This window comes from Tetrao urogallus, assembly GCF_951394365.1.
Source record: "Tetrao urogallus genome assembly, chromosome: 14".
NCBI classification, from domain to species: domain Eukaryota; kingdom Metazoa; phylum Chordata; class Aves; order Galliformes; family Phasianidae; genus Tetrao; species Tetrao urogallus.
Genome location: NC_136827.1, coordinates 15,171,035 through 15,240,862, shown reverse-complemented (window position 1 = coordinate 15,240,862; position 69,828 = coordinate 15,171,035). Strand labels below are relative to the sequence as shown.

At 42.8% G+C, this 69,828-nt stretch overlaps 4 protein-coding genes across 4 annotated transcripts; 3 read left to right on the top strand and 1 right to left on the bottom strand.

Annotated features, from left to right (window-relative positions):
• Positions 1-9,332: 9,332 nt before the first annotated feature.
• SAR1B (secretion associated Ras related GTPase 1B) lies at positions 9,333-15,533 on the bottom strand (the record flags this gene model as incomplete). Its single annotated transcript, XM_079542521.1, has 6 exons — positions 9,333-9,449; positions 10,606-10,737; positions 11,235-11,338; positions 11,907-11,972; positions 12,661-12,780; positions 15,476-15,533. The coding sequence occupies 6 exons, from the start codon at positions 15,531-15,533 to the stop codon at positions 9,333-9,335; spliced, it is 597 nt and encodes a 198-aa protein (XP_079398647.1).
• Positions 15,534-20,527: 4,994 nt separating this feature from the next.
• On the top strand, positions 20,528-39,991 carry SEC24A (SEC24 homolog A, COPII coat complex component; the record flags this gene model as incomplete). Its single annotated transcript, XM_079542433.1, has 23 exons — positions 20,528-20,600; positions 25,557-26,072; positions 27,694-27,861; positions 28,570-28,647; positions 28,960-29,123; positions 29,688-29,860; positions 31,453-31,555; positions 32,272-32,398; positions 32,697-32,806; positions 33,173-33,285; positions 34,044-34,162; positions 34,749-34,804; positions 35,069-35,275; positions 35,466-35,586; positions 36,093-36,251; positions 36,470-36,643; positions 37,133-37,243; positions 37,466-37,641; positions 38,069-38,206; positions 38,550-38,654; positions 38,788-38,880; positions 39,398-39,501; positions 39,877-39,991. 23 exons carry the CDS (start codon positions 20,528-20,530, stop codon positions 39,989-39,991), a joined length of 3,303 nt encoding a protein of 1,100 aa, XP_079398559.1.
• Positions 39,992-44,309: 4,318 nt separating this feature from the next.
• On the top strand, positions 44,310-46,920 carry CAMLG (calcium modulating ligand; the record flags this gene model as incomplete). The annotated part of the gene is made up of 4 exons (XM_079542366.1): positions 44,310-44,469; positions 44,724-45,178; positions 45,893-45,958; positions 46,729-46,920. 4 exons carry the CDS (start codon positions 44,310-44,312, stop codon positions 46,918-46,920), a joined length of 873 nt encoding a protein of 290 aa, XP_079398492.1.
• A 2,863-nt stretch (positions 46,921-49,783) lies between these two features.
• Positions 49,784-69,002, top strand: DDX46 (DEAD-box helicase 46; the record flags this gene model as incomplete). The annotated part of the gene is made up of 23 exons (XM_079542272.1): positions 49,784-49,800; positions 52,840-53,022; positions 53,274-53,414; positions 54,951-55,068; positions 55,706-55,871; positions 56,168-56,319; positions 56,619-56,732; positions 56,964-57,129; positions 57,387-57,507; positions 57,828-58,003; positions 58,512-58,633; positions 59,471-59,549; positions 61,389-61,471; positions 62,042-62,206; positions 62,454-62,616; positions 63,530-63,723; positions 64,576-64,713; positions 65,115-65,264; positions 65,919-66,116; positions 66,659-66,877; positions 67,445-67,589; positions 68,188-68,261; positions 68,955-69,002. 23 exons carry the CDS (start codon positions 49,784-49,786, stop codon positions 69,000-69,002), a joined length of 3,132 nt encoding a protein of 1,043 aa, XP_079398398.1.
• Between the last annotated feature and the right edge of the window lie 826 nt (positions 69,003-69,828).

Here is a 69,828-nt window from a genome sequence, read left to right as displayed (position 1 = left end):
TTATCTGCAGCTGTCAAGGACAAGCTGAGAGGATCTGCTCATCTGTAAAAGCAGTCTCTCGTCCCTGCCGGGTTCCGAGGCATCAAAATGAGAGCTGGGCGGAAAAAAAACGGATGAGGTTTAACAAAAGCAAGTGTAGAGTCTTGCATCTGGGGAGGAATAATTGCATGCACCGGTACAGGTTGGGGGATGAGCTGCTGGAGGGGAGCTCTGCGGAAAGGGACCTGGGTGTCCTGGTGGACGACAGGTTGGCCATGAGCCAGCAGTGTGCCCTTGTAGCCAAAAAGGCCAATGGCTTACTGGGGTGCATTAAAAAGAGCGTGGCCAGCAGGTCGAGGGAGGTGATCCTCCCCCTCTACTCTGCCCTGGTGAGGCCTCATCTGGAGCACTGCGTCCAGTTCTGGGCTCCCCAGTACAAAAAAGACAAGGATCTCTTGGAAAGAGTGCAGCGGAGGGCCACGAAGATGGTGAAGGGCCTGGAGCATCTCTGCTATGAGGAAAGGCTGAGTGAACTGGGTCTGTTCAGCCTTGGGAAGACTGAGAGGGGACCTGATCCAGGTCTATAAATATCTGAGGTGTGGGGGGCAGAATGGCGAGGCCAGACTGTTTTCAGTGGTGAGTGGAGACAGGACAAGGGGAAACGGCTGGAAACTGCAGCATAGGAAGTTCCGCACAAACATGCGCAAGAACTTCTTTACAGTGAGGTGACGGAGCACTGGAACAGGCTGCCAGGGAGGTGGTGGAGTCTCCTGCTCTGGAGATGTTCAAGACCTGCCTGGATGCCGACCTGTGTGACCTGCTGTAGGGAACCTGCTTTGGCAGGGGGTTGGACTCCATGAGCTCTGGAGGTCCCTTCCAACCCCTACAATTCTGTGATTCTGTGATTCTGTGAAAATAGGGGGAATTCTGCCTGCAGTGTGAGCTTGTCATCATTAACACTCAGTTGGGCTTCATTCTGATCTCTGGTGTGGAGCAGCTCCTGGGGAATGCCAAGGTGGAGAGGCCAGATGTGCCAACCTCTCAACACGCTGCCCATCACAACACGATGACCATCTCCACATGACGACCATCACAACACGCCGCCCATCAGCCTGAACACCTGACGAAACACTGCATTACAGTTTGAAAGATTTCACTTAGGATTGTTTCTCTCTGACAAAAACCCACCTGCCTTGGTGGATTACCACTGCCATTCCATCAGCCAAAGGGAAGAATACCTTCAGCAGAGAAGAATATCCGGTTCAATTAAAGGAAGGATTCATTTTTGCAGGTAAAAAAGTGCAATACAGCCAAAGCTGGAGTGATCACACCCCTGTTCTCCTAAAGAGGGGCATCACTGAAGATGCTGAAAGAGCACAGCCCCATCCTGCCCCACACTTGCTGCTCTCTGGTCTCACCCAACCTCAGTGCTCAGCGTTCCCCATTACATCCCCAGTGCTGCAACCAGCGACTCACTGCCTCCTGCAGCAGGTGCTCTCCTGGCCTGCAGCCCACTGGCCTTCCCATCCTGCCTGCAGCTGATGGAGCACTGAGTTCCTCATCAATGCCACCAACATAATTTTTCTTTGGCAACTTATTGACCAACATCACAGAATCATTAAAGACCTGCAAGATCCCCAAGCCCAGCTCCAGTCCATCTCCACCATAACTGCGTCCCCAGGTGCCACATTCCCATGGCTCTGGAACACCTCCAGGAATGGGGACTCCCCCACTCCCCAGGCAGCCTGTGTCCATGCATCACTGCTCTTTGCAGCTCCCTAACACCCAACATGACCCTCCCTTGGCACCATGTGAGGCCATCACCTCCCGTCCTATCGCTCTTACCTGCGAGCAAGTTGAGCTGGAACAAAATTCCCCTCTCCTGCTACCATCAAGTTTGACTCTCTGCTATTTGTCCTCATAGAAAATCAAGCAAACAGCTCGAAGGATGCTTCGTTCCTCGGAAAGAATTCCTCTTGCGGCAACATCGTGCACCAAAGGTTTGGAAATCATTGCAGAAGAAGCCAGCGGCTGTGAGGTGACAGATGTAAGGGCTGCTGCCACCTATGGATGGAGAACTGCGGGAGCAGCCCGGCCTGCCCGCACCCATTGGCGCTGCGGGGTCTGAGCTTCCTTCTGCACAGAGCAACGCTGCAAGGAGGGGGCCGAGGGGAGCTGCTGCCCCCATGCAAACGCATGGAGCACAGGGAAGGACCTTTGCTGGGAGCTTGCTTGGTTAATCTGGCTGCATCGTTTTCGTCGACAGCCCGTGGCTTATCCTGCCCTTCACCTTGCTGTTCTGATGTATTGAAATCCTTTCCAGGTGTGCAGATTCGTGCTCAGATTGCTATGCTGGTAATTTCTGCACTAAAACTGCGCTGCGTGCTGCTGGCCCATGGAAGGTAACACATCCACGTGTGCTGGGACACAGGGAGATGTTGGGCTGTGTGTTCTGCAGAGGTGATGCAGCCACACACAGACCCACACCAGCCCTACCTTTTCCCCCCAGCACTGTTACCTTTAGGGAAAAATGTCATCCTTTCAGCACAGGGTTAAAGACATCCCCCTGCATTCCTCCTTTTTGCAATCTCACAAGCTTCAGCTTATTGAAAAACCTGTTTTTCTTTTATCCTGAGTCATTGTGCATGAAGAAACCATTGTTTTAAAGGTGACTCATCCGTTTGCATCAGCAGCTGCCATGCCCCCCAGGGGTACACAGACTCCAAGCAGGCAGTGGCTGCCAGCCCACACGTCCCAGGCTGCAGGCGCTGCACTCTGGCTCATCCCTGCCAGCCCAGCCCTGCACTGTGGGCATGTTTGCTTTTGTGGCCTTCCTTCATGAAGAAAATGCATCTTGCTGACAGGTTGCCTGCTGTTTGAGCAGGGAAACCTGTACAGTGGCACATGTACCTGTTGCTGAAACAGCCAGGACTACTGAGTTTCCTGAAATCAGTATTCCAGTGGGTAGAAAACTTCTTTGCTTACTACCAAGACACACCAAACATACTGGAATTACAGTGGAAAGGAGGACAACACCCAAATTATCCACTTCATAGTGCCTTCTCTCTTATCTGCTAACATGGTGGGTATGGTCAGGCACGGGCACAGCTGCCCAGGGAGTGGTGGGGACACCGTCCTCGAGCTGTTCCAGAACGTGGAGATGTGGCATTTGGGCACATGGTCAGTGGGAATGGGTTGGGATTGGATTTGGTAACCCCAGAGGTCTTTTCCAGCCCTACAGGTTCTGTGATTCATGCTGGTGCTTCCCGTCCCATTGCTTGACCACCTTCCAACAAACACCTTCCAGCAGCACCACATTCTACAAGCTAAGCCCAAGCAAACCCCAGGGACAGCTGACCAGGTCACACAGGGACGGCACCAGCATCATCACATGGAGCTCATTTCATAATTGCGTGTTTACAGAGACATAAATAGAATTCATCCAGCAGTCACATGCATATGGATCTGTTACGCATTCCTTGCTGCCTTCAAACAAACTTGCAGGACCTCAGCAAACTTCAGCTAACCATGACAACTGCAGCTTTCTGGTTTCCCCTCGCTTCTCCCAGGATAACAGCAAACACGACATAAATCTTTTCCTGGCTCTCTCTCGTGTTCTGTCTGACAGCAGCGAGGAGAACATAAGCAGAATTCCTGCTTCGGCAGATTTCTTACCTGGGATTTCAAGCATCAACCTCTTGAGAAATGAAAGCTCCCCAAAGCAGCCTGGGGGAAAAAATAAAAAAAAGTCATACTGCTTTTGAAACTGAAGAGACAATTCAAGTTTGAGACGAGGAAACAAAATGGCATTACAGAAGTAGTAACAGCAGATGGCAGGACTAGAGGAGGAGTAAAATAAAAGAAGTGCAAATGACAGCCGTGCTCTCTGTGCAGACACGCTTCCAGGCACAGCCATCACCGCTCCTCCCAGGGATGTGTGCTGGAGCTGCATGGAGAGCAATGGGTGGGAGGCAGCCAACAGGAGGGCTGGATCCACAGGAACACCCGTCGTCCTTAGGCCAGCTCTAAAAGCATCTCAGATGCCCATAAAAAAGCACAGGCTCTAAAAAATCTTATGTGGTGCCGTCAGCTCTGCCTCCTCCTGCTGTGCCCCAGCACTGTGCCCCCAGCAGCACCCGGAGCTCCAGCTGCTCTCCTGCTGTGGCCACACAGCTTCTCCTCCATGTTTACTCACAGCAAAAGAAAAGATTTCTCTCTCCCCAGCAGATTCCTTTTCTCTGATTTTTCCCTTTCCTACTGAGCACTTTCACTGGCTGTCCTCTGCAATTTTGTACTAATGCCTCTCAGTAACAATGCTTCCAAAAGGTTTGCTTTAAATTCCTTAGTTTCAACAGCAAGAAGAGTGGTGGCACATCCAGGAGCCTTCCTTCCACAGCTCCATGGAGTTGAACCCAACCCAGGATCCCGCTCCAGGAAAGCCGTGAGGAAATGGCGTCCAGGCCCTGGGCTGGAACCAAACATCTGCTCAGCTCAAAGCCTGGCTCTGAGTGCCAGCAGCCACAAGAGCCCCAAATCCCATCCAACATCCTGCACCTCATGCTTATCTCTGGTCAGAAACCCAAAGCGATGCCCCCAGCACTGGGATGCTCCATACTGAGAACTGTTCTCCCCTTTTGCTCTCTGACAAGGGGCCCACATTTCAACCCAGATAATTTCTTCCTTCCTCTGTCCCACAGCTGTCCCCAGCCATTAGCTGCCAAGGAGCAAATGCCATCAACAGCTCAGCTTCCCCACCAGGACACAGCATCGCAAGAGTCAGACTGATCCCTTCCCAGACTGACAGCTGGCACAGCACACCCCTGCCAGGGGACTCCCAAGTTTGGGTGCTCAAGCACAGTTACACTGCTGAGAGCAAATGCACAGCAAACGTTTCCTCTTCTCTCTAGAACACGGGCAAGCAGGGTGCAGGTTCACTGAGGCAGGTTCACTGAGGCACTGCTCCACTTCAGACTGCTGCTGGTGGCTCTGTGGGCTCCCTTCACTCAGGCAGTGACCAGGTATGACAAGTTCCTTCTGGACTTGATTTTCCTCACGGTTAATCAAGGACAAGAGCCCTCTGCAGCACGACGATGGCCAGGCAGCATTTGCATGAAAAAGCCCTGAGATCCTAGAATGAAAACTGCGTCAAGGCTGTAAAGACAGTTATTGTTTGTAAAACTGGATCCTTCTATCCCACTTAAATATCACAACAAAGGTAATGTCATGATGCTTCTTCGTTGTTGTTGTTTTTTTTTGGTGATGTTTTCTGCATTAAGGATCTGCTTCCATGCAGACATGAACAGAAACACTGATGAAGAACAGGTTGAGCTATTACAGCCAGCTGAACCCCCCCCAGTCACTACCAGAATGTGTGCTGTGCCAGAACACTTCTTCTTGCCCATGGACAGTGTAATTATTTGACAAGAATTACCTGCTTTGAACTCCTTTTCTTCAAATCCCAACACAGAACTTTATTTTCTGATACTTAAAAGTTAAGCCTGGGATGTGACAACATAAATAATAAGAAACACCACATTAAGGACATGTTTAAGACCACTTTCATCTTTAGTTCTTCCTCTGCAGTTTATTATATAAATTATGCTTTTAAACATTCAGAGCACTTACATTTCAAAACAGAAAATGTTTAGTTCCACGCTGAGATACTAGTGCAAAAGTGGTTTATCTAAGTGCAAATAAGTTACACGTCCCCACCGACAGCCAATGGATTAGGCTGTTTGTAATGCATCTCAGAAGTCCATAACTCATGATTACATTATTTACACTGCGGCTGAGCATGTTGTAGTCGATAGAAATATTGGACTTTGGTTGGTGACAACCAAACACGTTGACAGTACAAATGAGAGAGAACAATTCTACTTGAAGCAGATCTGTGAATTCACTGGGACTGAAGAACAACAATATCGTTTCTCTGAGTTGACTTTAGTTACAAATAAGCAGATGTCAAATGCTCTATTTGCTGCTGAATTCCAACTATTAAAACACGACAAAGCTCGCATACATGCAGGTATTACATTCCAGTGAATGCCATAGGTCATCTTTGGCACATCATAGACAGTACCTGAACACTGAATACAGCATGAGAAAATACACTTCATGAAATAGTCTTGGTCTGGACGAGGGTAAATGAGATCAGTCACAGATCTTTCCCACCTCCAATGCCAATAAATGTTGCTACAAAAATGAATTAAACTAAGACTGAAATGCAGCAATGCCCCTCGGTTGCACAGTGCATACTAAAACCAGTGTCTAATTAAATCCAAGCAAAATAAGTGTTATTCAACTCCCAGATGCTACTATATGGGGTCACTGCAGTGAAATATGGGCCGTTTTGTCTGCAGTTGTTGTTAGTATTTTAGAAATCTGCACTCATTTGTCTTAAAGTTGTGGTGCAAAAGCAAATTTGAGACTCTCCACAAATAACACAGTTATCAATGAATTTTCTTTTTCACATTCTTTAAAGTGATGCTTAATTGAAATCTGCATAGTCAAGAGTGCAAACGTAATTCACAAAAGTCAGACCCAGATGTGAACGTTGCTTCTTTTGTAAGTTAGTAGGACTGGTCACAGTCACAGCAATAAGCAACCTCCAGAAATAAAGGTACAGGAGATGGAGGGGTGGTGGGGATGAAAACCACCAGAAGAACTCTCACGAGTGTATTTTTCTATCAATAAAGTCTTCACACAAAGATACACAACACCCATTCACATTCATGTGCACAACAGAATGTAAACTACAGAGGAAATATTTCCTCTCCAGAAAGAACAGTGAGATTATTGGTGACTGTTGTTCAGCTGTTCCCACAGCGGGAACCATTACGATACCCAGACAGAAAACAAAAGGTCCAAATTTCTTCATGCCCTTATTACAACCACATTTAAACTAGCATCTCACCGTATGAAACATGAAATCTGAGTACTTCCGTAACGCTAAGGATTACCCTTCACACACACTTTTAAAGCAGCATCACCTCTGGTCTTTTTTAGCTCTTAAGACTATCAGCCCTCTCCTTACAGCTCATGTTATTCACAGTAGGTTGAGTGGCAGCTGAAGAGGTCCCCTCTCTCTTCTAACACCCGTGGAATGGCTCAGCCTGTGGAAGGGGTCTGCAGGCACTCCCCACTCCACAGAGGAGCATGAGAGCAGCACAACTCCACTTCCAGCTTCATTTCCATCAACACAGGCAGCACAGTCCCAAGTCTCCCCCTTCAACACAGCTACGTGACCGCAAGAAGTAGTTCTGAATATTTACACTTATAACCATTATGAGAAAAACATGTGGGGTGGGGAAAAATCTGTGTTCCCCAAACATGTGAGCAAAGACTCGCATGTTGTCTACACACCTGTAAGATGACATTTCTTATCTACAGTTTGACTTGTGCAACGCGGAGGCACTGCTCTGCAGCAAAGCACTCGTTTAAAGGCAGGATTAACTCATGCTGGTCAATCTACCCGACAGCCTCACTTCTGTTCTTCACCACACACAAAGTATGCTTAAAATTTTGCAAGATTGTGCTGCAACTAGTGCCAGCTATCGTCTATATTAGTTAGGTTATGGATTATTCATCTGATTCAGACGCACAACCTTGGACTGAGGGGAAACCATCATCATTATTTAATCACACAAGCCCTGATCCGGGAGGGGAGTACCCCTTATTTACTCACCATGTGCCTATTTAGAGACTACGGGCTCACATTTAAAGTCTGCAGGCTTAAAATATGAGATTCAAACTCGGTGGTTTAAGAGAGAAAATTATGTACGAAACCAAGAGACAGAAATTTGTTTGCTGCTACGGATGTTGAAGAAACGGGGCCTAAAGCATTTTAGAGAAGATCGACAACAGTGAGTAAAAAGCAGTCCCAGCCCTGGGATTCTGTAAGAACATCTGTAGCAGTTCAATACTTTTCACCCTTGTGAAAAGTGGAAGAGCAAAGGTGAAACACAGTACACAGTGAAAGCCAAACCCACCGCAGCGAAACAACGATCCCAGGGCTGAAGCCCTACCTTCATCAGCTACATCTGCTGCACAAAGAAATGCCAATCACAGCTCCACGGCAATGTCAGCCAGTGTCAACAAGATGTCCATATATTTACGTGCCTCACCTCTCCTTCTTAGAAAATAACCTGCTCAGGGAGCGAATGCACTGGGAGGTGGGGAAAAAACAGTCAAAAGTCTGGAAACATGCACTGAAGATAATGGAATTTTACCCCAGAAACAAGCCACCTGGGCACGCAACAACTGCCATTCTGACTGAGCTTCAGGGCAAAACTGCAGAAAACAATCCATCTTGTTCCAGCTCAGAACACCAAAAATAAAACTGTCCAATTAGGGGTGGGCTGACACATTTTAACAAGTGCAGTGATTTTTTTTTTTTCTGGCAATGTCACAGACAAATCTTCTGGCAGAATCCAAATCTACTGAAACCAAGAACAGAACAATTCAGTGTAGCACTAATGGTAATTGTAATTTCTGTGTCATTTCAGGGGTGTAAGTCAAGGTACCAGCAGAGTAAGACCGCTTTTTACATTAGTTCAAGATCTGCATCGGCACAACTGATTTCCATGATCTGTCCTTTTTAAAGGTGGTAGTTATAAGGGCATCAGATTAGAGTTCCATTAATGTCAAATCCTAAAGGAGATGCAATTTGGTAGTCTGAAGGAAACAGCTTACTCTAATATACAATGAAAGTACTTTGTGGCCTTCTGTGCTTCAGGAAAACATCCCCCATATTCAGATCGTCAGACAGCCTCACTAGTTAAGACACATTAAAATGAAACATTTTCCATTAAAGTTGCCAAAAACTGGATTTAAATTTATTGCATGACGTTGCATAAGAAAGTATATTATTGAAAACTGTAAGGCATCATGCAATTATCCATCAGCTAATTATTTATTATTCCTTGAAAGATGGTTATATACTCTAAAGTTATAAAACCAGTTTCAAAAAAGTACATAAAAAAATTTAACATGATAAGCATTAAATATTTCTCACATTTGCAGTTTTTAGCTGTTAAAAAGTGCATTCAAACATACTGTACTGGAAAGTTGCTCTGTCCAAAAATGGTGCTGGAGACTTGTTAAATTAAATGTTGCAAAAGAATGCTGTATGGGATTAGAAAGCTAACATGTGGTGGTACTTCAGCTTACAAACTTGCTTGAAAGAATTTCTCAATCCTCACACTTACAATTTAGCATAGGAGATACAATTATGTAAAAATGGATGCTTTTATAACTAAACAGTCAAATGAACCCAAGTTGTGTACACCGAGTGATCAAATAAGGAGCAGACAATATTCAGACATGGGACAGGATGCACTAACGTGATCTTGGCATTAATCAATGTACTGTGCCATCCAACGGAATCCTTCTCCATAGCCTTGTCTCTTTAGCACGCTGCACATGAACACTTCTAGTGGCCTTGCATTCAGTTCTTTCAATGGTATACTGCCCTGCAAAGAGACAGAAGCACTCCAGATTATAGGATCTTTACAAAGAGACAGCTGCTCTGCACTGACACTTGTTTCTACACAATGCCATCCTTTAACTTACGGTTGATGTTAGAATCTTTGAAGAAAGTGACTCTGAAACTTCTGCACACAATGCCAGCCTTACAGTCCCTGAGCATATTTTCATGTGCAGCCACATTCAGAGAGCATAAAGTGCGTGGCACCTGAGTGCAAAAGCAAGCATCTGTATAGAGAATCTGAGAGCTCAGACTCCAGTTTTCAGAGGCAGTTCCCTGCAATGTTTCTAGCAGCTTTCCAAGCAGATAAAAAGAGCATTTGCTACAAATTGTAGGGCTGACCGCAGTCAGAGTGCAAGTTGCTTTCTTGCCAAGAGCAGCACAGTGTGACAAAGCTATTCCTCAACTGGAGGCTCACTACAGGATTCTTACTTCACAGACTGCATGCGGTGTTGGAAAATACAGAGCAAGATGCAAAACAAAACGATAAAAAGAAATGAATAATAATTGTTTATATTCCGTTACACCTATTCTAAAGCTAACCCACGCAATTCTTGTTTCTATGTAATTTCTTTTTAATTCCTTGTACCCAAAACTCCATTACAAGCAGTACACTGTGTTTACTTCAAAGAGAGCTGAATTACCACAAAGATGGGTAATATAAATCTGCTAGTAGGAATGTTTTTCCACTGCCTACAAACTCAGATTTCTGCAGAAGTATAAACCTGTTTCTAAATTTCAGTTAAATATGCTAAGTAATGAATTGTACTAAATCTGCACTTTAATTGACAAAAATCACTTACTGGAGGACTGTATCAAGTTTTCTCTTCCAGTTCCTACTAGAACTGTAGCCTCTGAAAAGATGTCCACCTTTTAAAAGTACTGCACAGAAGTAGCTCAAGTACTGAAATCTATGCTTAGTACAACTCCATTTTCCCTGGCAAAATGTGTTATTGGAAGTGATGAATAGAAGCTGCAGTAGGGATGCTTCTAACATGCACAGCATTTCTTGCACACAAACCTATTAAGTACTGAGTATATAACAAACTAAAAACCATTTATTTTGTGTAGCTGAGTGAACCAGAATCAACACAGAACTGTAGGGTAAACATGAGATCTCTAACAAAAAAAAGGAGCTTTACCTTTCCTGTTGTCTGGCCATACAGACCAAACATCTCTCGTAACCTCTCTTCACTGATGGCTTCAGGTCTGTCAATCTTATTACCAAGGATTAGGATAGGCACATTAGCAATAGTTTCATCTGTCATTAGTGACTGCAAAGGAAAGGAGAAAGGGGAAAGAGACTATTTTAGGAGATAGTCTGATTTAAAGCTTTTTTTTCAGGATGTAGTTTGATTTAGGGCTTCATATTAAGACAAAATGTTAAAAACCATTTGGTGAAACTCGGTCTTTCTAAGAAGTAAGGGCAGCAAAATTCACTGTTATTTGGTGCAATGAAAATAACTGACGGGAGTTGTTCAATTTGCTTGCGATAAAAGAAATTAAATTACTCATTCACAACATAGAAAACATCATAAATGGAGTAATACTGATTCCACTGGCAGAACAGAACGCTCACCTACGTACAGTGCAGACGGTAATGAACAGCAAGAGGGTGACAGAACCAAAATACAACTAGATGGGATTGAAGATGCTAAAAGTGAAATTGCTGGATTGCCAGGCAGGCAGGAGAGCTCTGTCGAACACGGGGAATTGGAGGTTATTTCTTAGAGGTTAGAATCCAGATATTCAAAAGCCCAGTTAAACTTACATCGAGCTCTTCTTTTGATTCAAGCAGTCTGTCATGATCTGCGCAGTCCACCAAGAACACAATGCCATTAATAGCAGGCAGATAGTTTTTCCACACTCTGCGAGCTACAGGGAAGAAGTGAAATAAAACCAATGGAAATTATCCCCAAGCTTAGAGCGATGCAACTCAGTAATGGAGAAGCCACATGTATTTTTGAAGTCTTAGTGTACACTGTCAGTCTTCAGGATGCAAACCCATGTTTTATAAAGCTTGAGATAACGGAGCAAATCCGTAATTCCCTCTGCTGTTATCACCACTCTATCTCACATGCACACACTGATGGACTGAACCTTTTTGTGTTTCCCCAAGTATTACATCAACAAATGTTACTTTGAAGCACAGAGGTTGAAGGCATACACAAGAAATTCAATGTTCTAAAACAAAAACTATCTAATCCTTCTCAAAATAGTTACCATCAGTCAAAGAATCCTGATCTACTGCAGCTCCTGCCAAATTGTATTTGGGAGCACAGTATGTGGCAGAGACAGGAACAGAGCAGTGAATGTTTTTAACACTACCAAAGAGAGTGTGGGAAGCTGATCTCTGCAGTATGGTCGTATTTCTGATCTGAGACAAACTGACTGTAAACAACTCTAATTCACAGCAGTTAAATGAGTCAACATATTCTCTTACCTTGAGCATGTCCACCCAGATCAAAAGTAGTGAAAGTCATACCAGCAATTGTCAGCTCTTCTGAAGCTACAAATACACAGAATTATGTTCTCTGTGAAGATCATGTATCATCATACACATACTACACAGTATTCTACTATACGTAATAGCCTGACTACTCAGGAAACAGATTTCACTTTCTGTTGTTATCTTCAGTATTTTGTTTCTCAAGAAATATAGCAGAGAGATACAATTTCTTTCAAAATCAGTAACATTTATGTAACAACAAAACGTAATTAAAACAAATGTCAGAAATCTACAGTGTTAAGAGAACAGCAGAGAATGTCTGTCTGCACATGATTTCTCTCTCCCCCATTTCAAAGACAATAGGTAGCTCTGGCATTTGGTTTGCCACATAGATGAAATTTCACATGCAGTACTGGCAGAGGTCACTCCTTGTTGTGTCCTTGCTTAATTGCTCACCTTCTCCTGGACTTCACCAGTCCGTATTTTTAACCTCTGCTGAACTTTTCCTCCTGCAAGGCTACCATGGTAACAATCAGAGTCAGTGAGAATCAGAACAGTGTATGGAAATGCTAACCTTCCAAATATCCAGAGAAGCTGCCCTCAAATGTTTCAAGTCTCAATTTCTCACAGTTTCTGTAATTCAGAATTTCTCAATTCCATTACTCTTTGTCTCCCCTCAATTACTTGTGATGTATAATCAGGTTTCCTGCAGTACTTTCTAGCAAGGGAACTAGGAAGGTTAACTTACTGGGGTGTAGTGTGGGGACATGCTGTCCCAGCCTGTCATCTTTGAGCATGTGCAGCAGTGTAGTTTTTCCAGCATTGTCCAGTCCAAGAAAAACTAGTTTGCCTGATTTCTTGTACAGTCCTGTAACAAAGAACAACCTACTGAATCAGTTCTATCAGTGGAAGTATTATCTGAGCAGCACTGTCCAACAGGAACCCACATCACGTACGTATAAAATACAAACATTTAGAGTGACAGCAATGGCATCTTTCAACACTGCTGAGCATAAGCTTCTCTCAGATCCTGTGTGGTCTGCTAAGCAGCAAGACCAAGACACCTTCCTACACGTATGTCCTACAGATTTCTGTTGGCACAGCTGTGACAGTCAGTAGAGAAAGAGTGCGTGATTGCTAATGGAAGCATCCATGTGCAGTCACTATTTCTAACATGAGAGATGACTCTGCTCCCAGGAGAAAAGTTGTACAGCCATGGCACAAAATACAGACCTGTCAAGCTCCACAGTGCACTTTATCAATGCCCTTTATCAGCAGGTGCTCTCCTACTTGTACAGGTCACATTCATACTTGCTCATGTGCTTATCACAGCTATGCTTGCTACACACAGCTGATGTGATGCTGAGTGGCATCTGGGGAGAGAGGCACATGACTGATGTAAATGTGTCACACATAATTGCATTTACTTTATCTGAGCAAAGCTAAAAGAAAACTCAACTGAACCTTGCCGGGGCAGCTTGCTTGGCTCTACCAAATGACAAATGACCAAATGAACCTTCCCTCCAGTCCAAGCCATTCTATCATACAGTGTTAACAATGGACTCTAAAATATCAACCATCCCGGGTCAGGAAAAGATTATATTTTGTTCAACTCCCTCCTGTTATGACAGAAAAAAAATTTAAACAAACTAGATAATGTCACAGTATTGCAGCATACACTGAAAGAAAGGTTTATTTTACAGCCACTGTGATGACACAGCAGTACTCTGTGAGGTATACTTTACCATTGAAGTTATCCACACATCCTACTCCAAAAACAATGAACTCCCCTGACGTGCAAACTAGACTCCAGAACCCTGCCTACTGCCAAAGGTTGTGCCGAGTGCCACAGGAACAAGAGCTCTGAAGCTGTTCAAAGGTCACATTATGAGCAGTGCCCTGCTCTGTACCTCGACCCAGCAACAGTATTGCTGGAGCCCTTATTCCTTTCCATAGGCGCTGATCACCCTGAGATCTCTGCTCCACTGCATCTCCCTATGGTCACACAGCCTGGCCCGTTTGGGAGCCACATCTGAACTGCTAGAGATCCACAGGTGCTGCCCAGTTTCTGTGCTATTTACAATATTGATTATAAAGTACAGATGCTGCACTCAGCCTAGTGAGGATGATTTCTGATGAGAAAGGTCCTTCCCAGTTCAAGCCCGATGAGGGCAAAAGTGGTGGTGACTTCTTATCAAATATACTATCCTTGCACATACTTTGTTTTTGTCAGATTTTAAATAGCACTGTTACACAGGGGGTTCCTCAGCCACCCCCGGGGATGCTGTGCAATCCACAATCACATGCGCCTCTATCTGCCTGACCTTTACACTGCTGCTGTTTGCTCACCTTTCCCCCCCCTTCAAGCTAATCTCTGGAACTGCATTCCACCAAGGCATGTTTTATAACCTGCAGGGAAGAATATGCTTTTGTACACCGCAGCTTATTTCATTAATAACCTTTTTTACTACAAGAACTGCAGAGTGTTTTCATAGCTCTTTCTCAAACACAACTCTTATTTCCCAGCTCACCTTCTCATATACTCAAATATCATTAACCACTAAACTACAGGACAGAGGTGAAAGTATCAATGTTGACAGGGAGAGAACTGAACAAGCATTTCCATATATAAACTTACATCACAGAAGAAACTGCAGTTTACACTTACCTTACAAGTTATGTGAAACACCACTAAGCTGTAGTAAAACAACTGCATTTTTTGCCACTCTCACATGGGACATGAGAATGAAAAGTTGGGTTTTTTTTTAGAATAAGAGGGACATGTAAAGGGCAATTCTCTTCTCTGCTGCAGGCTTCAGCATCTCTCACTAGAATTAGACTTTTTATGTGAAGGTATAGGAAAGCGAGCTAGCGTGCAGCAATCACTGCTTGGCTAAGTAAGAGGAGATAAGAAAGGTTGGTCAACGCAGTTAAAGTTTTACTAACTAATATTTCAATGGCAGGCCAAGGGTCTAACATGAAGCGAAAAAGTTTAAACTTTCAACTGATAAAATGCAGGTGGCACAGATTGCCATGGCCCATTAATCACAAATTCTTTTTATTTACTTGAATAGAATCCCTGAAACTTGTACACTGCCCTTTTTATCTATGTTATCTGCAACTTCTGCTCCTCTTCTGAGTACTGTAGCACTCCCATTCCTCTTGTGCTCTTTTTTCCTCCCATTTTACAAAAGCTAATATTTCGCCCTGTATGCTTATGTTCAAAAGAATTCAACCCAAATAATTGAGTCTGGTTCTTTAAAGAAGAAAAAAAAAGTCAGGAGAAGCTTTATTAGCTGGACTACACCAGTTTAAATGTATTAATTAAAAAAAAAAACCAAGCCTATTATGTTCCTGAAAGAAAAAGTAATTTTCAAGAGGTTACAGGATGAATGTCAGATTGAGTGGAGAACACATTATGGAAATACTCAGTGTTGATAAGTGAAACTTTTTTTTTCAGTGATACTGAATATACACTAAAATGAATGTTATTATTTAACAAGTCCCTCGGTTTGAAGATAGGTTAATAGACATGCTATACAAAAACAGCAGGAAAAACTTACCTAAGAACTGTAATACACTACTGAAGCCACTGTAAATCCAGTCAAATATGAAGGACATATCTGAATCTTTTAGTCTGAAATAAACAGAAAATAGAATGCTCTGTTAGAACAACACATCAAACACTGTGAGGTGCTTACTGAGGCTGACTCCTGAGAGGTTCTACAGTAAGACACTGCTGTCTGCACACCTCCTGTCTGTTTGCCTTGCAAGGGGCCCATGGCACTGGAACCACCACTTATGGCTGCAACCCCCAGTACTGTCTCGTACAGACTTCTACCACCTACAGCTTAAATTTAAACTTATCTCAAAGCAGAACTCTGGAACACCACATCCCTCCCCCATTTTTGGACGAGGCTCAGGAAAAGAGGGTTGAAGTGAGGATGCTCAGGGTGGCACCAGCTGTGGGCAGATGCCCTTTGACAACAGGATGTACCCTGGGACTTCACAAGATCCCCTTCTTTCTAGGATGGTAAAAACAACAGCATTCCAGTCCCTGGGGGGCAGCAAGTGGCCAGCTGGGCCAGCAGCACACAGCCAGCCACACCAGCAGCCTCTGAGGGACATCTCATACCTTGAAAGTTTGGAGAACACACAGCACAGAGGGAGAAGGGCCAGGACCTCACAGAGGCACTCAGGTTGGAGAAGACCCTTAGGATCACCAAATCCAGCCATCACCACCACTACCAACTGCACCTTTTCTGAAGCTGCGCCTTCAGGTAAGAGAATGCTGTCACTAGGTTCTAGGGCAGCCATGAGCAATTAGTTTCTTAACTTCCATCTTCCTCATTATCCAAAGTGAGGGTAGTCACACCAAGAGCACCAGTTTGACAGAGCAAATTAGTACCTAGCTGGAAAAGCTTTTGCAAGACCAAAGGGCAGCTTCCTTAGGAGCATTAGCTAGCTAACCCTGCTGCAGTACTTAATTCCTCCTAACAGGTTGGGAAGTCGGAGCTCAGGTCTTCGAGTTGAGGGCAGCATACCCTGTATGTCAGCGCAGTATTTGTGTGCTGGGGCTCGCAGGATGGCTTTAGGACAGCCCTGAACCTGGAGCATAGCACAGAGCAGTCAGACCACAGGTCAGCACCAGACCCAAATCCATCTGCCTGTCCTAACGATCACACTCATGACAACACACAGAGGTTTTCCTCCACACAGCAACAGGTACGTCACAGCAATACCCAAAGAGGATGAAATATTATTGTTATTTATGTTTGCTCACACAGGAACAAAATCCGTTCAGCCCATACTTGCCCTCCCTGATTGAGGATGACGAAGCGTTAGGCTTCCCCATGACTAACCCTGAAACTCTTCCCCACCTCCCACAGCCGACCAACTGGAAGAGTTGCAAATTTCAAGATACACATAAGCTTGTCAATACATAAACAGCCAGTTACACAACGTCATGGCTGAAACTGTCACTTACATGTCTAAAAAGCAAAGGTCAAGAATAAGCAAATATGGCAGGAGGACACGTCAGCAGATTTATTTATTGCTTGAACAAAACACCGATCGAGAAAAGCCTCTGTAAGGCTTAGGAAAATGATCTGCCCAAATAACTTGCAAATCAGTGCAAACAGCGTGATGCAAGAGCAGTGCTCAGATTACCGAGGTGAGAATAACCTCACAGAGTTTAGCTGTATTAACCACTTCCTTCTGTGAAGCTTATGGATGAAAGAAGGAAATCTTCACTCACTGAAAACCTCTAACAAGGCAAGGTTCCAAATACAGCAGAACGTGCTTTGCTATCAGCCGGCAGCCCTTAAAGGGAAATACTACTTTTAAAATGGGGAAAAAATTGACAGCAAATTGTAAAAACATACTTGAGCTATTTGAACAGAGATATTAAATCTACTCTTATCGCACAGAAAAAAAAACCAACACAGCTCAGGGCAGTGTCACACTGAGCCACAACAACCCGCAGCACACTGCACGGCTGGGCCACGCAGCCAGCGTGCATCGACTCCGACCTTCCGGCCCCCGTGATGCACCATTAAGGCAGAGCAGTGAGAACTATTTTAGGGCTATTTCAAGGACTCCCTTGAAAGTAATGAGTTGTGAGGACCCAGACTTAAGGAGAAATTGTAACAGACACCTGACAACCCGTTGGTACTGACAGTTCACAGCCATCGCCACCTTATCCACTTGTGGACTCTCAGAAACATGAGAAGAGTTTTCTAGCGTCAACAACAGATGGTTGCCACCTCCAAACACCTTTAACAACCCTGGTTAACATTATTTCACAAGCAAAGTGTCACTTGTGTCTCCTGCGGAGCCTCTCCAGCCTATTTCTGCAAAATGCTGCTGACAGCAGGGATAAGCCAGCAAACTTGCTCACAGTTGTTCCATGTTTTCTTTTTCTCCTACGAGAAGCAGGGATTTTTGCCCCTGCCTTGGACCTGCATTTTCCTGGCTAAAAGTCAATTACTACATTCCTTACTTCTCAAATGTGCAAACCTTCAGATAAGAGAAACGATCACCTGAATTCTCATTTCAAATAAGCTCACCTTAACAATCTAAACTATTTCTGCACAACAACAAAAATCAAAACCCGTAACAAGTTCAGTGAGTAAAATGACAATTTGCCGTCTCAGTCAAATGTATTCTATGACACCACGCTTGAGGAAACAACATGGTCCAAAAATGAGCTAACAGCAGATTTTCTTTGGGTACTTTAATCAGTTTTTTGATAGCGAGTCATCTCTGAGATTTCAGAAAGAACAATCACACAGTGCTGCTAATAGATGGGCTGAATAACAAAGATTATGTATTGCAGGACATATACTTGGCTCTATTGCGTCCTTTATTCCGAGACAATATATTTGTAGTTAGCATTGATCCAAAGCAGATGTGAAACTGCAAAGTACACAGTTTATCTGTCAAGACAGCACTGCAACAGGCACACGAGGCCCTAAAAGCAGCTGAGTAAGTGCTTCAGTCGCAGTCCAGCTCACAGAAGCTGCTCTCAGATCATAGTCTCAAAGCAGGGCCCACTGCAGCAGTTTCTGTACTTATTTTAAAAACAAATCATCTAAAAACCCAACACATCGGAGCACGAATATGAAATTATTCTTGATCTTCTGGGTGATCTATCGTGATCTGTGTTGGAAGAAATGATGCTCAGAACAAACCTTGACAGATCATTAACAGTGTGCCAAACAACCAGATGAGAAAGTTGTAAGGCACTTGCAGGTTACTACGTCATATTACAATACAATTCTTGAAATCACAAACACCAAAGTGAAATCTGAGACGGGACTAAAAAGAAACTGCCAAATAATCATAAAAGATTCATGCAGCAGACGGCAGGCACGGGGCTGGTTATCTCAGAGCCAGAGATCAGAGTCTGCAGAGCCCCCCCAGAGGGGGGTGAGTGCCCAGAGGGGCTCTGCACAGAGTGAGCAAAAAATAAGAAGAAATTAAACGGGAAGGAAATTCAACCACACTGCTTGCAGGCAGGCAGGTGAGGAGAAGGAACATAAGGGGCGTTCAGAAGCAATGGGCTTTTTTGGATGGTGTGGAAAACAATTCTATCTACTAGCAGGAAGACCGTGGGTTGTTTTCGTGACAATGGCACAGAAATCCGGATGAGAATTCAGCAATAAATGTACCCAAAGCAGCCTGACACAGCCGAGAGAGCCCGAAGAAGACACAGCAGGCACACGGCAGCCTTCATAGCCGTCAGCTCAGCATCTCTGACCCAGAGAACAATGGATCTTTCTGTTGCTAGGAGTGCGGAGAGAAAACTAATAGTAGGGAGGGAAGCATCGGGCAGAAACGCGAAACTCGTCCATTTTCCCACGACAAAGGGTGTTTTTTAGCGGTATTTGCGACCAAGGAGATGCCGAGCCGACGGGAGGGGCACCCAGCGCGGATCGAACCCTTCCGAGCGCCGCGTCCTATCCGTGCCACCGACACGGCCCGGCCCGGCCGTATCGAAGCACCGTTCCCGCAGCCGCTCTCGCCGCCCGACGCCCCGCGCCCGGCCGCTCCGCTGCGCAACCCGCGCAGGCCGCTTTAGGCCGGAGCCCGCAGCGGCCGAGCGACGGGGACGAGGGCAGGCCGCGGCTTCGGCACCGCCCGCAGCGCGCCGCGGAGGAGCCCCGGAGGCCGCGGCCGGCATCGAGGCCTCGCCCCGTTGGCTCCCCGTCCCCTCGCTCACCACCGCCGAGCCTCAGCTCCGGCCGCTCCACCGGCACCGACACCGATCGACCCCGCCGCCGATCCCCGCTCCGCCCCCCGCGCGGCGCCTTCCGGGCCCGGCCCGGCCGTGCGGCACAGCGCGGAGCTCCGCCCGGCGCCTCCCCCCTTGCCGCCGTCGGCCGGGCGCGGATCCGTCGCGTGTCCCCGCGTTGCCGTGGAGGAGGCGGAGGGCGGGCGGTCTCTCCTCGCGTTCCGCACCTTTTCTCCGCAGTTGGGCGGAACGCGGGGGACAACCCCGAGCTCGGTGCCCCGCACGTCCCCCGCACGACACGCGGCCTCCCGTATCCCGATCGGCTCGAGCGGCGCCGTGTCACCGCACCCCGGCGCTGAGGATCCCGTCCGTTCGCCGAATTGGGGCTCCCACTCCGCGGTGCCGCACGGCGACTCGCCGGCTCTCACCGAGCACCGCGTACGGCAGTGCCGCCCCGCCGACAGCGGACTCGCAGTGGGGACCGAGAGGAACGCGGGGACGTTTAAGCAACTTCTGTAGCGATGACCCTGTGTTTTACACGCGGGCTCCCTGCCCTGACGGGTGACGGGCCGCCCGGACACGTCGCACGGCCCGTGGGGCGGGGCGTTCCCGCACGGCGGCACCGCCGGGCCGGGCCCCGCCTACGGCCCGGCCTGCCCCGCCCCTCGGCTGTCCCTTTAAGAGGCTCCGTCCCGCCCACTTGCTGCAGCGCCGCTGCTTCCGGAAGTGCCACGTGTACGTAGTGCGCGTGCGCGGCCCGGTACTTCCGGTGTGCGGAAGCCCCGCCCCTTCTCGCAGCGCTGGGCCGGGCGCCGCCACTCGGGCGGCTCCGCTGAGCCTCTATCCGACCCCGCCCGGCCCGGCCCGGCTCAGCGCCGCCATGGCTCAGCCGGCCCGGCCCGCCGCCGCTTATCGTAGCCAGAACGGCGCGGGCCAGCAGCCCTACAGCAACGGTGAGACGGGACGAAACGCTTGGGAGAGAAGCCGAGACGGGGGGAGGCGGGTGCTGCTTCCGCCTCGAGGCCTTCGGGCGCCCGGCGCCTCCCTTGGTGCTGCCACGTCCCCGGGGCGCCGGGCGGCCCGCGCTGAGGGTAGGCCCCAGGCAGCGGGGCTGGCGGCAGAGGGAACCGCGTCACGCAGCAGTGCGGGGCGGCCTCGGGTCGGGAAACGCGGAGCGGTGTGCGTTGCTCGCAGCGTCTCGGAGGGTCGTTATTGGGGCAAAGCGACCCTCTTCCCACTTCTTTTAGTGGTGTAAACATCCTTGTGGGCTGACGGGGGAATCTGTGTGTTAGCTAGGTGAAACGTTCTGCGTGCCGTGCTGCCTGTCTGCAGCTCCTCACGGGCAGTGGAGGGGCAGCGCTGAGCTCTGCCGTCTGGGGACGGCGGCGGGGCCCCAGGGAACGGCGTGGAGCTGCGACAGGGGAGGGGCGGCGGGCGGTTAGGGACGAGTCCTGCACCAGAGGGAGGTGGGCATGGAATGGGCTGCCCGCGGCAATGGCCATGGCCCCGAGCTGCTGGAGTTTGAGAAGCGTTTGGATGACACAGCCATAGGGCTTGGTTTTTTTGGTGGTCCTGTTTAGGGCTGGGGGTTGGGCCTAGCGATCCGTGTGGGTCTCTTCTAGCTCAAAATGTTCTGTTCTAAATAGTTTGTGTTAGTCATTACTTCAGGCCATGTCCCCACCTGTGATAACACTGCAACAGCCAAGTGAGCCTGGCCCTTTGGAACCGAGCTGTACATGTGGCACAGCTTATTGCCCGGAGGAGGACCCTGCTGAGCTCAGGCAGTCACTTGCTCACTGTGTTTTATCTTGTCTGTCATGTAAAGCCAATATTATCGTGTTCTGTACATCCTGATCTAGGAAAGCCTTGACTGCTTTCTTCTACTCAAAATATATCTTTTTGAAGCCAGATGCTGAAGGTGATACCAAATAGCTAGCTGACCTTCTGAGCTAGCAAGAAGGAAGCACAAAGGCAGCCTTGTCTCTGTTTGCTTTGCATATGTGGAAATCTATGCTGTTGGAAAGTGTTTTCTGACTTCATATATACTTCCAGCATCCCCTGAACTTCATTCCTTAATTGGATGGTTATGTGTTTTAGTGGTTATGCTGCATCAAGACAATTAAGTTATAATGAGCTCTTTTGATTTTCCTGCTTTACAGCTGGGTAATTAAATGGTTTGACTTGTCACCCCCTTCTTCTTTCCCAGTGCTTATGACTTCTGAAAAGGCATCTTAAAAACAAGTGTATTGCAGCTCATAGGGTCAGCAGTGTGGGATGTGGATACATAAATCTGAAAAGAGAGCCTCTGTTCTGGAGAGTTTATAGTCTAGGCAGAGAATGTACAGAAAGAATGTTAACTAATGGAGTAACCAAGATGATTTACATGTTGGCATCATTTTATATTTGATGTGTAGTCAGACTAAGCACACAGTACAAGTTCTTGCAAGGTAGTAGTAGCAGGAAGACACATTTCAGGCTAAAGCTGTATGAAAACCAAAGAGATGAAATCTAAAGTTGTGCAAACACAGGGTGGTAAAATTAATCAGTTACAGTATACAGATATATGTATAAAATATGTTGAGAAGGTGCTGTCATCCAAGGCTACCTCAGGAAAAAACATTCTATAAAAGCAATCTAGAGAACACTGTTATGCTATTTACAATGGTCTGTGAGGAAAGAAAGCTGCCAGCAGAATGATGAACTGTATTAATGGCATCAGCTCTTCTCTCAACCTGTTGCTCACCTTCCTGTTTGCAGGTAACTCCCAGAGCTCGCATGCTGGGCCTGACAGTGAATGGCTGTAGCAGCAGCACCCTACACTGACCTGGAAATGGTTTGGCAGTGAGCATCAGGTTGCTTAGTAACAGCCTTCCTACACTTCACTTGTGTTGTTGTTTTTTTTTTTTTTTGTAGGATTGGTATTCTCTCTTCACTGAAAAGCAAATCTGTATATATATGCATATCTGAAATATCTGAAAAAAAGCATATCTGTATATATATCTATATCTATAATCTGTAGCTCGTAGGTCTGAAATGTAAGCAAGATGGAGAAATTCTTTTAGGATCTGTCGCTTGTCTTAGTTTCATATCCTGGCATGGTGCTTTGAGGCCACGCAGATCTTCAGAAGCTTTTGGTTTTGGCCTGCTCTTGGTTTGCTTGGAAGCAGTGGGTAAGGCCCTGTGGAATGGGGTGCTGCTGGGGGTCTTTGCCACGCGATGGAGTGTGTTCAGCCTTGCTCTCCCTGGGGCTGGAGATGCTGTGACTGGTGAGAGCAATGTGCTCGTTGGTGGGCCTGGAGAGAAGTGACACTGAGGTTCTGTATAGCAGAGAATGTGGCTCCCATAGCCTTCCATGCTCATTCTTTGCTTTTATAAAACCATTGAGCAGCTATCATGTGTTTCAGTGTTGCTCCTGACCTCTTTGAAATTTCTTATGGTCTTGTCTGTGTAGAGTTGTCTTCCACTGTTAGACTGGGGGCCTCTCTTATGTTACTAGCTCTTCTCTTGTATGCTGAGCGTTGGTGGCTTTGCTGTTTTGATTTAGATCTTCAGTCCACACTGATTTCCTTGTTGGCTTCATGGAGCAGTGCAGGAAAGAAGCAGCAGCCTATGGGGGAATTCCACTGGTGTAGGTTATTGAGGCTTTTCTTTGCACTTCTGACTTCAGAAAGTGAAAACAGAAGTTGAAATTTAGAATGTTGCTTCCAAAATCTAATTGATCACTAAGTGGCACAGAAAGATCAGGTCATTTGACTTTTGGGTTTCACCTCACTGTCATTGCTTTATCTTCAGTCTTATCCCTCAAACAGGAAAAAAGAGAGCTAAATACTCTGATTCCTGACCAGGCTATAGAGTCGTGCCCTAAACTGAATAATCAAGCTATAAAATTAATTACTATTTGTTCTATATCTTTTATGCAATGTACTGCAATGTTATATCAATATACTGCGATATAGTCAGGGGCCTGGCATTACATAAGAAACCTTAGTCATTTGTACAGCTAGCAAGTTAAATTTACAATTCATTTTGTAAATCAGTTTCTGAAAACCCATCTGATATGCTGCAGGGTAATTTTCAAAGGTGAGTCAGAACTGTGGGAATTCTTATGTTTGCAAGCTTTTCGTTTGGACATCATTGATTTTAAAGCATTAGTAATTAATAAGATTTATGAGCAGCATTGCAAGGCCAGTGAGCTATAACTGGATTTCCTAACTGAATGGCAGATAGCTTATTGAGACTAATGGCTGGAGAATAATATGTGTGTGCTGTTCATGCACAAATAACAGGCAGAGTGAGGATGAGGTCAGCAGTGCTGTAGTAGAACCCCAGCTAAGCAGTTAGCATGGAGATGCAGTGTTCAGGGAGGTGACAGCTGTCTCTGAACTGCACCCTGGGGCTTTCTAGGGAATGAGGAGTTGTGTGGCAGTCGCAGTGTTTGTCCTCACTCAGGTATTTCTGTGTTCTGTGTTGTTTAGCTTGTTTAACTGTCGTGTGTGCCTGAGTTCAAAGTTATGTCAACTTGGAAATGTGAACTTCCTCTGCTCTTAAAATGTAACTGGAAAGTTCTGGTAAGCAAAGACAGCTAAGAAACCAGCTGTTATTTTGATGTTAAATGAAACTCTGTGATTTCATACTGGTGGCAGCTGTTTCCGGTACCTGTATGCAAAATATATGTCTGTCTACGTGCTCATCTTCATAGCATGCTTTTGAAAATGTGTTGAATCTTGCTGTGGTTTCTGGTCCAGAAGCTAAGTACTTTTATTTTTCTAGGCTCTTTTTTTTTTTTTTTCCCAAAAAATAATTTTGGAAATCTGGGAAGTAGTACAGGGTAGCAAAGAAGAATTGTACACCAAAATTACAGCGAGGATCTCTTTGGATTTCATGCTTATAACTTTATACGTGGATTGTCTCTGACATTCAGACTGTGCTTAGGGGTGGAGTGCAGCAGGGTGGCTGGCTAACATAAATGATACAGCCTTGGAAAGTGCTTGGTGTGTGTATGCATTGTGTCTAGCTGTGGCATGGGTTATCTATCCTTCTGCTGGAAGGATTTTGCTTGGGAATGTTGCTCTTGCAACATTCTTTTTGTGGCAGCAGTATGAACAACCTGCAGCATCATCCTTCTTGATGGTGCTCTTACTGTACTGGGAAGCTCACAGAACTGTCTGTGTTCCTGTGTTAGACAAATCTGGTGATGCTCTGCTGGTGCTGTTTGCTGTTTTGAGTTGATCACTTCAGGAAAAAATGGAAAAGATTACAGCTTAGTTCAGCTGTAGCACCCAGTAGATACGAAGCACTGTCAAGTTTTATTTTCTTGATGGGTGAATTATTTTATGGTAAATTATCCTTCGCTCCATGTTCCTGACCAGTTGGTTATGTGAGCTGTATGTGCATGAGAAGCTCTCACTAAAATTAGCTGCAGAACCTTTTGTGGATTAGCTCTGTCACTTGAGAAATAGCATGGGGACTTGAGCTGAACCTGTTTGCATCTTTGCTATAAGATGAGGTTTAAGTCAGTGCCAGTCCTTAAACTGGATGTAAGGACAGCTTCTGCTGCCACTGCTCCCTGGTGCTCCTGCCAGCTGTGTACAAATACATTGCCTCTGTGGCTGATGGCCTTCTGAGTGCTTCTGAAGGTGGAAATAGCCCTGTGTGAATTGCAGAGAGCATGGATTTTGTTCAGCCACTCACTTTGTGAGCTGCATGGTTGTGAAGTCACTGTAAAATAATAATAATAATTAAAAAGATTGCAGCTGTTGATAACAAAATGCTATGAAAATTGTGACCCTTGTGTTACTTGTCTTTTGTGGCCTGGGGACTAATAAGAATCCAAGGAAGGAAAATTCCAGAGTCACGTCTTATTTTCAGTAGCAATATGCAATGCAGACTGAAAGGCTTTTTCCTTCTAGGTCCTGTTCAAAATCAAATGATGCATTCATCAGATGCCCAGGGATACAGCCCATCACTTCCAGGACCGTACTCGCCTCAGACGCCGTCAAAGGTTCCTCCACATCCATCTTCTGGACAGTATAACTACAGTGGCTCTCAGAATGTTTCTCAGTTCAATAGTTATCAAGGACCTGGGCAGACTCTCAATAGGCCACCAGCAGCACCTCCATCTGGCTCACCGGTGCAACAAACAGGTCCTGTGCCACAAGTGCTGCCACCTGCATTGCAAAACTCAGCTGCTGTCTCATCTCCTGGTGGCTTTCCTCCTGCAGCTAGCCCGCCAATGCATCCCAACTGGCAGTACAGCCAGGCTCCTGTGAGCCACCCAGCTGCAGCTCAACCAAGCCATTCAGCTCCTGTGGCAGGGACAGGGCCTGCTCAGCCACTGCTGCTGCTATCAGGAAATCCTCCAGCAAGTTATCAGTATGCTGCTTCTCCAGGAGGTCCTTCGCTTCAGAACAGCTATATGAAGCCAGGTAATCATAACTTTCTGATAATGTTCTCTAATTGACTGCTGGTGTCCACCTCTGTGTCCATTTTAAAAAATGATGTTGGTAATAAAATTCATTCTGTAGTACTGTTTCGCTTGGGCTGTCAAAACAAATACTTGAAAAAATGCGTATCATAAATATCGGGGTGGGTTCTTTAGATGAGAAATAGAAGTTTTTGTGCAAAAGTTGCATTTTGCTCGAGTGGCTGAAGCAGGTAACTTCTGTTTTGGGAAGCTGTGTGTGGGTAAGGCTGTTTCTGTTGCCTTTGGTTTTTTTTCCTTGGAGTGTTGGAGCATTTGTGTGCTTCAGTCACGTGAGGGCTTATGGATCTCACAGATGAAAATTGGTTGCATTTAGTGTGCTTTTCTGCAGTTTAAAATCTCACTAGCTTTTCTGTGGACTGATTCTGGAAGTTCTCAGAATGGCCTCAGTAAGGATGAGACAACCAGCTTGAGCACAGCCTGGGAAGAAAACTGGGAAGCATTCTGTGTTGTTGAAATAGAGGGCAGTTGAAAGAAGAACTTCATCCCCACTTCAGATTTTACAACTGGATAAGAACTGTCAGTCTTTGGGAAGAATTCTGAAAGTGCAAGATACAAGAAGCTGGTCCTTCTGCAGCCTGCCTTCTGTTTTCTCCTCCTGTGTTTTGAGCTGTAAAGTTTTGATAATATTAAGTAACTTCTTAATGTAACTTGTAAGTGTTGTGGGAAACCCACCTTAATACTCAATTTTTACTTTGCCAAACTGTTGTTTGCTATTAGAGTATTTTTGATCAGCTTTCTGAGCATAACAGGAACCAAGCACAGAAATATTTTACGTGTTAAAGCGAATCCGGTGAAATACTTTTTAGCTTCATTGCATGTCTTTCTTGATGCTGACTTCTTGATATATGCCTAGCTAATTGCATGACAGTTTATTGAAATAATATTTTGGAGTCGGTGCTTAAAATGGTAAGCGATGAGAAATCCTGGGAAATGGCTTATGAGACAGAATTCTTATCTCCTTTGAATGGTGAATCTTCCTGAGCAATTTCCCTGGTAGCGTTCTGTGGAACGGTGCTCACTTTTAAAATGAGTTTATCTGGTTGTGCTGATTATGCTCGTCCTTCAAACCAAGATCTGCCAGCTGCCTGCCCAGCCTGTGGCAGCCTCTTACAGATGCAGAATCTGTACGTTGCTATTTTGCATCGGGTTATTGAAGTGGAAGGTGAGCTTCCTGTCACAAGCAATTTGCATTAGACTCTTCTAGTTTGTTATATGCTGTCTAATTTGTACTAAAATTCATGATGTCCAGACTTCGTAATAGAAATCAGGATGCTTTCTGTACCTCTTAAAATTCTTACCAAGAACTGTGAAGAGAGGAGGGGAAAAAAAATACTGAACAGAGACCCAAAAACTAAAGGATCGTGGTTAACAGCTACAGGAACACAGTTTATCAGGAGCATGGCAGAAACAATCTGAAGTTGTAAAACCTGTGTGCATGTTAGGATTTATTTTATGCTGTGTATCATGTTAATAAGAGACGTATCTAGAGTTCGATCTGTGTGTTCTCTTACGAGTCTTCTGTTGCCTTCAGTTGGGTTGAACTAAAACTAATCTGTTTACAGGATCTGTACCTCCACCAGTGACTCAGCCTTTAACACCTCTCCACCCTCCCTCGAGGCCACCTTTGGGACCTCCTCCTGTTGGTGGTCCACCTCTAATTAGGCCATCCACAGTGACAGCAGGAGCACCTAACACACAGTCTCTGCTACATTCAGCTGCAAATCAAGAAGGTGAGAAACAATTTGCTCTTTTTGTTGAATTTGGATTTGGCAGCTGTGCCCCATCCCTGCTGGTGTTCAAGGCCAGGCTGTGTGGAGCCCAGCACAGCTTGGTCTAGTTAGTTGGTGGCAACGAGCCCAGTTGTCCTTTGGGAGCACACTCAATTTCAAGGTTTTTATCTCAAGTGGAATTTGTGTGACCATATCAGAACTGCTGATGGTTTGTAAACAGTACTGGACTAAGTGTAAAAGTGAAGGGAGTTTGATGTTTCCATGTGCAATCAGTGGAAAAAGTAGTCAAGGAACTTGGTACCTAAATTCCAAGAGTCTTTGTGAACTGCAGCCAACATACAGAGCCTTCCTCTGATGAGAATGAGAAGTGCCCTGACACTTTCCTGCCTATTAGCTTGGAATTTATGAAGTATGCCTAATGTAATGTTAGCAGATCATTCAGCCTGACATGTAGACCTTTACATGTTTTCCCTGAGAAAGCTTGTAGGTTTTTTCTGAATGTCCTTTGAGGTCATGTCAGCAGGGGAAGCAAGGAAGGATGTGAGAAATAGGACAAGATGTGCACTTAATCGAGTTTCGCCCTGAGTCAAAGGTAGATCAAAACTATGCTGATCTGCATATGCATTCAGCAAAGAGAATTGCATCTCACTTACCTTGTTTCAACTTGTTTGTAACTTGTTAATTTTTGCTTGGACTCCTCCTTAATAGGTGATGCTACATCTGCTGCTGGCGATGGGTCTGCGGTCCAAAACAGCTATGATGCAATAGAAGGAGGTGGCCTCATGGGTAAGGTTTGGGAATTAAAAATCTTTGCCATTGAGTAATTTGTTTAAGAAGAGATTTGTTTGGAAAAGATGGAAGTTGAGGTGTTTAGGTACAGATGTCTATCTAATGTCTGACTTGAAACTGTGATTACTTGAGGCATTGACAGTTTGACATTGACACGTAAGAATTCTAAAGCAGTTAGTATTGCAAAATTGATGGCACTTGTCAATTGTTTACACTTAGAAATTAAACAACAAAAAGTCCTTCTTTGATAATGAGTTGACCAACCTGCAGTTCAGCAGTTCATTTCAGGTATGTCTGTTCTGCCTCTAGCAACCCCACATCCCTCTGCACCTGCAAATCTGAAGATGAATAGAAATGTAGGCTATTCTTATCCTGCATTGCCGCCAGGCTACCAAAATACTTCTCCACCTGGAGCACCAGGAGTGCAAGCATCTGCTTTGCAATATCCAGATGGATCAAAACATTTCCACCAGGTGAAGTTCTTGTTTTGTTTCATGTTACTAAGCCAATTCACTTGAATAAAGGATAAAGAAAAGTGTGATGATGTGTTGTATCTCTGCAGGGTTATGGGCGACAGTTTGGTGTGCAGTTTGCTCAAGATGACAGACATAACCAGAAACTTATGCTTTTTTTGTTGCTTTGTTAGCAGTCTAGGAAAATGATGCCAGCTCCTTCTGAAGTGTCTTATTTTTAAATCTGCTTAGAACATCAGTCTTCAAAAATTATTAGTTTTCTAAGATATCCTATAGGCATGCTTTTCATACCTCATGTCATATTGCTAGCTGAAGTATGTTTTTCCTGTGCTTTCAAACCAAACTGGCCAATACTTTTGCCAGCTTGGCTTCTGTATTTCAAGAGTTTTGTGGTATGCCTGTGGTAATTTTGACCTCTGTTGTGTTACAAACCTAAGCAGCAAGTAGCATTTCTAAACATAATACAGTGACAGTAAACACAGAATTTGAAAGAAAAATGTTTGCTTTTGAAGTGGACTGTTTCACCCAAATAATCAGTGTTAACTTGTGAAATTTTGACTTTAGCCTCCCCTAGGCACTAATCACTTAAATGCATCTTTGGGTAGCCTGAGTTTACAACAAGAGGGATTAAGACCTGTGAATCTTCTTCAAGAAAGAAATATTCTTCCTACAACCCTTCTCCAGGCTCCTGTCCCAAACTTGCATGAAGACATCCAGAAGCTCAACTGTAACCCAGAGTAAGATTATCCATTTGCTGTAACTCATCAAAAGAAATAAATCACTAGTTGTAAATGTAACTTAATATTTTTAACTTTGTGAGTTGAAAAAGATTGAAAGCAGGCTTCACTCTGTTAAGGTAAAGGTGGTAAGTGGTTAAAGCTCTGAAGTGAGGGAACGATGTAGAATGTATTTATTATACTTTTAAGTTCACTGATAACTCGTTTTTAGCTGTTGACATTATGGTCTTCAAACTGTCCCCTAATTTCTCATGTCATTGTATAACCAGTGCCATTGGTTCCCTTGGGTGTGGGATCAAAAACTGGGGTTTCTTTGTAAGCTACTTTTTTTTTTTTTCAGTTAGAGAAAAGATTTAGATGTATTTTCTAGAAAAATGATCTGGGAGATGTTTGCTAAGGCCTTAAGAGACTGTCAAAATATGGTGCTTAAATGAGTAACATAGCATTAATTAACTAGTTGTGTTCTACTGCAGATCTTTTGGAAGCATGCGTATCCAATTGCTGTTGCTTTTCGTTGGGAATCTAAAGATAATTTAATGGGATTCATTAGATAGTAACGAGGTGTTCCACAGATAGTGAAATCTGACAAGTAGTTCTGACTTGTATTCCTTTCTCTGGATTCAAGATTGAGGCAGTTGCAGAGCTGACCTTTTTCTGGTGCAGACATCAGAATTTTAATGGCCTGCTATCTTTGTTTTTGTCTAGGACAGTAACTCTGTCTTCAGATCTATAACAAGCATCTCATAACCCTCACAATCTTTGTCAGGGTTCTTAGCTGCTACTAAGAGCATTTTCTAAGCCTCTGTCACCAGGAAATTGTGTAGAAAATACAAGTAAAAACATATTGCTTGCAGGGCAGCTATAAATAGGTAGAGTGTAAAAACTTTGTGGTGTAGCTGGCAGTGAGTGTGATTGAGATCTTAAATAAGAGTTAACTTGAGGGAGGTACATTAAGAAGTTTGTGAATGCAGAAACAGCTTACGTCTGTACTGAGAGCAACCATTTGAAACAGTGGAGTAAATGGAATGTCAAACAAGAGTTTGTACTTGGAATAATCTCCCTGAGCAAACCAACCAAACCACGTACAACCAGGCACTCCTGCTTTGCAAGCCTTTTCAAAGAGGTCAGGGAAGCAGCACCTTTGAGAAATGGCTCACAAACAGCTGTGCCAGGTTTGCACGAGTGTTGTGCACGTCTGCCTTTGTGAAAGCCACCAAGTTCTGGAGTTACAAGTGTGCACTTGTTTATTGTTTTAACTTTGCTGGTTCAGATCGGTGCATAAGGCCATCTCAAAAAGGGGTTCAACTTTCTGCTTTGTGTATCAAGATTAGCTGCAACTTTGAGCGTTGTTGGGCTGACCTTTGATTTGAATCACTAAAGTGGCAGCAGTGCTGCATAAAGTGTCTGTACAGTGTAATAAAAGAGCTCAAAATATACACTGTGACTAAAATGAAACAGTGGCAGAGTTGGAGAGGGTATTTTATTTGGAAGTGGATGTTCACCATCAGCAGCTCTGGAGGATGTTATGTTCCACTGAAATAATCATTTTATTATCTGAAAGTAGTCAAAATAACCCTTTATCTTCTGTGTAGGTTGTTCCGCTGTACTCTGACTAACATTCCTCAAACTCAGGCCTTATTGAATAAAGCCAAGCTTCCTTTGGGGCTCCTGCTTCATCCCTTCAAAGACTTATCGGTATGACAAATATTTAGAACTTTGAATGCTGAAATATCACTGTAGTTGGCGAATGAATTGCAAACGGAGGGCAGCTGTGTTGGCTAATCTTGGCATTTAAAATTTGTTTCACTGTCATTTATCTGAGACTTTTTCTCCCTGCCATTTTTAAACCTTCAAGCCTCGATTCTTAACAAACAACAGAAGTGCCAAACCTCAGAAAAAAACAAGCTTAGAGGCAACACATGTAAATACATGAAGATATAAGTAAATGTCATTGTTAGTTGGCTGTATTTTCTCAGGTGACAGTTGTTTTTTTTTTTTTTGTAATGTAGTTAGGCATTAACAAAGTGAAAGGGGTTTGACTGTCCTCCCTGAATACTTTGAATTTATCAGTGCATCTTCTCAATGTTGCTGTTTTCCACAAGTGAAGGAATTTTGCCAGATAAGGTGGTGTTGATTCTGATGTTTGTTCTGTATTTGCTGTAGATCTTGATCTTACACCATCAGTGTGAAATTAAGGACTGTAGAGGCTTGAAGGGGGAGAATATGCAGCCAAAAACATTAGAGCTAGGTTCCGACCAGAATTATTATTAAGGAACCTTGTGCAGGTGCTTCATGGGTACAGAAATGGGCAGAAGTATGCTTTGAGTGGCCAGGAACCGCAGTGTAGATTCTTGCCATAGATGAATGGCTGTAGTGTTGATGTTTTAAAATAGGAAGCTTTTCTTTTCCAGCAATTGCCAGTGGTTACTTCAAGTACGATTGTGAGATGTCGTTCCTGCCGCACATACATTAATCCTTTTGTCAGCTTTCTAGACCAAAGGAGATGGAAATGCAACTTGTGCTATAGAGTGAACGATGGTAGGTTTAAATTTTATTTGTTTTAAACTGCTGTGGTTGATCTTTCATACCTCATCCTTTGATACCATCACAGTTTTGGCCCTCTCAGTGTTATTGGCTCATCTGTTGTGCTCTGTGGACATGAGAAATGTTCTCCACCAGCAAAGACTCTGAAGTGTCTTGCAGCTGACAAACTTGCTGCCACATCTAATCCAGTGCTACAAGTAGCATTGCACAATGAGCTCAAAAGAGCTGAATTTTAAATTGTAGCACAACTAATGCTATTGGGGACTAATAATGTATTGATTTATTTGCACAGTTCCTGAAGAATTCATGTATAATCCTGTGACAAGAGTTTATGGGGAGCCTCATAAAAGACCCGAAGTCCAGAACGCTACGATTGAATTTATGGCTCCATCTGAATACATGGTGAGATTTTACTTTGACTTATTCTCTCCCTGTGTTTTATTTCCACGGGGAAGTCAGGAAAAAAAAAAAACCTCTTTACAGAGGATGCTTTCCATTTCATTACAGCAGCTACTGCAGCTTGAAGTACATCTAAGAAGCCTTGGGTGTTACTTCAAATAGGTTGTCTTTTATGAACATTTATGATCTTAGTGTTCTCTATTTAGAATGTGGGTGTTTGTGGGCATTTTGAAAGGAAACCACAATTACAGAGTTACCAAATAAGTGAAATGTATTTAGAAGTTCTGGCATCATTTGTATTTGCAGTGGAATTATTACAAGCTAATAAAAATCACCTTGAAAATCAAAGGTAATATTTTCTTCATCTAGTTACGTCCACCTCAGCCACCTGTGTACCTCTTTGTATTTGATGTCTCTCATAATGCAATAGAGACAGGATACTTGAATACAGTCTGCAAGACTTTGTTGGACAATCTTGACTTGTAAGTAATATTTTTGTTCTTAATGTCCTCTTTTCCTCGTGGAACCTGATAGACATTAACATGGCACTGCTTTCTGCCCAGCAGTTTCTTGCATTTGTGCTCCTGTCACAGCTGCACCTATATATAAAGCAACACTGAGGTGCATTTCTTCATTTCCTATCTGCTGTGTCAATCCCAGAAAAGAGTACATGTATGAATGATGTCTTTTCAGTTGTACTTTGTAAAAGCTAAAATATAGATATGTATCCATCTTTCTACTTGACTAGCATTGGAAAATACTGAAAGCTAACTCAGAATTATTCAGGTGTTGTTCCTTTCTGGAAGGAACCATTGGATTGCCATTCCAGACTTCTAAAGGGGGCTACAACTGAAGTCTTTGAAGTCCAGTGTTAAGTAGGACAATTGTCTTAGCACAGCATGCTCTTATGGCTTCTCTTCTGGAAGGCTAGATTCTAGAATAAGGTTTTAATTGAAATGAGAAAAAAAAAAACAAGCACTTATTGCTGTGTTTGGAACCACAGACTTTTTTTTTCTAAATGTTATTAATCCATTTTTATTACTCTACGTAAAAAAAGTCTGGAATGTCTGCTAGGTGATTCTACTACAAGCTCCTGTTTTTAATCTGACATGACCAAAGTGTTTGCAATTAAGCTAGCTACTTGCTAGCATCCTTAGACAGGTGCAGTGAATGTATTTAAAAAAAGCCTTGCAGAAATGAAATTTCATCTTACTGAACACCATATGTCTGACTCTTTTAGGCTTCCTGGGAACACTAGAACAAAAATAGGCTTCATAACATTTGACAGCACGATCCATTTCTACAGTCTTCAGGAAGGTCTCTCTCAGCCTCAGATGCTTATAGTTTCAGATATTGAAGGTATGCAGTAATAGCTTTAGTGTGTATTAATGACTGTTGCTTTTGATAGCCCTTTTAAAAAAGCATATGTGTGGTGAGTGTTGGCAGATCAGTCATTATCCTCTCTGTTTATGGCTGTGGAGGAAGGTTTCTTGCCGAAGCTCTGAATGTCTGAGCAAGTTGTGGCTGTTTGTGACTTAAGCATGAGAACAGCCTTCCCAACATGTAGCTTTGTTTGTGTGGCTACCTAAATTTCTGTTACGATCAAAACTGAATTGGTACAAATTCTCAGTGACTGTTTAGTGATGTTCTGCTTATATTCTCAAAGCACTTTTTACTTAGGTTAAGGAGCAGAAATACTCTTGAAAATGTTCCTGTGCATTTTTATTTAATAGATTTTCCTATCCTTCAATGCTTTCAGCTGTTATTCTGAAGTGGCAGTGTAGCCACAGCTATGCTTATCAGGGGAAAAAGGTTAATGTTTGTATGGATTTACGCAATAATGCAGTTTGTTTTTCTAATAGGGATAATGGTTGGGAAATAAAACTTGGGGAAGCTTGTTCTGTTTCATTAAGAAACAACTAACACATTTTTTTTTTTCTTCCAGATGTATTTATACCAATGCCAGAAAACCTATTAGTGAATTTAAATGAAAATAAAGAGGTAAGAACTGCATTAGGTGGAAAATGACACGCATGTAATGAGATGTGCTCTTTAATGTCTGAAGTTTTAATGTCAAGTTTGAAGTCTTCTGACTTCTGCTTGGCTTTAAACATTTAACAATCTAAAACAAGACAATAGTTTACTTTTGCTGGGATTTATCTACTGCTATAATACTGGAAGTGTTAATACATATTTATGACTCAGTAATAAACTTGATAAAGAAGAAAACTCCTAAGACTTTTGTCTTTATTTTCTAACTTGCAGCTAATTCAAGATCTACTGAAGAGCTTGCCACAGATGTTTACCAAGTCCCTGGAAACTCAGAGTGCTCTTGGGCCTGCATTGCAGGCAGCCTTTAAACTGATGTCCCCTACTGGAGGGAGAATCTCTGTCTTCCAGACACAGCTTCCATCTGTGGGAATGGGAGCACTGAAATCTCGAGAAGAGCCAAACCAAAGAGCAACTGCAAAGGTTAGGAAAGCTAAAAAGGTTAAGAGAACTGATAGCCCTGTTCTGTATGTACATATGGCTCTTGAGTTGCCTGTTTTTAAAGATGCTACTGAAATAGTGATAAAAGATTAATTTTAGTGCCCTGAAAATAAGCAGTAAATATATTAATCTTATTTCCTTTGTGTCTTGTAATACTCCCTTGTGCTAACAGGACATACACCTGACACCATCAACTGATTTCTACAAGAAGTTGGCCTTAGACTGCTCAGGACAACAGGTCGCAGTGGATTTGTTTCTTCTTAGTGGACAGTATTCTGACTTGGCTTCTCTAGGTGAGCTGTATGAAGTTGTGATGTGACAGGTAACTCTAGGGGTTCTGTGTTGAAGACTAGCATTTGGTGTCTGAAGAAGTCTTGCATGTCAAGATGCAAATTCATCCTTGATGAGCAGGAGCACTGTGAACAGAATGCAGTGTTTCAGTCTTTCCTTGATTTAGCATCCATGTTGACCCTTACTGAGTGGATTTCTGTGATCCTGGTTGAAATGTTCCTTTTCTGCTTTCTACCACCAGTGTAAGACTCTTGTTGGAATAGGCTTTTAATTTTTTTTTTCTCCATGTAACCAAACTTTGAAGTGACAGAGTACCTGTAATTTCAGGCCATGCTTATATCCATAATTGAATATATAGCTGAATCTGTGTGCATGTTGCTGACTGTGTAACAAAGCTTTTTTCACATGTGAACAGTGCAGTAATTAAAGGAAATATCACATTCCTCTGGTATATTTAAAAACATAGCAGCAGCTGTGGATGCTCTGACACTGTATCCTTTTGTTTCAGGTTGTATATCAAGATATTCTGCAGGCAGTGTCTATTACTACCAGTCTTATCATCACAAACACAACCCTGTCCAGGTGGAGAAATTGCAGAAGGAGTTGAAAAGATATTTAACTAGGAAGATTGGATTTGAAGCTGTCATGAGGATAAGATGCACCAAAGGTTTGTATGTGTTTATTTGGGGGCAGGAGCAAATGGTGGGGGGGAGGAGCAGGCAGTGTTCACTGTTGTTTGGGAATGATTGATTGGTGTTTTGACCTAATACAAACTTAAATGGTTTGTTAAGAGCCATCTAACAGTGATGTTGTATTTGTGAATGGTGTCTGTGTTTCACATCTGGTTATAAATAAAATTGATTCAACCTAATGCTTATCTTTTAGGCCTTTCCATTCACACCTTCCATGGGAACTTCTTTGTGCGATCCACAGACTTGTTGTCCTTGCCCAATGTAAACCCAGATGCAGGATATGCTGTGCAAATGTCAGTAGAAGAAAGCCTTACTGATATGCAGGTTGTTTCTTTTCAGTCAGCTCTCCTGTACACATCTAGCAAAGGTAAGATAACTATATTCTGTGAGCTGAAACTCCTTACATTCAGGTATAATATTCAGTGAAGTCATTTTGGTTGGTTATAAGCTGTAATTCAGTTGCAGTGACTTAAGCAAAATATTTTACCTATGTCAACAGTTGTGATATGTTCTTGCATGTTGGTGTTACTGCTTCTTCCAGACCACAAAGTTTCCTGAGGAACCTCCCCTGGTTTGTGAATAGGTTAATCCTGAAAATTGAACAGTTTATAAAAGCTGCTGAAAAGAATCTCTTTCACTGTTTGTATGATAAACAAAATTGAATCTTAGTATTTTTTTTTTTTTTGCCTGTTTGGTTGAACACAGATCAGCTGGTAGTGTTAATGGGGAAATTATCCAAGTGATTCAAGTATGTAAGTGTAAAAGTTACTGAATAATTAGTAGTTCTTCTCTAATTACTTCAAAAAACAGAAGTTTTTGGAGTATTTGGACTCTCCAGTTCTTAATTTTCTTACAGGTGAGAGGAGGATTCGTGTCCACACGATGTGCTTACCTGTTGTAACAACACTGAGTGATGTCTACCTGGGGGCAGATGTACAAGCTATCACTGGGCTGTTAGCCAATATGGGTAAGCACGATAAGAGCTTGTTTGGATGTATATGGATGACATCCCTAAAGCTTCCAGCAGTAATCCTCTGGGCGATAGTAGTGAAAGGAGTGATTCTCTCTGTTTTTAACGCTTGGCCCAGGCGAAGCATCAGCCCAGTTGTATGTAATCACCTGGACGTAGTCTGGTGTATTGTCATCAAGCTGGAGAAGGTTTTAAACAAAAAATCTTTGTTTTTTTAAGCTGTGGATCGATCAGTTTCTGCTACTTTGAGTGATGCTCGCGACGCCTTGGTCAATGCTGTGATAGATTCTCTGTCTGCTTACCGCTCGTCAGTGCTGAGCATTCAGCAGCCTGGTCTCATGGCCCCCAGTTCTCTACGGCTCTTCCCACTTTATGTGCTGGCACTCTTAAAACAGGTAAGAGATAAAAGGAAGCTGTGCCAGAGGAGGATAACTGTCTGTGCTTGGCACGACAACCTGAAGGAAAAGAGCATGTCATCGATGTACAAAATAGCATCTGTCTTCTTCCAATGCTTTCACAGGACTCAAAATTGAGGAGCTGTTTGACTTGGATTCCTTAGTAAAACCAGTCTGATATTTGTCAGAATACTGAGATATCTTAGAGATTGTCAGTGTTCTTGCACATATAAAATTCTCTCAAGATAAAAGTTCAATTTATCTGCTCCCCCAGAACTTGGTGACTAGAAAGATCAGTGTAGGATAAAGCCTGTTGATTGTCTCTTAGGCCTGAGTAGATAATGCATGCTTGGACAGGTGGTGAATGTATTTCTTTGTCTTGGAGTCTGTTATGGTCTTTAATGGTCAAATGTCTGATTGTTTGCAGAAAGCATTTCAAACTGGGACAAATGCACGTCTAGATGAACGCATCTTTAGCATGTGTCAAGTGAAAAACCAGCCTCTTGTTTACCTCATGCTTATGACACACCCCAGTTTGTACAGAGTTGATAATCTCACAGATGAGGTGAGCACTTGCATTGTTACATGGCCTGTTTGTGCTGGTCCCATAGGCTTGAACTATGTGAAGTTGAAAGAAAATTCTGTTCATGTCCTCCACATTTAAGCTCCAGAGCTCAAATGCAATGTTTCACATCTTCCCAGTAGTTGCATGTAGAACTGATGAAGATGAACATGCAGCACACCTCAAAATATTAAGAAGTTTAGTAGTAAATTATGTACTTGAAATGTAATTGGAACTATGCAGTCTAACTTCAATATTCAATATAATATACCCTTTTCTTATTTAACCTTCTGTTCTTGTGCATGTGTCAGTGCATCGAGACGTGAACTGTGTTCTTCCTTTCTAGGGAGCTCTCAACATCAATGACAGAACCATACCTCAGCCAGCCATTCTGCAGCTATCAGTGGAGAAACTGAGTAGGGAAGGTGCCTACCTTATGGATGCTGGCTCTGTAAGTTGTGGTGCTGATTTTATGTAGTATTCCAATTTGTATTAACTTGCTGTTCTTGCTGAGAACTCAAAATGTGTGGAAGGTTGCTGAGGTGTAGTTTCTCATTAGATGATTGTTATTGTTTACCTCTCAGGTGATGTTTCTGTGGATTGGGAAGAACTGTGGGCAGAGCTTTATCAGCCAAGTCCTCGGAGTTCCAAATTATGGGTCAATTCCACAGAACATGGTATGTGCTGGCTTTAGTGTATGCTATCTGCATGGGCATTAGAATGCAGTATTCAAATATTAGCCCTCCAGTTAGTGGTCACTATAAACCTGGATCCAAGAGGAAAAAAAATAATCTGTTGGCTCTTGAAACTCTTGGAGTTTCTCCAGACAAAAAAGTTTAAATCTTCCCATATAAGGACATTAAGTACAGGTTAGCAGTGATGAAGTTTATCAGAACTCAACCTGTTACAGATGTTTGGAAATATCAGACTCAGAGATTCAGTGGGGAATTGTTCTCCCTGCAGTAAAACAACTATTGGCAATCACTTGGTCTTGACATTCTTGTAGTCAATTGCAGGTGTAGTTTCCGTGTCCTTCACTGTTTCAAGCCCTTTCAAAAGGGATCAGAGTAAAGCTATTCATCACAATGTGTGTCTGGGGCTTCTTTGTACCTGAGTTGGGCTATTTTAGGTGTTGCATTTGCTGCTTTCCTGAAAAATATAATGTATGTATTAATGTTACTCTTTACACCTTAGACTCATCTCCCAGAGCTTGAAACTGCAGAATCCATCAGAACAATAGCTTTTATTTCTTGGCTGCGAGAACAGAGACCTTTCTTTCCTATCCTATATGTAATAAAGTAAGTGTTTTTAAGAACCTTTGGGACCTTTTACTACACGTAGTTGGACATTGTGTACTGTACTTTCTTAATACAAGTTTTATCAGTTTAAATGCTGTACTTAACAGCCTTAACAGCAGGTGTGAGTTGTCTTTGATTTGGAACTTCTGCAGACAAAGACAGACAAAATGTCAGAGATGAATCTTGTTTGTCAGATAACAAAATGAATTCTGAGAAGTGTATTTGTTGGGGTTATTCACAAGGACTACTTGAGATCTTTCATATGTTCTTGAGCTCTGGAAATATCCTGCACTTGATCTGTAACGTTCTGAATGTGTAGCACTGAAGATTCTGGTGAATGTTTATTTTACTCAAGCACTTATTTTTATTTTGAAGGGATGACAGCCCATTGAAATCAAGTTTTCTGCAGAATATGATTGAAGACAGAACTGAATCAGCCTTATCATACTATGAGTTCCTCCTTCACATACAGCAGCAAGTAAATAAATGAAACACTAGCCTTTGGCTCACTGGAAGGGAAGATTTTTGCAGTAAAGGACACTTGTGCTTGTAATACCTTCATGAAATCTGTGGCCTGAGGCAGTCGATGAGAGGTTCTCACTGTGATTTCAACGAACTAAAGCAAATAAAGGACCACATCTGAGAATCAAATGTGCAACTACATATTGTACCTTAAAAATCAAACGATTGGAACTGGTTGAGCACCTTTAATTTGCTGCAAATCATGTTTTTACTGTAAGTAGTTGCAGCATGAAGTACATCCACAAAGGCAATACTGAAAAGGTGAAAGACATTTTGTAAAATAAAGAGTTCTTTGTTGTTCAAAATGTATATTTCTGTAACTCTTTGCTTTTTTTTTTTTTTTGCTGCTAGATATAAAACCTCACAAAACTGATCATGATTTGCAGGGAAATTCTCTGTAAGTGCATCCAGTGATCACAGAGCGTCTCCGTGTTCAGCTTAGGAATGCATAAAGTAGCAATGAAGCAACTGTTCATTGTGAAACGAACAAATACTTTATTAAACATAGAATCCAGTGTTGGGAATGGATTATGGCTGGTAGGACTCGAGGTAAGCTGAACCTGGACAAGATGGCTTAATTTATGGAAGCTTTTAGTAATCAGTATTCAAATTTAAGAAAACAACCAAGGAGAAGCAAGCCCTCCTCAGATGAGATGCATTAAAGTCAGTGACTGAGTGAGCAGCAGAAGTAGATTTACGTAGCTTTGTTTTTCTTCAGTAAAATGAATAGTTTCAGTTATTGAATGGTGTGGGAGTGGAAGGTCAAGTAAGGTTATCTCTGACTTTTTATTTAAGATACGTTGTGCTCCTGTTTACATGAACTGAATGTTAGGCCCCTAAAATTCGGTGTGCTTCTGAAATGTTTGTATGATGGCACTTAGAACACAATGTTTTGAGACCACATCCAACATTCTGACACTAAAATTGGAGAACTTTTTCCAAAGACAAGAGCATTGTATTTGAAGATCTGCTCGTGGCTCGAGACATACTTGAAGTTTCCAAAACTTCTTTACTGCAGCTGCTTAATGAGCCTAGATCCAAAGCCAGCATGCACCCAATGAAAGCTTTAAATGAGCTCTCAGATCCCTGCCAGAGCGCCAGGTGGAAGCTGACAACGGGCTTGAAGTGAAAATTTATGTATGAAAAACATTTCATTTTATAATAGCATATTAATAACTTTTGGAGATCTGACAGCAACATAAGGAGTATTTGTGTTACTGTGTCTGTACATCTGTGATGTAAGGAGAGGGATGTGACAAATAGAAGGCCTTACGGACAAAATCTTCTTGTCAAACGATGTATGTAAAGGTCTTGCAAAGTCTTTCTGGGGCAAGTGACGTGAACAGGGAAAATATTTACAAACAAGAGGTCAAGCAAGTACTGTGACTGGTCTGTTAGCTTGCACCTTATGATACGAATGTGAGAGGACATCAGAGGTTAATCATTTGCTACCATTGCAGGCTGTAGCTACACTTGATTATCAGGAGTTGCCTTACTTCAGGGGAAGAGTTCCTGTGGAGAAATTGTCTTTTTGCTTGAGCACGAGAAGGTGAAGTTCAGAACAGTGTCTGAAATGGAATGAAAATACTATAATAGAACCTATTTAAGTTTCCCTGTCTGCTGTCTCTGTGGCAAACAGGAGTGTATTTACTTGAACAGCTTTTTAGAGAATTGCACAGTTTCTAGACAGGATGCATCAGGTTTTTAACGCTTGGACAGTTGGTTGTTATTTTAGTTGGATGATATTTTCCCAGAGAAAGATGTCTCCTAATTTAAATGGAAGCTATGCACTTGCATAGGCTATCACTTAAAACTTGTATTTTGGACATATTATCACTCAGAATGCTGAAAATTGTCATTGCATCTAACAGCCCACCCCAAATCTGCTTCTTATGATGACTGTATTTTAGCCCCTTTTTTTTTTTTTTTTTTTTTTTAATAAATGTTGGAGATTACTTCATTGTTCTACAGATACCAGGCTAACAGCTCAGGATGTCAGTCTATGGCAATTAACTTCTAGGGTCCCTAAGTTTGACAAGACCAAACGTATAAACAAGGCTCGGATGAACCCTCTTGGAGCAGAACTTGTCTTTTTCACCTTGGATTTTCACCTTGGAAGAAATTCTGATTGAACTTTAAGTTTATTCCCTCACAGTGGGAAAAGCCTGCTGTGCTGTAAGGCTGACAAAGGACAGATGAACGCAGCTATCCATGATGTGTCACCTCTACCTGCCATTGAAAAATGAGGACACTGAACTGTAAAAAAACAGGCAAGAGTGGCTCTGGTTCTTAGATCTCATCACAGCTCTACCACTGCAAATGTACTCTATTTTTCCAGTTGAGGAATCTTTTTAAACTTATTTCTGTATTTGACACATTAGTGTTCAGCCCACGTTGTTACCATCCATTTTACTTTGCTTTCATTATTGTTTTTAATTTAATATATTTGAGTCTAAGTCCACATAGATTGTTTTGCAATAACTAGAATGATTCACTTTCATTTAGATTTAATTTCTTAACAGTATTTAATAAAAGATGCAAAATGGCTGTTAAATAAGGGACCATTAAATGTGATTTTAAGCTTCTGTTTACTATTATGGATGTCATCCTTATAGTAAATTTAATTTTGTAAAGTAGTGTATGATATTGTATTATTAAATCTTTCCTTTCTGAACTTGGACATTTGATCTTCAGTATGAAATGATAAATCTTCCCCCTTCTGAATTTGAGACAGGATTTTCTTGTCCTCCTTTTTACAGTTTGTAATTTTCACTCTTTTATTCCTGTAAAAAGTCATTTGTAACACATGCAAATGCTTATTTTATCTGTGCTAATTTATCAGATTTGGCTACTCAATAAAATTAATTGGAAGAACTCACTCAAGTCCGTCAGTCTTTTCTTATCAGTGAAAGTACAGTACTGTGTTTGATCAGTCAAGATAAATAGCATGTAGCAGCAAGTGATAAACTCCACTTCCACTAAAACTTCCCTGGTGGTGATTCAGGAGGGGGTGCTCTGATGAAAGCCACTTCCAGTTGACTTGGAGGTTGTCGATGGCATTTTCTTGTGCCTTGTCATTCAGCATTACTATTTACCCCTATTTACCCTACTCTGGGCTTTGTCTCATCAGCCCTCATTGGTGCTGCGCTCCACCGCCATGGAGCCCTGCTGTCCAACGGGCTCTTAAGCCAGTGATGCTGGGTGGAATTCAGCCTGCCTTCAGGACAGTGATTAATTTTACTGTAGGCAATCCCATATAATACTCTACTCTTTTGATGCTTCTTTTTTTATTGTGGAATACATTCCATATTATGTTTGTCAGATTTTTTTATGAGCTCTCATCACTGCTTCTGGTTCATTTTAAGTTAATGTGTGAGCCCTGGTCCTTTGAAATCTGCCTTTAACAGCCCTTGCTTACAGAATCCTATTTCAGAAACATTCCTTAGTTTTCTCTCTGTAAAGATTCGCTGCTGCGTTCAGTGCTCCAGCTGCACAGCCCTCCTGGTGCTGGCCTCGGGCAGGGCCGAGCTCTGCTCCTGGCATCACGGCCTGATGCAGTGCGAGGCTGAGTGAAGGAAATCATTCGGACTGACAACAAGAATCCGGGCCACTGCCGTGTTTGGTTCGGTTCTCAGGTCCTTCCGCACTGCGTGTCACTATCGGAGCACTCAGCTAAAAGGCGGCGCTGTCCCCGGCTTTACCGCTTTTTGTCACACAAGCAGAAGTGTGACGTGCTTCTGTACCCAAAACCGCCGTGCTGCACGTTAAACTCAGCTGAGGTCTGCGGGAGCCGCTCCTGCCAGCGGAGCTCCTGCAGTTCAATGGCGTTGCGCTTCCTGTTCCTGTGCGTCAGTAAGCACTTCCTCGGTTAGAAACGCTCTCTGACGGTTTGCATGCAGCGTGGTGTCTTTATCTCTTTTTACCATAAGAAAGGCGTTAAGACTCGGTGCCTTATCCAGGCGGGATGCGGGCTGAGCCCTGCATGCATTCACAGCCCTCAGCTCGGGGCCCCACCGCCCTCCCTGTCCCGATGGGGGAATCAGGCCGCCTCGCTTCCTCTCGCCCTGTGACGTCACTTCCGGTAACGGAGCGGCCATTTTAGTTGAGGGCACAGCTCTCCGCGCGGCCCCGTCAAAGGGGCTGGCGGCGGGCTCTCCCCGTTCTCTTTGCCCTTACGCGAGGTGGCGGCGCGGGCTTCTGGCCCTGGAAGAGGGCGGTGACGGCGCCTGCGCGTTGAGGCGGCGCAGCCCCTTTTTGTGCGGCGGCGCGGCCTCTTTCTGCCGGGGATGGAGGACGGCGGCGGGGCGGGAGCGGTGTCCCCGGGGACCCCCGCGGGGCTCTCGGCCTCCCAGCGGCGGGCGGAGCTGCGGCGGAGGAAGCTGCTGATGAACTCGGAAGAACGGATCAACCGCATCATGGGCTTCCACCGGCCCGCGGCGGGCAAGGGTGAGCCCCGCGGCGCCGTGTGGGGATCCCGGCCCTGCCCCTTCCCGGCCCTTTCGCTCGGTGCTTGCAGGCGGTCGCTCGGCGGGTTTCTTACGCAGCGAGGCAGGGCTGTCCGTGCCCTCAGGGGTTTCCCTGCGCGTTCGCCGGCGGTTGCCTTTCGGGCTGTCCGGACGTCAGCGCTGACCCTCGGTAGGGCTGAAATGCCGTTCTAAGCTCCGTGTGTGTAACTGCCTGTTTTTGTTTCTCTTCTTTAGATGACGAAAGTCACGTCGAATCAAAACTTCAACACGAACAAGATAAATCGAATTCCCTTCCTCTTCCTTCTGTTTCTAAGAGAATCGTGCTCGGCGATTCTGTCTCTAATGTGTCCGGATCGGCTGACCATGCAGGCAGCCTGGGAGACCTCAAAGGCGATAAGGACTTGTTCAGTAAAACTCCACAGCTTGTCAGTGAGGGCACAGGCGAGCTCCGTCACCGTAACAGAGGGGAGCTGCCATCCGAAGCCGCTGCACGGCCACCCAGGCATGGATTAGAGCAGTACTTATCCAGATTTGATGAAGCTCTGAAGCTGAGGAACCAGCTGATGAATGAGAAGCCAAGCCAAGAGAACGGGAATGCGGTGGAGGAGTTTGATTCTTTCCGCATTTTTAGATTAGTGGGATGTGCTCTGCTTGCCATTGCAGTGAGGGCGTTTGTGTGCAAATACTTGGTGAGTTCAGGAAAGCAAACAATCCCATTCTGTTTGGCTAGTTAACTGCAGGCTTAGGACTCAGCTCATGTAAAATGCTGTTTGCCTGGGGTTGAAAGCTGTTTATGTAGGGCTAAGTGAGTTGGGAACTTCAGGCATTCTTTACAACTGTGTAAAAGCTATAAAAAACAAACCACCGAACAACCACTCTGGCATTCCTTGAGATGGTAACTCAATCAGAACCTGTGTTATCTAGCAGAGCCACCAAGTTACAGCTAAGAGTTGCATGCTTTTGGTCCTTAATGTTTTCAGCAGAAGCAACACTGCAATAATTATTACTGCTTAAGTCCTATGCAAGTTTGAGTCAACTGTTATTCTTTCCGAAAGAATAATTGAGTAAAAACTGCAGTGTTTGCACTGTGACATGCAGATCCCACTCATTTATCAACCTCTTAAGAAAAACAGTTCCTCAGTAGTGCAGGTGTCTGCAGGCACATCTTACAGAAGTGCACGACTGGTGCAGCCTGCCACCTTCTGGAGCACTGCTTGTTTTTACACAGTGCTCTGTCATGCAATTTCAGGGATAAGGCTGAAAGCAAGCAAGGTAGAACAATACTTCTGACACATAACTTGTCTGCTTACATTTGTAGTATTCAACAACACTGTTGATAACTAAATTTCTGTTTTCTTACCTATTATTTCTGAATTTTAATATATTCTTTTGTGTTCCTTCAGTCAATATTTGCACCATTTCTTACTCTACAACTTGCATACATGGGACTATCCAAGTACTTTCCAAAGGTAAAACAATTTTTTCACAATTGGATTTCAAATATTTTAAGCCTGTGCTTAGATTTATTGTTGCATGGGGAGTATTCATATTTTGAGCTGTAGAATTGAGAATTATCAAATGCTCATAGCTAATGCTAGCAGTTAGTATTCCCAGATTTAGTCCAAATCTCTTTAAAAGTTGCTGTGAAAATGTGGGCTAGCAGCTTATTTGGCTAATTAGCTAATTAAAAGCATCTCTGACTGGGAAATTCCAGTTTGTCTTTCATGTCTTTAGGATGCTTGCTTTTCTTTTAGGTAGTGCTCTTCTGTGCTTACTGTTAGCTCTATCAATGGCCACTGGGCATGTGTGATTCCTGGGCAAAATTTGTGGGGGTGGTCATTAAGGAATAAGGTGGTTTGGGCTTTAAGGGCTCTGTGTTCCATTTGTGGTTTTAGTTTGAATGACAGCTAGAAGTGAGACGTTTGTGCATGAAGCTTTGTGCTTATCTTCAGTTCAGAATGCCACTTTACAGCTGGATTGGATCTCCACTGTGAAGTGGGCATAACATCTGTGATGCAGCTGTTCTGCTGTTCACTAGCTTCTTCTTCAGCTCCTCAGATCCTCCACAGCTTGAATTTGTAGCTAGGATAAATAAGGTACTGAGAATCCTGTCTGGAGAGAATCAGTGCAAACATGATATTCTTATCAGTGAATCTGGAGGTGCCTGGGTGTGTGAAACTGGGATGTTAAGCAGAACTGGACTGCAGCAGAACTAACATTCAGTGGTTTTTCCTTCTAGAGTGAGAAGAAGGTGAAAACAACAGTACTGACTGCTGCTCTTTTACTGTCTGGAATCCCTGCAGAAGTGATCAGTCGCTCTATGGACACCTACAGCAAAATGGGAGATGTTTTCACAGACCTCTGTGTCTACTTCTTTACTTTTATCTTTTGCCACGAACTCACTCTGTTCTTCGGCTCTGAAGTACCATGATGGCTGTAGAGTTCAGTGCAGTACTTACACTAAAGCTTTCTGGTCTGTATGCCTTTAACATCTGACAGGTTGAAACCTTAGTTAAAATTCTTTCCTGTTCTTGAATGCTTGAAAGGAGCCTTAAATCCAGTCGTTTGGGAGATGGAACAGCAAGGTCCCAGGCTGCCAGTGATATTAGTTTGGTTTATTTAAATACTATGTCTGTCCACTATAAATGTGAAGAATAGAATGCAAGTGTTGCTGGATGATTTGTTTAGTGAGGTGATGTCCTTCTCACCTCCTTCATAGAAATTTACAAAGCTTTGTTCTTTCTGGTGAGAGCAAAGAGAATTCCTTTCAGGGGAACCAAATATATATATATATATAGTACAAATATAGCTAATATAGCTCAGTTTGTGTTGCTCCTGTTTTCAAAGAAAGCTCTAAATGAAAGAAATCCCCGTATTTTGTTGTTCCAGCTCAGATTGTCAAACTAAGCAGCTGCTTTTGGAGAATGTTGGCAAAACATGCCACTGTTGTCCTAAACCTTGCCTTACATACATTGGTTGTGGTTAATGTAATTTCACAATTCTAGGGCAAAACAGCCAACCAAAAAAAAGAAAAAAAAAGGCAAAAAAAAAAATCACCCAAGCTCCTGTTGTTTACAAGTGTCATTAATCAAAAAGTGGGAGGAAAATTGTTAAAATTGTGAATCTCATCTGTTTGTGAGTTCTCAGCAGCCAATGCTAGCGTAGCTCACTGGGCTTTTTTTCTAAACGAACACAAATACCAACTCACCTCAGGAGGGGGAAGTCGTACAGACCAGCCACCAAGCTGCAAAGTCAAACATTTGTCTGCTAGATGTAAACATAGGTCTTTGCTGGACTGCCCAGGGCAATTTTCTTCCTACGTGACCGTCATCATCTTGACATGTTCATGGCCAACCGATTGCATGTGAACAGAATACAATTGCTAGGAGTTCTGCTGTGCTGTATGACAGTGCTGCACCCCAGTAGTATAAATAGGGCCTTTGATTCAGCAGATCTGTGGATGTTAACCTGAAGTGGTTTTGCAATTGCCCCAGTGAAACCCTATTAGCTGTTCCTGTTTTAAGTCCCATGTGTTACATGTGAGAGTAAAATAAGAAATAAACTGCTGTTTTTACTTGACTACCACATAAAGATCTATGTATAAAGAGAGAAGGCATATTTTTCCTGTGGAAGTCCAGCCACGTAGCTGGAAAGACAACAAATACAAGTGAGCCCTGGCTGAAGTAGCAGGCTACTGAATGTTCTTGTTTTCCATTATAAGAATTCTGGTGAGAGCAGGGAGGTGTCATTCCAAATAGTCAGCCTTACATGCTGGTGATCTGTGAAAATTTATGTTGAAGGTAAACTTGGTATGATTTTGCTTTGTAGCTTTAAGATTAGAATCTAGGCGCCGAGATAACAGGAGCTAATGCACTTTTAGTTGAGAGAAACACGTAGCTACCTTGTTGTTTGCAGAGCTTTTTTAGGGTTGATTATCCATATTTAACACACATTGCCCTGTTTTCTGTGTAGTCTTTCCTGTTAAAGATCCCTGCTAAAATTTCAGCACTGGATTTCAGACTCTTGTGTTAGATATGTTTGTGGCATGACAGCTTGTGTATTGCTTTGACAATTATTTTTTTTACTGATTATTTTCCAGTGAATGTTATATTTCAGGTATCCAAGGCTGGGCTTGAAAAGGTTCTGACTTAGGCCTGTTAGCACAGATGTAAATAAAGTTTCTGAAGTGGACAGGAGTTTCACCAAATTGAAATAGCTGACTTGAAAAATAAAACGTTACAGTGAGTTTGAGAGTTACCATTGCTCTCACCTACTATATGCCTGAGTGTGATACAACTAAATGGCGAAAATACCATCTGACAAAGGCAGTGAGCTTTGAATCTCGAGCAAAATAATAATATCCACCTGGATAACCAGAAAGGTGACCACCTGTTGTAGGTTCAGTCAACCCCTTTTGCAGCCCTTCTGTACAAAGGGAGATGGTGCAGGTTATTTTGTCAGGTGCTGAAGGGAAGCATGCCAGCAGAGCCCACACGGGGCTTTTCAGCCTGCAGGTGTGAGCTGTTGCCTGGTGGGCTTCCAGGCGGGACTGGAACATGGACTTCTTGTCTGCGAGGGATGGGAAAGGGCTGGCTGGGGCCTCTCTGAGCTACTCCTCATCTTTGGCCAAGAAATGAATCTCCTTCATTCCATTTTAACTTATCTTTGTTTACCCATGTTGTTTATGTATATTGCTGAACCGATGGTTTTCTATTAAAAGTACATTTGTTACCCCCTTCCTTTGTGCTCGGACGTCGTCTGTCAGCCCAGCAAGTTACGGTTTGTTCAATAGCTTCAGGAGCGTTGGTGCTGGGAGGAGCAGCTGGGTGTTTTGGTGGCAGGGCTGAGCCCTGGCCTCGCTGTGACTCTTGTCTTGGTTCCATATCACACACTTCAGCTTGGTGCTCAGCAGCCACGCTGCACGTCGCACTGGGTGACGTGCAGGGCGCTTCCTGAGGACTGGGGAGCAGGAAGCGAGGCCGCGGCTGGCAGCCCGGCTGCCGACCTGGGGCTCTGCGGTTTCTTCATCCCATCTCTCCGAGGCACCTCTCGCAGGAACACTTTGTTGTTTGTTTTTTTTTTCCCCTTTTGATATTGTTCCCCGATTCCTCGCCTCCTGCCCGCTCAGACGGCTCTGCGCCCTCCGGCCTCCAGGGGGCGCTGCCGCCCCGCCGCGAGCCGGAAGTGCCGCGGGCCGCTTCCCGCCGCGCCGCCGCCTCGCCTCGTCGTTCCGGGTGCTGGGGCTCCGGATGGCCGCCGCCTCGTAGCGCGGGGCTCGCACCGCCATCGCCGCCATGGGCCGGGAGTCCAGGTGAGGGCAGCGGGCTCGCGGCCGGGGTCGCGGGCGTCCAGACCCGCTGCGGAGCCCGCGGGCGCTTCTAGTAGCGGCCCGCCGGCCGCGTGTGGGAACAAAGGGCCGCGGCGGCCTGCGGGCGCGCTGAGGGCGCTGCTGGGTCCTCCCGCCGCCTGCCGCGGCCCTCCGTCGTTCCGAGCAGCGGGGGGCCGGGCTCGGGCTCGGGCTTTGAGAGCGGGCTGTGGAGCCGTGGGACGGCGCTGTGCTCGGGGCACTCCGGGTTTCCCTGCCCGGCGCTGTCGCCTTACTCGCTTGGCTCAGCCCGGTTCCAGGGCTGTTTGTCCGGCGCCGGGCTCCCGGAGCGGCGGTCCATAGCGGTGTTCTGTGCTGCTGGGCTCCGGGCAGCGGGTCCGGGCCTCTCTGAGCTCATGTGGCCTCGTCGGGTTTGGTGTGAAGTAATAACAGCGGCATCGTCAGCCTGCTACGTTTTTTAAGGTGGTTTTTTTTTTTTTTTTTTAAGTTTCCTATTGACGATGCTGGAAATATCCAAATAATTGTTGTCAGGACGGTATCTCTGATAAAAGCAGATTTTATTCACGATTGCAATGGCGGGCGTCCCGCGAGCAAGAGCGCGCCTATGGACACAACGTGACAGCCTTTATAGCCTGTTTTCTCCCCCTTGCCTCCCCCCCCGCCGTGTTTCCCCACTGGCTGGGTACTCCAGGTTCACAATCTTATCAGAAGGTTTACATTTGTTAATTACTTGTTAATTTGTTTGTTACCTGGTGTCAGTCCTGTCATCTCCAAGATGTCTCAACACTCGTCTTGTACATATTGATATGGTGATTTTCTTCAGAGTCCTTGTTAAACAAAGAGTACGGAGGGGAGGTGCCCGATCTTCCTCAATACTTTCTTCAGGCACTCCTTGAGGCATGTAACGAATTGGCCTTTTAATTTGCGCAGGATACTCTTGCAATGTGTGTGACAAAATATAGTATATACATCTATATACAGAGTGTGCATTACTGGGGAAGGTTCATCTAGAGAATAAGTGATGTAAACTATCAGAGACCCTCAAGTAAAGTAGAAAGACTCTCAAAAAGTACTATGACAGCGGAGACCATGAAATAAAAAAATATTATCCAATTCTAATGCAGAAACATTTGATTCCCACAATGAGGCATTTATGGAACGTATCTCTTTAAGTTTCAGCATCACCATGTCCCTTTTGTCCTCTCAGGGCTGATCACCTTATTTGGTGCTTTAATTAATTCAGCAGTAAGGTGGTCGTAGGTTCCCTGTGTGTGTCGGTCACTGCTGCCAGGTGCTGTGGAGCTGCTCACAGCTGTTAGGTTTTAAACCAGCTCTGCTGTGTGCTTGTGCTGTTGTTCTGTCTGTACTGACTAGTTTAATCTATCATCAGATTTTAACACTGAAACAGTGTTAACACACAGCCTGCTAACAGTCTGCAGGCTGCAAAATCTGCTGGCAGTTCAGCTCCGGGTGCTGGCTCTGGATCTCTCAGGACTGCTTTACTTACCCCAGTACAGCTTCCATTCTGATAATGTGTTTGGTTTTAATTGGGCTTCGGGGTTGGACCGAACAGAGAAGTTGGCAGAAAGCACTCACAGAACGTGTTTGTCAAACCAGGCCATGGGTCTCTTCTTGTATAAGCAGCCTTTGCTGGTCCCACTTGTGTTCCTTGCTCTCAGAAGCCCCATCCCTTCTGCAAGTCTTTCTGTTTGTGGCAGCTGCATGGTGAACCGGGCTGTACAAATTAAAAAAAAAAAAAAAAAAAAGTGAAATGGGGTTTTAAAGTCAATTGTTTGATGTGGTTTACAGTGTTCAAAATGCTTTAAAGGAAAGAGAAGAAATGGTGAGGGTGGGAGGGAGTGGTGGGTGGAGAAGGGCAGGGTAGGTGTTGGACTTGCTGTAGGGAAATGCTCCTCAGACTGAAATGAGATGCCCAGACTTGTTGCACATTGTAGAGGAAAATGCAAAAAGAAATCTTGGGGGGAAATGGGGAGCAGTTCTCATGGCATTTTGTGGCTGAGATTGGAAGAAAGAAAAGGTATCTGACAGCGACAGATGTTTTCCACGTTCAGTCATACTGCTGGTAGGCAGGATGTGGATGGCACACTGCTGTGGCACTGATTCCAAATGTACACGACACCTCAATATACCACCGGGCTGAAATAAGCTCTATTATGTTTAGTGCCAGTACTGTTCTCACACAACTGTTGGCAATGACAAAAGGGAAGGGATGTGGGGGACTTGAGGTTCTGCCTTCTTTGCTTCTTCCCACTTCCCAAACCTTGCTCTTGGGGAGCGTTGGCAAGCTGTGGACTGTGGGAGGATGGATCAAGGGAATTATTCTGATGCTGTGACTGGTAGGAACTGGAAAAAGAGGAGACAGTGCACTGGAGATCCCTCTAACATGTATGCATATGTGAAGATTTTCTGGGTACTGCTGTCTCCTGCAGCTGGATTGGGATAAGAGAATTAGCAAAGGGAGAAAATCTCCCATCTCCATCATACACCTTAAAGCTGTTTTTCAGTTGTTTGAATTCAGCATCTTAAGGGCATTGACCACTGTGGCATCACATGCTCACATTTTTTTTCTTCAATTGCATTTTGACAGCCTTTCCTCTGAGCAGAGGTTCAAGTTATGTAGCTTATCTGAATGACAGTACAGAGATCAGCAGCAACAACAGATGTTGAGCAAATTTTATGAGGTAGCTTCAGAGAGACTTAGTCTTTTGCAGCGCATCATAGAATTTGGGGAATGTCTAAACAGGGCATTGTTTTTGATGTTCCAATGTTCCTGTGATACGCTTAGATAAGCACACTAAAACAAACGTGTCTCTGAGTCATTCCTGTGATTTCAGCATCCTGAGGGATGTGTGCACACTAATTGATTTTGCAAAATTACTGCAAAGGACTTTTATAGGTACCACGAATTACGAGAAATAATTCACGCAGATACGACAGACCTCCCTCCCCACTGCAAGCTGTCCTCAGGCTCACTCTCACCTTTGTTCTGTGGCCTCACGACAGGCATTATCGGAAGCGCTCTGCGTCGCGGGGCCGCTCTGGGAGCCGCTCCAGAAGTCGTTCTCCCTCTGACAAAAGGAAACGGGAGGACAGGCGCTCCAGGAGCAGAGATCGGGATCGCAGACGGGAGCGGTCGCGCAGCAGGGACAAGAGGAGATCCCGTTCACGTGACAGGAAGCGCCAGAGGTATGAGTTCCAAAGCATGCTTGTTATCCAGGGTTGATATTCTTCCTCTGCAGCTGTTTACTTTGTTGTTGTTCGTAATAGATTTTACTGTGCTTAATATTTTTGCTAATGAAATGATGTTTTGGTGCTGGTGTTTGTAAGCTCTTAGCGATCTTGATGATTGTTGGATTCCTTTTAAACCTGTTCCTTAGTAGCAGGCTAAAACGATGCTGTTGTCACATGCTGAGAAGTGCGCTTTTGTTTTGGGGCAGACGTTCGAGGAGTAGAGAAAGGGAACGGAGTCGGGAGAGAAGAAGATCGCGGAGCCGAGAGAGAAGGCGCTCCAGGAGCAGAAGTAGAGGCAGACGGTCTCGATCCCCCAGTCCGAGCAAGAACAGGAAGACAGAAAACAGGTATTTGTGTTCGTCGAATCACAGAATCACCAAGGTTAGAAAAGACCCACAGGATCACCCAGAATTATCCACTGATCACCAACAGCTCTCACTGAACCCTGTCCCTCAACACAGCATACAAACGTTTTTTGAACACCTCCAGGGTCGGTGACTCCACCACCTCCCTGGGCAGCCCATTCCAGTGCCTGACCACTCTTTCAGAGAAGCAGTATTTCCTAATGTCCAGCCTGAATCTCCCCTGGCCCAGCTTGAAGCCATTCCCTCTAGTTCTGTCACTGCTTATGCGAGAGAAGAGGCCGACCCCCGGTTCACTGCAACCTCCTTCAGGTAGTTATAAAGAGCACTGAGGTCTCCCCTGAGCCTCCTCTTCTCCAGACCAAACAACCCCAGTTCTGTCAGCCACTCCTCCTAAGGCCTGTGCTTCAGACCTCTCACCAACTTTGTTACCCTTTGTTGCCCTTCTTTGTGTTCTCTTGTTACATTCCATATGGTAGTAACTAACCACTGTAAACCTACTGATATACTGGAAGGAATCATTGGGAAAACCAGCCAAAGATTTTGTGTGTAGAGCAAGGAGAATTTTCTGAGTGTACTGTAATTTCCCATGACTTAAAGTCCTTTGATGGACTAAGTATTTTTGTATTCCTCACTTGAGGGTGTGTAAATGCTATTCTGTGTATGTGTTAATTATTTCTCATGCTGTTTGTTGTGAGAATGTTTTTAGTACTACTAAAATGAGTAGTGGGTCCATAAGTTCTAGGAGTCTGTATAAAGAGCAAGCAGGCTGACAAACATTTAGAAATTATGAGCAGCTGGAATGAGTCCTTTAGGATAATCGTATGGCTTGCATTAGAATTATTCAGTGGGCTGTGAAGTAATCTTAATGAGATTTGATTGGCTAACATGAATTTTACATTTATTACTATGAGCTAGCAAACATTTGGTTCAGATACATTTGTTTTTAATAGGAAGCACATTAGGATAATAAAATCTGTGATAAGTGGGCTTTGTTTTAAATGGAAGTCTGGGTGTTGCATATGAGTGCTATAAGCAGCTTTTCCCAGGGAGAGGTGTTTCAGTGTCCTTCAGACAGCAGTGTATTTGCAGAGGGACATTCAAACTTCCGTAGCAAGGAGCAAGATCGCTTTCCATTCTCCTAGAAATAGAACAAACAGGACTTTTTTTGTATCTCTTTTCAAACTGCTGTCTTCAGAGAGGTGTAGAGTAAACAACAGAACCACTGGAGTGTCTGTAGTTAGTGTTCTGGAACTGAATGCTGCAGCTTGGCCCTATGAAGAAATGAGAAAAACAGAACCAGAGCATGTGAACCAGTGAATTGCAATAAGTTGTGCATTTCTGGCAGTTGTAGGGCATATTTCCATGAATCAGAGAAAGACTTTCTAGGAGATATTGTGCACTTCATAAGACATTTGAAAACACAGCCCTGTTTGTGGTGTTCACAGTTTTGGCTCTATCCAACATATTTATTCCCCTCTTAAACAAATGTTTTAAGAAATCTTTGCTGTTACCTTTCAGATCAAGATCTAAAGAAAGGACAGAAGGTGTGGAAGTGTCCAAAGAAAAGAAAAAAGAGAAAGATGACAAGGAAGAAGAGAAAGATAAAGATACCAGTGCATCTACTGTGGCCACTGAGGTAGGAGCTCTTAGGATAATCTTTTAACTTTTAAATGTATAAACCAGGAGTTAAGATAGCCATGGATTACTGTATTAACAAAAGAAACAGGATTGGCCAGAATCCCTGCTGACTGAAAGAGTCCCATCCTCTCCTGTAACTCCTGTCACAGGGTGTGCTTCGAGTTCTTGCCATCAGAAATGTTCTGTTCCTGTTGTGCTGTCAGCAAGGGCTTCCCATGCATAGATGGGTCACATTTTTGTTGTTGTTCTTGAAGGATTTTTGGAAGTAGAGAGTGACAAGATGGATCTTTAGTCTTTTATAGATCCATGGCTAAAATGAGTTGAAACTCAGTGATACACAATGTGCTGCTCTAGTCAGAAAAGAGGAAAGTTTTGTTCATAAAGGAATTTTTTAATTCATTGTTATTTTAAGAATTGCATACGTGCTACTATTGTGGAAAATAAAACAGCAGAATTTTGTATCTTAAAGCATTATGGCTGCTTTTAGTGTTTTCTGTTTACTCTTGTGGTAGGTCTGTGTGTGCTCATTGGTCAGCTTCGTGCTAGTAATGTTTGTTTGGAAAGGTTCTTTGGCTGAAGTTTAGACAAGTGCCAGTGGCCATTGATTTTCACTATTTGATTGTTTCTTGTCACAGAACTTTGATCAGAACAAACTAGAAGAAGAAATGAGAAAACGAAAAGAAAGAGTGGAGAAGTGGAGGGAAGAGCAACGCAAGAAGGCGATGGAGAACATTGGGGAACTGAAAAAAGAAATCGAGGAGATGAAACAGGGAAAAAAATGGAGCTTGGAAGATGATGACGGTATTTCAGTTTCATATGTAACATTTACAACACGTTTGTTCCTAATGATATTTTTATTATCCTTAAAGCATTTAATGGCTTTTCAAAATGTGACCTATAAAAGAGCAAAGCCTAAATCTTGTCTTGGCTTCCAACATTTTAAGGTACTGTTGAGATTAACAAACTGGAGAGATTTTTTTAATGAAGAAAAATGATACAGTAATAAAAACGACTGTAATTATTTGGGCAGGCTAACGATTTAACGTATGAACTCTTTTTCCTCTCTGTTTTATTCCCATATTTCTTAATCATGTTAGATGACGATGAGGAAACTGCAGAAGGAGAAAAGGAAGGCAATGAGGTTGAAGACGAAGAGTTAGATCCTCTGGATGCTTATATGGAAGAAGTAAAAGAAGAGGTCAAGAAGTTCAATATGAGAAGTGTGAAGGGTGGAGGTGGGAGTGAAAAGGTAAAATTGTGTACTAGAATATTTGTCTTTTGAAAGGAGCTTTGTGTTTCAATGTGGAAATGGTTTTGGAAAAAAGAAGGCAAGAAATAGGTTAGATCTGTTTAATGATTGTTTGCCTTAACTTGAATTTTCTGATGTTTTCAGTAAGCTGATAGCATTGTCCTCATGAAATTTTGGTGCAAAACGTGCATGAAAAAACAGAGCAACACATTTAGAAGTACAAATATTCTGTGTATTTGGTACAGCATCTCTTCTATGTGATAATGCAATTCCTTCTGTTAACTTTTTTTCTTTCGCAGAAATCTGGACCAACTGTTACCAAAGTAGTAACTGTGGTGACAACCAAAAAGGCAGTTGTAGAGACAGAGAAGAAGAAAGGGGAACTCATGGAGAATGACCAAGATGCAATGGAGGTAATTGAAGTGTCTTGTGTTTGGAACAATGAAAGTTAAGGTTTGGGAGAAACATGAAATGAATTGATGAAAGAATGATTTGGACTCCTCACAGTGAGAGCAGATTTTCAGAGTCTGGTTTAATGGGCTAAGGAAAAGCTCTTGCTTCTGAGTCAAGTTTCTGTATAAACAAATAACAGCGTCTCAGGATGTCATTCCTAGTAATTTACACACCAATTATAATCTATACAGTATTCTTCAGAAGAAGAGGAAGTTGATCTTCAGACTGCCCTAACTGGCTATCAGACCAAGCAGAGAAAGCTGCTAGAACCAGTGGATCACGGAAAAATAGAATATGAGCCCTTCAGGAAAAACTTCTATGTTGAAGTACCTGAACTAGCTAAAATGACACAAGAAGGTGAGTACCAGTACGAGCAGAACACGTTTTGATGTGCAAGGAAACAGCAAATTCTGATTCAGCGTGGAGTATTCTTGAAGGAAGGAGCAAAAAAGTACTGTTCAGTTCAAGACTTTGGAGTAATTTTGAAGGGAATTTGGATGGGAGAATTTCTATGGACAGAATGAAAGTGAATCGGATCCCTATCACTGATAACCTCATTCTTCAAGCAGATAAATGTCAGGTTTGATTCTGTTCTAATGCAAACTCTGTTTCAGAGGTGAATGTGTACCGACTGGAGATGGAGGGAATAACAGTCAAGGGAAAAGGCTGCCCCAAACCAATAAAAACCTGGGTACAGTGTGGAATTTCCATGAAGATTCTTACTGCTCTCAAAAAGTAAGCAAGCGATGTACGCCCAATGCAGTTTCTGTCATTCATGTATTTGTGAGAAGAATGTTCTTCGTTGCATAAAGCAACATGTCCACGTTTCTGATGTTGTGTGTAGTCATCAGAACCTTTTGCAGTCAGTATTAAAACATGGTTACAAACTTCTGCCATTTGTATCATGTTGCTGCTCATTTTTAAGATGTTTTTAGGATGACGCTGATACATAGATGTGAATAATATGTACATTTCTTCTAGCATGACTGATGTGTGTCTGTCAAATCATATTTGGTCTTATAATCTCTTTTTTGCATGCTTTTTTTCCCTTTAAGACACGGCTATGAGAAACCCACACCCATTCAGAGCCAAGCTATCCCAGCAATTATGAATGGTCGCGACTTGATTGGCATTGCTAAAACAGGAAGTGGAAAAACCATTGCATTTCTGTTGCCCATGTTCAGACATATTATGGATCAGAGAGCTTTAGAAGAAGGAGAAGGTCCCATAGGTACAAAGCATTTATTTTTTAAAATGCCATTTAAGTCAACAAAAGCTCAGCTTTAGAAGGTTCTTCGGTTCTTCTCTTGTTTACGGGGATGAATGCTTACTATTCCTATAATCCATTAGTGAACAGCTTGAGTTCATGAGCACTGTGCTGTCTGTTGTTGCTTGTGGTCACTATTATTTAAGGTTGTATCAAGAGCACTTGTATATCCATATATCTGCAAGGGAGGCCTTGGTTGATTTTAAAACTTTGACACGTTTTCCACTTCATCCTCATGCTGTCGTAGTTCTCTGTCTTGAAACTGCATCTTTAAGATAATACTAAATAATATATACATAATAACAATAAGTGTATGTTATAATAATACGTAATTTATGTTGGTAAGCCAGGAAGCGAGCTGCATATACTTCATGCAAATGCTGTGAACTTCATTACAAAAGCTTATTTTTTATTGCTTCAATAACAGCATTTCTTGTATTGCAACATATGATGGGCATGCTTTGCATTTCAGCTGTCATTATGACACCTACTCGTGAGCTGGCCTTGCAGATTACCAAGGAGTGTAAGAAGTTCTCAAAGACCCTTGGACTTCGAGTTGTTTGTGTGTATGGAGGAACAGGGATTAGTGAACAGGTATGCAAAAGACATACATTGCTTGTCAAACTCCTCTTGGACTTTATTAGTCAGTGCTACTTTTGGAGCAGATATGGTTAATTCTCTCTCCCATAAAATCTAGTATGTTTGCAATTTTCTCTGCATGAACAGCACTAATGTAAAAGCTTAAGTGCTTGCCTAACTTAGTCCTAAACATACCAATATTTTTTGAAAATTCTGAAGTGTGGTCTTTAAGACTTTATATGTGCACTGAGCATGACAGTAATTGAACTACTTGTGAGATGTGGTAGTTGGAAAATGAGCAAGAAGCTGTCTTTCTATGAGCATTGCCCTCAGGAGTTATCTCAAACAAGAACCAGGAATATTGGCTTTGGTTTGTTGCATTATCAAATATTGCATGTTGGTGTAATTTGGAGATTTAATTTCAGGGTATTTTTCAACTCCACATTTATGGAAATTGGATTTTTGGTTGCCTATGTGTATCAGAGCGTGGCTTTTCAACACTGAATACACCATTTGTACTTGCATGACACAGTACTTCATGCAGGCTGTGAACTGAACTGAAAGTCCTATCAAAAGTCCTGTCCCCTCTGCAGCTTCTTCAAGTGGAAGTATCTTAGTTTGACAGAGGTCACTCTTTTGGAAAGCAGTGTCCAAGATCTAAAGAAATTCAAAGGTTTAAGGAAATTGCTAAGTCAAGTCTTTTAAATAAGCAGTTTACATTAATGAAACAGCTGTACAAAAGTAATTGAAAATGTATGTAGCTTTTTTGTGAAGTCGTGCATGTTTGTTGTTTTTTTGAAGAAAACAACACTAATAGTTTGTGAAATTGAGTTTACTGTCTTTTAAAATCAGATAGCTGAACTCAAAAGAGGTGCTGAAATTATTGTTTGCACACCTGGACGTATGATTGACATGTTAGCAGCTAACAATGGTGAGTAGAAAACCTTTTCCTATGGAGAATTTTTTATATTTGTTGTGTAATTCTAACAAATTCAAAAGATCATGTATTTTGCTAAATACTTTTATGGAATTTTCTTACATCTCTTCAGGCTGCACTATCTAGCTATTGGCAATATGCAGCACTAATCATAGGTGCAATCATATATTGGCTTGACTTTTCTGGGGGAGGACAGGAAGTGTTGCATTCTTGAAGAGTTTCTGAGAATATTTGTTAAATGTAAAACATGGTGTTCCAAATTTTTACCTTCAAGTTGTTTTGATAAGAGGTTGTCTGACAGTTACTTGTTGTGTCTGCCTTTGGTCTGACATTACTGTTAGCGCAGCTCAGCAGTTACTTGCTTCTACTTGAAGAGTACCTGACTGCTTTTATCTGTTGGAATAAAAAACAACAACCAAATCACCAGACAAAAAAAAAGCCCTCCCTACATGATTGTGAAAGAACTGACCTTGCGTCAAGTATTCAAGTTGGTTTGAACTGAGACACTGCAGCTTTAAGAGGTTTTGTCCTAGTGTAACCATTGCATGCTTGCTAGATAAAGTTTTATTATTAAATTATTCCACATCAAAACCTCTACTAAACTGTTGACATTATTTAACTTCTGTGGAAAAAGTACCTTCAAGAGATATAGAACTGGGCTTCCAAGACTTAAATCGTCAAAGGTAGGTACATTAACGCTGTTCCCAAGTCAATTTACGAAGTTATTATTTGGGGATGGAAGTGTTAGGGTGTTAAATAGATAATGTAGATTTTAATAAAGAAGTATTTTGTTACTTAAGTGTGAATTCCTTTTAAAAAATGCAGCGCTAAATCGCCCCCACAAAATAATTGGAAGCTTCAGCTGCAATTTGCTGAAGCTGAAAAGACCAAATTCTGCTGTAGTTTGATAGGCAGAAGCCTCAGTCTTGGTCGTAGAGAATATGAAAATAAATATTTCATTTTGAGAGCGCTCAACAGTGTCACTGTGCAGTTGTTTGGAAGTGAATCTGTCCACATATGTATATATTCTGAGAATACGATTGCTAAATCCTTGAGTTGAATCCTTTTGATGAAAGGGAACCTCTTAGGTATTCGTTTGGGAAGGGTGTTAATTATCCTGTTCATCCTCACCTCCAAATGTTCTCAGATACACAACCTGCTCATTTTGCTTCCAGCTGTCCCAGAGTTTGGGGTGGTCCTTATTTTTAAATCTGGTAGTGATGCTGGGTAGGTTTTAATCTTTATATACTCGTTTGGAAAAGACTGCTTGCTCTGTTTTATGCGTATTATTAGCAGTTAACTAGAATTACTGATGACCCTCAAATAGTTATTCCTAGCTCCGAGGAAGCATTACAGATAATATGTATAAAAGGAATTTCTCTGAGGCTGCAACAGTTAGCACTGGACTTTGCCTTCCACACATGCGCTGTAATCTCTAATATGTTTTTTTCTAGGTGGCGCTGTCAGATTATGGCTGATGTGGCTCCTTGCTTCATCTCAGTCTTAGTTTTATGATGTGTTTTGGCGAGGGCAGTTTTCTGAATTTTACAGGTTCTTCTGGCCCTATGATGGTATGCAAGAGAAGAGTTTGACAAAATAAAGGGCCTAGTGCATACTTTACACGTTTCCCAGAATGTTTGAGATTAAAATGAGAACGTTAAAATTCACTTTCAGTGAATTTTTTGTAAAAAGTAATTAATGCATTTCTTGGAAGATAGTGAGAATATCCGTAACATTTAAATCTATATATACATATATATAAATAAATTCCTGAGGGAAACTAAATGTCCATTTGATTTTGTTTCCCATGTGCTTTTTCCTCTCCTTTCTCAGGTCGGGTGACCAATCTCCGCAGAGTCACCTACGTTGTCCTTGATGAAGCAGACAGAATGTTTGACATGGGTTTTGAGCCTCAGGTAACTGATGATATGCCTGAAAATGCTCTGAACTGCTCCTTTTCACTTAGAGGGTTTTGCAGTATCCTATGCTATGTAATTATTAGACTACCAATAACAGAATGTGCTGTATATAGATGACAGTTCAAACTAACATTTGCATTTTTGCATTATCCTCACACGTTAGTTGTGATAAATTCTTAATTAGAACATGATTTCTCTATAATCTGTGTACAGGTTAGACAGTAGTTGCTGGCAGCTTTGGGCAGCCAGAACTCTTTCAGTTTTCTTCAGCTATATTGTCCTCCAAAACTAAAACCATTCCTTTGTCTCCTGAGCTGCAGTTTCTGCAGCAAGTCCTAGGTTTTCTTTTGTGTTGCTGGGGGGTGGCATGTTACCACTCAGCTTCCTGTTGACTCCAGCCTGTCTTGCAGTGCTCTCACCCAAGTCCCAAGAGGAAATCTGCAAAGAAATATTTTGTATTTGATGTAATCCATACATTACCTAACTTATTAAATGAGACAGCTCTATCTGCATATGAATTCCAGTTACAGAACTTGAGTACTAACAGGAAATGTTCTCTCAAACCAGGTCATGCGCATTGTAGACAACGTCAGGCCTGACCGTCAGACTGTCATGTTCTCTGCTACTTTTCCCAGAGCTATGGAGGCGTTAGCTCGGAGAATCCTAAGTAAACCCATAGAAGTGCAGGTTGGAGGCAGAAGTGTTGTCTGTTCTGATGTGGAGCAGCACGTTGTAAGTATCACGCATCCGCCTTGCTTATCCTCTTTCAGAAGGTTTCCAGCAATATAACGAGAGCTTTTATTTCTGGATGTTCAGTGAGTTCTGCCACTAGCCATGGATGCAGCATGGGAAAGCAATCTCCTGTTCCTGATGTTTTATTATATCATTTTTATGCCTTTTATCCTGAGTGTGTTTAATGACTGAAGGTACAATTTATATTCTTTTTGCTTTCTCCTTTTTTTTTCTTTTTTTTTTCCAGATTGTGATTGAAGAGGAGAATAAGTTCTTAAAGCTACTAGAGCTACTGGGACATTATCAGGAGAAAGGATCAGTTATCATATTTGTGGACAAACAAGAACACGCTGATGGGTTGTTGAAAGATTTAATGAGAGCTTCTTATCCCTGCTTGTCTCTTCATGGAGGTAATCTGCAGTTTTAAGGGCTCACATCAAGATCACCAACCTAGAATATTAATATGGACTAGTTAGGAAGAAAAGCGTCTTGCCTAGTTCCTGGGTAGTACCAGATTAGGATATTTTGTCATAAGCAGCTTTTGCTTTGTAATTGGGGAAATATATTTGTTTCTTAATTTTGAAACAGATGTGAGTTTTCTTCTGTTCCCTGTGAGATGTCATCAGATACCAAATCTTGTCTCAGTGCAATGGGGTTGTGAGGTGAATGTTAACACTTGTTAGGGGATATTATTAACTCTGAAATGTAGAGTAGTGAACACCAGCTGAGGGAGTATTATGTGAGATTTTGTTTAAAATTCCACAATAATGGCAGCTGTTGTCTCACTTCTCTGCCTTGGAGAGGTAATACAATGGAAGCAGTTCAGCAGTGAGAATAGGCCACCTCTGCAGGATGTTGTCCATCACAGAGTGTTTGTCTGAATATGAATATAGTGCTCTCGAACGTACAGCAACCAAAAAGTGCAAAATCACTGTTCATGGGGTGCAACATTGGAGGAGGGAAAAAATATCCTCATTTTTTTTGAGTGTTCCATTGCCTTTAGTAAACAGACAAAGTTGCCAGATGAGATCTGAGCTGAGTTGTGAAGTCAAGCAGAAATTATTCTGAAACTTTGCAGGATTTTGTAATGGGAAAACTGAAAGTTTGAATTATTGTGGATAATAGATTAAGAGGTTTATTATCCTGGATAATTTATATTGCCTCTGAGTGTAAGTGTATGGAAATGTTATTTCCATAGGGTTTGAGTTGTTTGAAGTTGGAGAGTATTTCGACTGATGCCCAAATTCTTTTGAGTCAAAATCAGAAGGTAGTTAATAGAAAGGAATAAGGGCCCAGCTTCACAGTGTGTGTGGTTTCCTGCAGGCATCGATCAGTACGACAGGGACAGCATAATCAATGATTTCAAGAATGGAACGTGCAAACTTCTGGTGGCCACATCTGTAGCAGCAAGGGGTTTGGATGTAAAACAATTGATGCTGGTGGTCAATTATAGTTGTCCCAACCATTATGAAGATTATGTGCACCGAGCAGGCCGGACTGGACGAGCTGGTAATAAAGTAAGTGTAATCACTTGCCTGTTATTGTTAATACTGAAACAATGGCCTTATTTACTGCTTGATAAAGGTGTTCTCCAGGGATAGCTACAGAGGGAATATTTTGTTAATGATGTGAAGAAGGTTTTCTTTTGGAAGTGCCTTTAAGGTTTTTGAGAGATGATGTGTAAAATACGCTCTGAATTTTAGCACTGCGGAAGTTGGAATTCATGTTTCCTTCTGCCATATGGATGTCCTTTTAAATTCCATTTGTAGCGTAAAGTTTGGTGTTTTTCACCATTGGAAATGGGCCCTACTAAGTCTCTAAGGTTTTCTTTTCTGAACTTACAACCATGAAAGGATTGAATCCAAGTTGAAGGAGGGAAGATTTAGGTTGGACGTTAGGGGGAAGTTCTTTACAAGGAGAGTGGTTAGGCCCTGGAACGGGCTGCCCGGGGAGGTTGTGGATGCCCCGTCCTTGGACGTGTTCAAGGCCAGGTTGGACGGGGTCCTGGGCAACCTGATCTAAATGTGGATGTTTGGTGGCCCTGCTAGGCAGGGGGGTTGGAACTACATGATCCTTGAGGTCCCTTGAGGTCCCTTCCAACCCGGGTGATTCTGTGATTCTGTGATTCTGTGTGAAAGGAAAGAGCTCCAATTTCTGCCATCTGTGGTTGATTCCCTCTATATCAACTTCCTGGGAAATCACATTATTCATTCTACATTCCTACTGAAAGAAAAAAAAAAAAGCATGAATATCACAGTTATTTTTATTGACCAGAAAAACAGCATCTGTACAAGGGCATGAGAGTAATGTTAGAGATAAAGTTTCTGTAGAGGTTGTTCTTTACCATCTTTTAAATTAATTTTCACTAGGGATTTGCATATACGTTCATTACTGAGGATCAGGCACGGTATGCTGGTGATATCATCAAGGCTTTGGAATTATCTGGGAATCCAATTCCTGCTGATTTAGAGAAGCTCTGGGCTGACTTCAAAGAACAACAGAAGGCTGTAAGTGATCCTTCATTCTGTAGTGCTCTGTGATTAATGCGTATGCTGTGGTGCAGTTGTGCACCCTGTACAATTGTGAGTCGTTGCTGAGTTCATTGGGAGCACACACATGTGCTGAGGTTTTGAGATTTAGGGATCTGTTGTTGTTGTTGTTTGGTTTTGGTTGCTTTTTGTACAAAATCCCAGTTACGTATTGCTTCTGCCTGCTGAATTAACACAGCTGTTTTCATTGTACTTCGTTGTAAAGTATAGTATTGAAAATTTGAAGAGCTTTCTAAACATCCCAGGGTTTGCTTTTTTAAATACTAATTACTTTTGTATTTCTGTAGTTGTCTTATTACTTTGGGAAATTGATTTTAAAACTTCAGTTTATACATGGAAACACGCTGTCTTTATTTTAGGAGGGAAAGCTGATTAAAAAGAGCAGTGGATTCTCTGGCAAAGGCTTTAAGTTCGATGAAACAGAACAGGCCTTGGCTAATGAGAGAAAGAAGCTACAGAAAGCAGCTCTTGGCTTGCAAGATTCAGATGATGAAGATACAGCTGTTGATGTAAGTGCTTGAAGTTTTTTGAGGATTTCCAATGTATTCTTGTGGTGTTTTTTTCCAGTAGGTTACAGAGCATGCTGCAGAATGCGTGGATTTTGGCTATGACGTGTCCCGTGCTGCTTATATTATGGAAAATAATTTAATCAATTATATTCCACGGGTAGATGTGTATGTATTCTTTGAAAGAGAAGATGTATAGCTCTCCTATGAAGATCTTGAAAATCTGTTCCTGACCAACTGGTATTTTACACCTGAAATACGTAGTGATGTAACTGTCACAGAGCTTATACTGATACTAATCTGCCATAGATGAAATGGAACGATTGCCTCAAACTACAATTGCCCTCGATTACAAACATCTTTTTTTTATGTGTAGTGTTTTAAAGAAATTCACAGTGGCCTTTTTCTATTTCTGAACCCTGAAGGTCTCTTTCAAAACGTTTGACTCCTTTTTGTGAACTTGCAAGTAAATGCATGTTCAAACTTACTCCTGATTAGTAGATCTGTTCAGTTTGCTCTGTAGTTCTGAGCATGCTTCCATCATTTAAGCAAGATTTACATGTGAACCGTGTGAACTAAATTGTCCTTAATGTTTTCTGTCTTTATGATGATTTTTAATGGTAAATGCGGTGATTTAATAATATTTATTTCGGTCAGATTGATGAACAAATTGAAAGCATGTTCAATTCAAAGAAAAGAGTAAAAGACATGGGAACACCAGGATCATCAAACGCTCCCACGCCATCCGCTGGTAATGCAGAAAAACTGGAGATTGCTAAAAGATTGGCTTTGAGAATCAACGCCCAGAAGAATCTCGGAGCAGAGGCACAAGTATTTGTCCCCTTCCATTTTAAGGTAAGCCTTTGCAGCACGTTACAGTGTTCAGTTTTTGGCTTTGTGACTGCTGTTTTGTTCAGTCTTTTCTTCTCTCTGATGTTATACTGCATTATGCAGCTCATCGTGTAGCTGCCATCTCAGTTGAAAGTTGTAGGTTTTGTAATGGGGCTACTGTAATATTTCAGTGGAAATACTTTGTCTGCCTTGGCAAAAAAAAAATCAAATTGTTGAATTTTATCAGTTATGAGAAATGAATTTGAATTTGTCAGCTTAGCAGAGCTGCAGAATATCTGCTGAAGTACTTAATGCACAGTTTGGACTTGGGTAACGTGGTCCAGTGTGTCCAAAGGAATTTTGAGCTGGAGGTGTGAAAGACAACGAAGATCTTCTGTACGCAGGGACATCCTGAAGATGTATTTGTATGTTGGCATTTGTAATATGTAGAAAGCTTTAATGAAAGCCTTGCTGGCTTGTGTGGGACTTGTTTTGGCTGCACTGTTTTCAACATGGACCTGTTCTTTTTTTTTTTTTTTGATTGGTTGGTTGGTTGGTTTTTACAGGACGTGATGCAGCAGGCTACAAATGCTATCCTTAGGGGAGGCACAATTCAAGCTCCTACAGTATCTGCTAAGACCATTGCAGAGCAATTGGCTGAAAAAATCAATGCTAAGCTGAATTACGTACCTATAGAGAAGCAGGAGGAAGAGAAACAGGATGGTGGACAGAATGAATCTTTTAAGAGATATGAAGAAGAATTAGAGATCAATGACTTCCCACAGGCAAGTAAACATTTTGCTAATGAGCATTATTTAATAAGTACAGCTTGGACAGTGATGACTCCAATAACACGTTTTGTTTCTGTTTCTTATTCTAGTTGAAATCACTACATCTGTGGTTGCTTTTCAGCATGTAGGCAGTGAGTGCTTTGGATGTATTACAGAGAATAGTCCCAAAACAAGCATTCCTTACTACACAGAAATCTTTCTACCCTCTGCTCCTGACTTATATCCAAACCTCTGACACTGTCTAGTGTTATATTTGAAAGGCCATACTACTGTGTGTGACCCCAATACTGTTCCTTTTTGTTAAATGGAAGTACACAGAACATTTGCCCTGGAGGTGCAGTCTTCCTGCAAAAAGTATTAAACAAAATATTTCAGTGCTGTTTCAAAAAACTGTAAGAAAAAGTTACAGGCTTTAAACTTCCAGTGTAGTAAAACAGGAGGTCTTTAGGAGGTCTTGCTTCTGCAGCACTGTTGTTTGTCTAAAAGGTCAACTATGCTTTGAAATGCCGTTGTGTTGATGCTTTTCTGCTCGTTGATTCTCCTGCATCCTTTCCCTTGCAGACTGCCAGATGGAAAGTCACCTCCAAAGAAGCGCTACAGAGAATCAGTGAATATTCTGAAGCTGCTATTACAATCAGAGGAACTTATTTCCCTCCAGGCAAAGAACCCAAGGAAGGAGAGCGAAAGATTTATTTGGCTATAGAGAGTAAGCATTCTTTCTTTAAATATTTCAATTAAATACACTACTCTAGTTTCATTATTAAGCATGGAATCTCTACAGTCACAGTGTTTGGATGCTCAGTTACGGGCTTGCTGTGGTTACTTTGCAGATAAATGTAATTACTAAGAAAGCACTCATTTGTCTCAGTACCCTATGGCAGATGATCCACGGGCAGCACAGAGATGCTGCTCCTGAGAAGGCTGACCTGCTACAGAACAGTAGCAAACACTGATAAGATCAGTTTGGGGAAGAAAGAAACACAAAAATGTTGTTTGTGCCTATGTGAAATAAGGAGAAAAATTGAATTTATGGGTTTTGGCTGAAAAAGGAATAAGAAATTACATCAACTACTGCAATAGAAATTTTGCAAGCTTTGTGGTGATTGAGTGGAATCTTTCTTAAAGATATTTATACATTTATTTATGAATACTGTAATTTACAACTGTCTGCTTTAAGTCTTTTCCTTAGAACAGCTAGTGACAGCCTGTACAATACTAATGTGTTCATCAAGAAATAGTTGAGGGCATTTGGCTTTACAGTGCTTGTGAAAATAGCCAACAGTGTTTAACTTCTTTGTCTTCAGGTGCCAATGAACTGGCTGTACAGAAAGCAAAGGCAGAAATCACACGACTTATAAAAGAGGAGCTTATTAGATTGGTGAGTGAAATGTTCAGAGTGCAGAGAGAAAGTGCTTCAACCAATGCTTTATGAAACTGATCTCTACAGTTGGTACTGTGGCAGACATTTATATGAATACCAGGGACTGGAACCTGTGGAAGTTTTAAAAAAAAAATCATTGAGCAGCCCAGAAAATACATTACTTTGTTCAATGTGGCTGTTATCCAGCCACCAGATGGAGATAACACCTTAACAGAGCACCCCTTAAATAATCGGCTCCTCATTGGTTTCCTAATTTCAGTGCCATCAAGCAGGGGGGAGGAGAATTTATTCCCCTTATTTTAATCTTTTATATGTATGTCCTCAGAGATCTTGTGTGCTGTAGCATTACAGCATACCCTGCTGATAATCAGCTTTTTTTTTCCCAGTAAGATACTGTCTTGACAAATAGTGGTGCGAGTCCTGTGGCTGAGGAAACCATGGCTTCCTCTGAAATAGCCTGAGAGTGACCATGTTACATCACTGCCTTTGTTGTTTTCCTTTTAAGGAGTCTTTAAAGATTTACTTTCCTCTCAAAATCATTGACCTCTACATACAAATGTTTCACAAAGGAAGGAGGTTCTAATGGACTGCTTATTTACACGTAACATGGACTTACTGTGGGTGAGCTTTTATTGCAATTAATTTCTCCATTTTCGCTTTTAACCGTGATTTATTCTCTCCTATTTGCAGCAAAATTCATACCAACCAACCAACAAAGGAAGATACAAAGTTCTATGAGTGCTTGGAGCAATCTGTCTGCTGGTGGCTGGTGTGTGAGACTTCGTGGCTTCTGTTGTTTTGCTGTTTACACTGCTTATTGTAAATTCAGATTTTTTTGTTTATTTTGTCTTGCAGACATTTTTTAACAGGAAATTGATATTTGCTGAGACATCTTAATTCTTTCCACTAAAGTTAGCAGTCTTAAAGCAGACCAGTTTTGGCGAAGCATGACTTAATTTAAAAGTGCAGTTTATATACTTTACACCATAAAGGATATAAAATAAAATGATTTTAATTTTCCTGACAGGCTGTACTGTTAAGTAAATTAAACAGTGTTGGGATTTGTGTTGGAAATTGTTAGAATGTACCTGCTTCATACTGTGGGGAGGATTCACACCATATCAGTTTACACTGGAATAATGATAAAACACCAAAATAAAGGTGGGATTTTTTCCTGGTTGATCCATAGCATCTCTCTGGCTGGTTCCACACACAGAAATTCCCTGTACAAATGTCCATCGAATGTCAGAGAGAGTTTTTTATCCAGAAATACTTGAGGTCTAGTTTTAAAATCTTCTCATCCTTTTGTCTCCCATTTTGTCCCTATGATCCGGGTAACAGAATAACTCTTTGGTGTTCTTTTTTCTTTTGTCTTTTTTTTTTCTTTTTTTTTGTAAAGTGAAATGTTTTGTAGCATGAAAATAGTTTCCATGGTTTTTTTTTAAACGTCAGAATTTTAGGATTTTATTTTTTTTCTCATTCTCTGACATAAGAATGAAAGCCTGTTTCATTTGAAAAGAAATACTCGTAGAGAGGAAGAAAAAAGAGAGAAGCTTCTTTTGTG